General features: G+C 40.4%; 6 protein-coding genes across 9 annotated transcripts in view; 1 reads left to right on the forward strand and 5 right to left on the reverse strand.

The window, feature by feature from the left end:
* Positions 1-10,349: 10,349 nt before the first annotated feature.
* LOC115677866 (protein STRUBBELIG-RECEPTOR FAMILY 8) lies at positions 10,350-16,349 on the forward strand. Its single transcript, XM_030601105.2, has 16 exons — positions 10,350-10,752; positions 11,283-11,415; positions 11,506-11,577; positions 11,680-11,745; positions 11,851-11,922; positions 12,033-12,104; positions 12,460-12,531; positions 12,642-12,707; positions 12,781-12,846; positions 12,949-13,259; positions 13,527-13,783; positions 13,976-14,247; positions 14,406-14,541; positions 14,698-14,837; positions 14,929-15,085; positions 15,852-16,349. Exons 1-16 carry the CDS (start codon positions 10,635-10,637, stop codon positions 16,002-16,004), a joined length of 2,163 nt encoding a protein of 720 aa, XP_030456965.1. The 5' UTR covers positions 10,350-10,634; the 3' UTR covers positions 16,005-16,349.
* LOC115677867 (subtilisin-like protease SBT2.4) lies at positions 16,119-21,723 on the reverse strand. The gene is made up of 10 exons (XM_030601106.2): positions 21,500-21,723; positions 21,168-21,312; positions 20,343-20,737; positions 20,095-20,187; positions 19,615-19,684; positions 18,950-19,232; positions 17,883-18,223; positions 17,511-17,778; positions 17,149-17,421; positions 16,119-16,851 (listed from the first exon to the last, which is right to left on the reverse strand). The coding sequence occupies exons 1-10, from the start codon at positions 21,682-21,684 to the stop codon at positions 16,412-16,414; spliced, it is 2,493 nt and encodes an 830-aa protein (XP_030456966.2). The 5' UTR covers positions 21,685-21,723; the 3' UTR covers positions 16,119-16,411.
* Positions 21,724-22,829: 1,106 nt separating this feature from the next.
* LOC115677894 (chromatin remodeling protein EBS) lies at positions 22,830-28,970 on the reverse strand. 2 transcript variants are annotated; one of them, XR_008814695.1, is made up of 6 exons: positions 28,572-28,970; positions 28,084-28,426; positions 27,877-27,945; positions 27,189-27,324; positions 24,651-24,736; positions 22,830-23,181 (listed from the first exon to the last, which is right to left on the reverse strand). XR_008814695.1 is itself a non-coding variant. In XM_030601136.2 (5 exons), the coding sequence occupies exons 1-5, from the start codon at positions 28,666-28,668 to the stop codon at positions 23,155-23,157; spliced, it is 672 nt and encodes a 223-aa protein (XP_030456996.1). In that variant the 5' UTR covers positions 28,669-28,970; the 3' UTR covers positions 22,830-23,154. The 2 variants fall into 2 exon arrangements, 1 of the variants encoding a protein (XP_030456996.1); XM_030601136.2 differs by lacking the exon at positions 24,651-24,736.
* Positions 28,971-36,028: 7,058 nt separating this feature from the next.
* LOC115677877 (homeobox protein SBH1) lies at positions 36,029-43,055 on the reverse strand. 2 transcript variants are annotated; one of them, XM_056303722.1, is made up of 5 exons: positions 42,705-43,055; positions 42,235-42,595; positions 41,400-41,658; positions 37,085-37,326; positions 36,029-36,428 (listed from the first exon to the last, which is right to left on the reverse strand). In XM_056303722.1, exons 2-5 carry the CDS (start codon positions 42,559-42,561, stop codon positions 36,225-36,227), a joined length of 1,032 nt encoding a protein of 343 aa, XP_056159697.1. In that variant the 5' UTR covers positions 42,562-42,595; positions 42,705-43,055; the 3' UTR covers positions 36,029-36,224. The 2 variants fall into 2 exon arrangements, with proteins under 2 accessions (XP_056159697.1, XP_056159696.1); XM_056303721.1 differs by lacking the exon at positions 42,705-43,055 and having other exon boundaries at positions 42,235-42,687.
* Positions 43,056-59,843: 16,788 nt separating this feature from the next.
* On the reverse strand, positions 59,844-66,164 carry LOC115677963 (DEAD-box ATP-dependent RNA helicase 10-like). Of its 2 annotated transcripts, XM_030601217.2 has the most exons (13): positions 65,880-66,163; positions 65,231-65,354; positions 65,064-65,133; positions 64,350-64,412; positions 63,772-63,846; positions 63,124-63,243; positions 62,586-62,627; positions 62,401-62,475; positions 61,750-61,896; positions 61,481-61,618; positions 60,908-61,019; positions 60,737-60,825; positions 59,844-60,184 (listed from the first exon to the last, which is right to left on the reverse strand). In XM_030601217.2, the coding sequence occupies exons 1-13, from the start codon at positions 66,013-66,015 to the stop codon at positions 60,065-60,067; spliced, it is 1,311 nt and encodes a 436-aa protein (XP_030457077.1). In that variant the 5' UTR covers positions 66,016-66,163; the 3' UTR covers positions 59,844-60,064. The 2 variants fall into 2 exon arrangements, with proteins under 2 accessions (XP_030457077.1, XP_056159869.1); XM_056303894.1 differs by lacking the exon at positions 61,750-61,896 and having other exon boundaries at positions 65,880-66,164.
* A 3,229-nt stretch (positions 66,165-69,393) lies between these two features.
* Positions 69,394-70,467, reverse strand: part of LOC115677874 (uncharacterized) — a 1,425-nt gene continuing 351 nt past the window's right edge. The window contains exon 1 of the mRNA XM_030601115.2: positions 69,394-70,467. This exon is cut by the window's right edge and continues 351 nt beyond it. Within this exon, the coding sequence (XP_030456975.1) occupies positions 69,564-70,467 (904 nt within the window). The 3' untranslated portion in view covers positions 69,394-69,563.

The following is a 70,467-nucleotide window of genomic DNA, read 5'->3' on the forward strand; positions in this document are numbered from 1 at the left end:
TTAGACGGGGGAGGGAAGTAATCAGCCGCTTTTTTCTCTTTGCTTCTTTTTTTTTTTCTTTTGATTTAATACCTGGAAAAACCTGAAATTGATATACATATGTCAAATTTACATCCAATTATTTTTTTACCATAAAAGCTCCAAACTGATATACCTGTAACAATTTTATCCTGAATTATTTTTTTGACCACCAAAAATCCCACACTGATACACCTGTGGCAATTTTACCCGGAATTAATTTACCCCAAACTGGTACATCTGTGACAAATTTACCCTTCGTTAGTTTCCGTTAAATTTTACTGTCAATTTGTTCGGTTTGATGACACGTGGTAGTTGATGGGTGTACCAGTTTTGGAGTTTTACCCATCTGTTTGTTACAAGTTTACTAATTTATGATTTTTCGTGATATTAATATAATTTAACGGATACTAACGGAGGGTAAATTTATTACAGATGTACCAGTTTTGAGTTTTTGGTGGTCAAAAAATTAGTTCGGGGTAAAATTATCACAAATGTACTAGTTTTGGGTTCGTTGTGGTCAAAAAATTAGTTCGGGGTAAAATTATCACAGGTTTACCGGTTTATGATTTTTTGTGGTAAAAAAAAATAGTTCTAGGTAAATTTATCACAGGTGTACCACTTTGGAATTTTTCGTGGTATTAACCTTTTCTTTTTAGCTTTACACGAGAAAAAGGTGATCGAAGTGATCGTGATCCGTAAGCAAAATAACAGTGTCCTTAGTAGTTAAGATAATTGAAGCTCTCTTTTCGTGCCATCCCTCGTTCGAGCGTGGTGGCGCCATAACGATTTTTGTCGGACAGCGAAATTCCTTCATTTTACCTTCTTCATCTTCTTCTTTTTCGTGCCCCTCCGAAAGCATTAAGCTCGTGATCTGATCAAATTTAATTAGCGCCCAGATGCTTGTTAGCAAAAACCCGGAAATGATAATGCTCGGGGATAACCGAAAAAGGGGCGAATTCGACGGTCGAGGCCCACGCGGTCGAAATAATTGCTACCTCCATGTCGTGCTTTCCCTTTTTCCTGCGCTTTATATGTTTAAGTTATTGAATTCAAGGGTCGACGTCGTGACCAAAAAAAACGAACGACAAAAGCATGTGCATTAAATAATCGTAATTGCGGCTTAATGAACGTGTCTTAAGTACAGTGACTTTTTCAATTAATTACGAAGAAGGAAGACTGGTAAGTGAGAGAGAAGGTCGGCCATGTCGGCAAGCTGCCGCGTTTGGAACAGCAACGGCTACTTTTCGCTGCGGGGGGTTCTCCACTCCACGCGCCAGCTGGAGGGAGGGGGAGCGGCGGCGGGGACAGCTGGCGCGTACGGCCGATGCCGATTGGCGGGAGGTGCATTCCACGTCAGCTCGATGGTTACGGCCCGCGTCGTGTAAAAAATCGAGCGGGTCAAATCCCGTGGTGGGCCCCGGGAAAAGGATAAGTAGATTGAAATAAAAACGGAATTAAAAAAAAAGGAACCGATTTTTTGTGGCGGAGGGACGCGCGACGTGGCCGCCGCGTGGGGGGGCTGAGATCTGAACCGCCGTGGGAGTTTCAGTAGTCGGTCAATTTCATCGGATTCAGTGCATTTTGACTTTCCCCGATTCCGGAGTTGACTGAGCAGAGAAAGGTGGCAGTTGGAATTCATCCTTAGATCTAAGAAAAATATTCATACGGATAGTCCCTAAATTTTTAATTTATTTAATATGATCCTTGAATTAACTCAGCGTGTAATGTCGTCCCTGAACTTTTAATTTGTTCGATACAGTCATTGGACTTTCGATACTTTTTCAATGCAGTCTCTGAATTATATGAAAATATTCAATATTGTCATTTCATTAATTCAAGTTCATGGATGAATATTTTCATATAGTCCAGTGACTGCATTGAACATATACCAAAAATACATTGCAGTTTCTGAACTATATGAAAATATTCAATATTGTCATTTCATTAATTCAAGTTCATGGATGAATATTTTCATATAGTCCAGTGACTGCATTGAACATATATCAAAAATACATTGCAGTCCCTGAACTATATGAAAATATTCAATATTATCATTTCATTGATTCAAGTTCATGGATGAACATTTTCATGTAGTCCAGCGACCGCATTGAACATATACCAAAAATACATTGATCACACTGAACAAATTAAAAGTTAGAGGACCGCATTGAGCTAAAGTTCAAGGACCAGTTTGAATAAATTAAACGTTCATTGACCACATTACATATTTAGTCAAAGTTCATGAGACTGTTGGTGTCGTTATCCCTTAGATCAACAACTAACGGTGGAAAAATATTTGAAAAGATTAGATCCCGCATACTATTCTTGCCTCTGGATCTTACCCCAAGATTGGATTTTAGTGTTCAATTTGAGCGTGAAAGGCGGTCACTCTAGGTCCGTTATTCACCAACTTACCATAAATTAATCCTTGATTATCTCGAATCAGAAGTAACATGTGAAATATCCTCCAGCCATGGAGATGTTCTTCAAGACATTGCTTTTTCTTCCTTGGGCTTTGAATTGTTGTTGCTTGCAACTTCATTTGGGCCTGGGCCTTCCTTCATGGGAGAGACTCACATCACCCTCTATTGCTCCAACAATCACTTCGACTTCTTCCTTAGCGCTTGAGTTACAATATCTCAAGAATCTCTTTCGTTCTTTTTTCTGTGGGACGGGTAAGTTCATCTCTGCTAGATGATCCAAAGGCTCATGACACATCCGAGTGATTCATGGATTAGATGCTCTCAAAGCCAAAAGTCTAGTTGGTTCTCCCCGTACTTTGCAACATGGTATCGAAGCACGTGTCGAGATTTCAAATCATAGCATATAATCTTTGTTTTTCTACCGTTATCGTGCCGGTTTTCGTGTTTCTTGTTTGTCTCGTCGACATGATTCGGTTCGCATCCTCTCTTGCTAGTGTAAGGCACTAGCTTACACGCGAGGATGAGTATTCGATAATATGATATAAGCACATTGGCGACACGTTTTTTCAAACATCTTAAACTTTCGGGATAAACGGTCCGTCCAATGTAATGAATCCGTCACGAAATTGCTTTCGTCCAGAGCCATCCAAAGGCTTACAAAGGCGTAAATCTAAAATCAAACTGTACAAAGATGTGCTTCTAATGGGTATCATCCCGCGTAACGACTGCGATGGACCCGATTCATGCGGGGCCCATCCGATTAAACCAAGAGTTGTAGGCAAAAAAAAAATCCGTTGATGAAGGGTTTGGTGATGAGGCCAAGCTGTTTTGATGCTGGGATTCCCTGATCATCGACCAAAGTCCATTGCCAATTTGCCAGCTCTTCTTCACCTTAAAAAGCGATGCATAATGCCCAACTGGATCTATCTAGCTCTTGACCCCCCCGTATCTTACTTCGGATTCGGTCAACTTTGAAATGAACAGCAAAGCTGCAAATTGGTGCGGATTTACTCTTGGTTCGATGAATCTACCAGTCTCCCATCTCTTACACTCCAGTCCAGCGCCAGCTTCTGAAATTTGGCAGATGTGAAAACACATGGTCCTTTTCTTATTGATCAGATAGAGATGGTTTACAGCTTAGAAGGCACATAAAACTAAACTTATGAGTAGATCTGACAAACAAGTGGGTCAGAACGGATTTGAATCGGATTGGAATAGTCCGATCTAAATTGATCCATTTTCATATAGTAAAGATCTAGTGACCCATACCCATATTGCTAAAATAATTCCATATTCAACTAAATCTAAGAAAACTTATATCCAAACTGAGGCGAAAGCGTGAAGTGAGCGAACGCTAGATCGATGAGGGCGAGAGAAAGTGAAGAGAGAGTCACAGAGGTGGGTTTGGTCAAAATAAATTGTGAACCCATTTAACACCTATATATTAAATATAACTAGCACGTATAACAACTCGCCTATCAAATATAAGCTAAGAAAATGAGTTTATGACCTATCTGAAAACTTTTTTGGTGATTGTATCGTGTAACAAGTATGCCAACTACTTGTGCCACGTGTACGTCAATTGCTTCTGACGTACCAATCTTTGTTCCCCTCTTCAATACTAGTTATCCGCATCGTACATGTCAAATTTCGGTGCCCACATTGATCAATGCCAATCATCCACACGCGAATCCTCCGGTGGGTCAAACCTATGCCAATCACAACCTGATTGGCATAATTTGCATGACATCTCACAACTTGTTTAATATACTCGATATCTCACATAATCAATGTCTATTTCGAAATGCCCAGTACTTTTTTCCCATTCTTAGGTGCCAACAATAACTATCCTTGATCCTTTTCATGTGTTATATGTAAATCCATAACATATATATGTAGGTATGCGCGTATAATATTACTTTTTTTATTCCGATGCCCTTCATTTGAAGGAGATGACATCGTCAACCTCAGCTACCCCATTCTTCCTTGGCTTGTAAAAAACCCCCCCACAAAAAAAAAAGTTTCAACATCATAAATTCGTAATCAACGTAAGAAGACGTCAAAGCAAGAGGAAGAGAGAAATAACGGGTCAACGAGTTTCGATCCCATTCATGTATTTTCAGAGTTACCTTAAAAGCTCAGTTTTCATCCACGGGATGGAATCGACGTCGCATCTGCCATGTTATCGTTGGCGACTTGGCGGCTGTTTATACATGACAAGGACAGCTATCAATGTGTACACGACCTGGGACTGTGCAATGTACGACCAATTAAGACCTTAATGTACTCGAAGAAGCACAGGACGACACTGGGGCTTTGGTTTGAGAAGAAACTAATGCATTGCAAGCAAGCAAAGACACGTGGAACCCACCCAGCACCGAGTTGGTCACCAATAATTTAACAGAAGGCAACTAATGATGGAGACGCGTGACCTTGCAAACTGTTTCGAGAGGGCCCTTTTCTCTGTTCGAAGAGGAATTTGTTTTTTGCTTTGGCTGCAATGATTAGCCATGTTTTTAACACCATAATCGCGTGCTCTTTTTTGGCGGCAATGTGGTTGATTGAAAGCGAATTCGATGCCTCGAGAGACTTTACTAGGGTAATTTTACTCGATGGACTATAAATGCAAGTGGATTTTCTTAGGGGAAAGTGCGAAAAAAGTGTCGGACCTATTGCGTTAATGTCAATTCGGTTCCAAATCTTTCAATTGTGCCAATTTAGTCATAAACATTTTCGTATTTTGCCAATTGAGTCATTCCGGCCAATTTTGATAGGAAATCGCTGACGTTGACACTTTTTATAATTTAAAAAATTGAATTTTTATGGATGGCGTTCACACCAGCGATTTCCAGCCAATAAGGACTCAATTGGTAAAATATGAAAAAATCTAGCACTAATTTGGCACAATTGAAATGTTTAGAACTGAATTTGCACAATTAAGATAGGTTTAAGACTTTTTAAATACTTTTGCCATAGATTTTCTTACATTGACGGTGATTTTACCCGAACTGGTTAAATGTTCCAGAAAAGTACAGGAACGGCTATTTTACGATTTAATGTCATTGCTCGAATATAGGAATGATATAGATCATAGCCGGATGTGGTAAAAGAGGATTAGTATATGTGGAGAAGCAATTGGCATCAGTACCGCACCTATGACTAGAAATCGATACCGGCCACGTCCAATACATGGGGATCGATTCGCAACATGGTGAACGCGTCCAACACTTGGGGGAATGCGAGAAAACAAGCCTTAGAAGGCTCATCACTCTAAAAGGATGTCTTAAGACAAAAGAAGGACGATGCCGGTCTTAGTCGATTCCATGCTAGCCCGATAATCACGTAGAAGGCCGATGCCAATTCCGAAGATTAAGGAGCAGGGTAACAATCAAACTTGTCCAACAAGCAATAAGGAATGCGCTAATCACCCATTGCATGACGAGCAAGGATCGAAAAGGCATAAATGCAAGCTCCGGGCTAGGAGATCACATGCACACTCAACCAAATCGCAAGATCGCACCTATTGTATCCAAGTTTTCGTTCCTTTTCATTTGTCTTGCCAAAACCTTGCTCTCGATTTGAGCTCTCGTGTCGTTGGCTTTTCGCTCCGAGTCAACCCTAAACTTAGTTCCCGCACCTTTCTAAACAATAATCGCCCGACCAACGGTTTAAAGATCACGCGTTTTTCGTATTTGCCAATTTCAATCCTTCCTTACGAGGGCTAGCATCAATTTTGCTAATTTAGGGGGGGGGGGGGGAAACACTCGGTATATCTATTCTTCCAATTTTTATTGTATGGTTAGAAAATACCTAAACGGTACGTGGCTTCCCAAATGAAAAGTTAGGTCACGAGCCTATTTATTGTAACATTTATTATGTACGCGCGGGTATATTAGGTAAGATACTTTCCGTGAATGGGCATTGAATACGATGGTTCACCATCGCATTGACAGATAGTTAGGTCTCCAGGAATCTAAGACAGATCACAAGCATCGGCCTGTCTCTTTCTTACTATCAGATACAAAATAATAATAAAGTAAATAAATTAAAAATATTTTGACCAAAAATATTTAAATAAATAAAAATATAAGTAGGATTGTGTTTGGGTATGATCCATTTTTTCATTATGTCGGAAAATGTAATTTAAAACATACGAGAGAGAACCACGTTTGCAAGACGTTCGCGAGAGAAAAAGAACGTGAATTTTTCCTTTTCTAAATTACTTTTTTTGTATTGTCAATAGTATATGTCTAACTATTTTTATTATGAACGATAAAAAATTATTTATCAATTCATTTTTAGAAGTGATTCGAGATATTATTTTTCGGAAAATGTTTGTTTTACGAAAAATGAATGATTTTGAAAATATTTTCCTATAAAACAATCGTTTATATCGCTTACAAAAAATGAATGAACGAAAAATATTTTCATCGTTCACGAAAATATTTAAACATAAATTATTATCGATAATGAAAATATTTTCCATTAACTAATTATTTCAAACGATACAAGCGATTATTTTTGGGAAAATATTTTTCAAAATCATTCATTTTACGCAAAAGAAACGGAGTCTAAGATTAAAATTACACATCGCTTCAAAATTAGGTCAAGCATGGATTAAATTATATATTCATGCTTTTAATTTAAGGAATTTTGACGACCAACTACTCCATTGTAGACCGGCAAAGTTTTTTTTTAATTAAATAAATAAAAGATTAGTACGGACTTTCTTTTGACTTGGAACTTTAGTAGTCAATGATGAGCATCGCTTGGGTGGAACCTTCTAAGTCCGCATCGGGAGGCGATGCAGTTTTAAGAGGTATTAATACAAGTCTACATATGTTGGTATTAATTAATATTTCCATCCTTGATATGTCTATTAAAGAGCTTTCGAAAGTATAAGATATAGGTGGAAAAAGATTTTGTTTGTATTTATCATTCCATCATAGTATGAAATTTACGGGAACTGTTTTGTCCCGTCATATAAAAAACATTGAAAAACTGTAAAAATGCAGTCTTAAAACCTGTTGAGTAAGAAATGCAAATAGGTCCTCTCGGTCAAGTCTTGCATGAAATTATTGACAGGGAGGCCCGATCACTGTTTGTTGTCTTATATGTCACGACCATCGATTTGGCTGAGAGGGGCAATCAATGGCCCGTTACGAAATGTTCGGTTTAAGTCATAATTACTCGCACCACACGTGGCTCGAGGGTCCGAGATTGGTGAACTCGTGACAGCAACTCCTGTTAAGATGGTAGTAGCCAAGAAGTCTATTCACACGAGTTACATGCAGTTAAGCAACGCAGCACGTGCCGTTCAAAAGTTCACTCACAACATAATTTGAACTCGTGATCTTGCGGAAGACAGGCAAGCCTCTTTAACACTGGGCCGACCACTCGACCGTATAAGTTAGAATACAGCCTTAGGTATTCGATCCCGACTCCATACCCACCCCCGTCCCATCTTCCGACCTAAGCATAGATGACTATATTATACGATAAACGCTCGACATGTTCAATTTTAAATGAAACCCCCAAATCTGAACGTTAGGATCGAATGCCCAAAGATGAGGAAAATCTAACAACAAAATCGACCAAATCAAACATTTCAATCAAAGTAGTCAAAAGAGGGTTACCGTTGAAAAGCGCGCCTCCTCTTCCTTTATCTCAAAAGATCGTTTACCCACCAAGGCCCCCCCGAAGAAAAAAAAAACAGGAAAAGAAAAAAAAGGAAAAAAAGGGCACAATTCGAAGGCTCCCCCCGACCGAGCCTCCGAAATTCCACGTCACCGCCCACGAAGGGGGGGCGGTTTGCGCACACGTGGCGGGGAGGACGCGAAAGGGCGTGCCACGTCGGCGCAAAGGGACACCTTTAGTCATTTTCAGGCGGATCCACCGCCGAATCGAATCCCGGTTAGCTCCGGATTGTCTGCCCATTTTCGCCTGACTCGGTCAGAGCGCCCTTTTTGTGGCCATCATTCGCCGGTGGCGTCACGGCCTCCTACCTCAAAAAATATCAAATTTTAGCTTTTGTCACAATTTGACCTTTTATCTCGTAAAGGACCTCCAACTTCAAGTCATATCCTAATTTTATTCTAAATTTTTTTTATTCCGTAAAAAACTCCCGACTTTAGGTTATGTTCTAATTGTACCTTAAAATTTTTTCATATCATAAAAAAAGCCTCAACTTTAGGTCCGATACCAATTCTGTCAAATCCCAGCTTAAGGTTCAGTTTCAATTTTACTATAAATTTTTTTTGTCTCATAAAAAATTATCAACTTTTACTTGACTTCCAAATCTGCTGTCCATTAACCCTCCGTCAAAATTGCCCTCGGTGGCTTTGCGCTCGTCCATTTCTCGTGCTTAGGAACGTACCGTAGCTCGCACTCGGAACGCTTGAATAACTTGGGCTCGGGAGTTTTCCGTCTCTCGGCTGTCAAAAATAAATTTTGGACAGAGAGTTAATGAGGGCAGATTTATGACTCAACTAAAAGTTTGTGGTTTTCTATGATACTATAACAATTTTAGGATAAAATTGGGACAAGACTCAAAGTTGGGGCTTTTTCATGAGACAAAAAAAATTGTTTTCGGTAAAATAGGGACTGAATTAAATTTAAAGATTTTTTACGAGACAAATGATAAAATTGGGATAAAAAATTAAAGCTGGAGGATTTTTTGTTCAGGGTATTATAAGGGCGCGGGGTCGGAGGGCAAAAGCGTCATTTCGTCGGCCCGTTCCCTCCCTTTTAGCTTTTAGCCCTCGCGCGCTCCGCGTCGGCGGCAGGGGGGGGGGGGGTCCCGGATCCCCTGCGCGCGGTTCCCACGGCAATTTCCGTGCACCCGCGTTTCCCAACGATCGGTTTTCACCTTCACTATTATGCCGACAGAGTCAACGGGGCAGGTATGCGTGTACGGTCAAAGCCCTCACGAGAGCCATGAATTTTTATGTTTTAGGATGCTTCGGATTAATTTATTTATCTGGGCAATTATGTTTACTCATTTGTCAAATAGTATATTGGTATGTCGTTGCAGCTACGTATTGTTTGGTGGATTTTTCGTTGTACCGAGAGATCAACCATCGTAGTGAATTATTGTTCCGTTGATGACATTAAGGAGAAGTGCCTAAGAAAATGAGAAATCATATCCTAAGAGAACAAATTCGTTCGAGCTTGGATAATTGCTCGGCGTGCGCGCCGCGATGGGATTAGTCCGGTGGCTGAGGAGGTCGGCATGCTCGATTATCAACCGGAAAATTAAGCATTCCTAGAAGCATTGGAAAAAGATCGGATATGAATGTTCGATGTGCCGGGTAGATCTGACGATCGCTTTTTAATCACGAACTGTCGCTTGAAAGAGTTGTGATGATTTTGGGTCAACTCTTTTGTTGCTCAGTGAGCCCGCCGTGGTGGATTTTCGAGGCCGTGATTTTTCTTCGAGCTAGTTGAAAGAGATTTGTGGTCCTCATTGGGCGTTCTCATGCGCCAACTGAAACTTTCCAAACAACATGTGTATGCTCGGTTTAATTCATGTCGGCCGACATAAATGACTCCGGATCTGTAATGCCTACCACAGCAACACGCATCGAACCACACCAAACACAATCGGATCTGAACCCCTAGGCTTCACGAACAAATGGCCCAGCACACAACCAAAGTATTTACCAAGGCGAATGAAAAGATGCGCGTGCTTTTGTGCAAGAAACCAAAACTCTAGAAGCCAAAAAGGAAAGGAAAGGAAAGGAAGAGGGCAAGGAACCCACCTGAAAAGCTTCATGCTTTGCTTCCCAAACTACAATCCAAAAACCTTCCCTTTCTCTGTTTGCTTAACATTATTTTTCATCTTTTCCTTCCCCTTTGAAATTTTTGTTTCTATTTTCTTGGTTCCCTTTTCTCGCCGACACACACTCACATATGCACTCCTCCTCTCGAACACCTCTCTCTCTCTCTCTCTCTCTCTCTCTTCATTGCTGTAATAAGCTTCGAATCTCTCCATCTCATTCTCTCTCTCTCCCTCTGTCATTTTCCTTAATGGCGATGTGTCTGGCCGCTCCTTATGATCTCCACTTCAACCCCACCAGCTCCTCCTTCTCCTCCTCCTCCATCGTTTCGTTCCTCTGCTTCGTTAAAGTTTGAAGCTTTTTTTGTGCCTCGTGCATCTTTGTGATGAGACAATAGGCGAGAACCTCCGCAATGGCTGATCCAAGTGCAGGTTTTTCCTCGTTTGCTGTTCATTTCCGAACTGGGTTTTTGGTTCTTGCTGTGATCGCTGCTCTACGCGGGGCGCGGGGGGCTACTGATTCTAATGATGGTAAGATATGTTGGACTCTTTTTCTTTAATGTGTTTGTTCTCTCCTTGTATTGCTCTTTGATCTTTAGCTTCTGATCAAACTTTCTTGTCTCTCTTTCTCTGAGTTTTCTTTATGGGTTGGTTTTTGGGAGTTTGATCGGATTGATAACCTTTAAAGCTACCAACTTTTGGATTGGGGATCTTGGTTTGAGTGAGCTTCAGTCCAAGAATGAGCTTTTGACTCTGTGGGACTGGGGATTTACCTAGCTTAGCTCACCTTCATAATATAATTCCTTTGTTTGGAGAAACTTAGCCAAAATGTTTCATTCCCCCCTTCCCCCCATTTTACATAATTGAGCTAAACCTGTTGACAATAAAGTAAATGATTTGTGTGTTTATTGGGCCAAAAATATTGTAATGCACCTCTCATGGAGGGATTGGGGCATCATCTGCATGAAGCTCAGCTCCAAATGAGCGGAAAAAGGTGGAGTTTCGCCCGTTATGATGATGCTTTTGGGGTCTGAACTTTTTATGTTCTTGTTCCATGGCAGTTCAAGCTCTTCAGACCTTGTACACTTCATTGAATAGTTCTTCCCAGTTAACCAACTGGAAAAGCAGTGGCGGCGATCCCTGCGCAGAGTCATGGAAAGGGGTAACTTGTCAGGGCTCTGCTGTAGTCTCCATGTATGTATGTCTTGCAAAGTTAAGTCCTGGGATGTTTGATTGTTTAAGTATGAAATTCCGCTGATAGGTCTTTTATTTTGTGTTGAACAGTGAGTTGTCTGGCTTGGGACTCGGTGGGACAATGGGATACTTACTCGCAAACCTTATGTCATTGAAGAAATTGTGAGATGACTCTGATGATCTCTCTTTCCTTCATCCCTTGTTATAGTAATTTTAGCTTTCTTGAAACCGCGCTTACCTCTCTGTTAATCTTGTGTTCGTCAGCGATTTGAGTAACAACAACATTCATGATGGAATCCCTTATCAACTACCACCAAATCTCACAAGCTTGTAAGAATTGAGCATCGAGTTATTGGTTTCTCCTACGTCACAAAATCACAGTTGTCATGTATTCTACTGTTGTCTAATGTAATGATTGGATTAACCACATTGCAGAAATCTTGCTGGCAATAACTTTAGTGGGAATCTTCCTTATTCCATCAGCAGCATGATTAATCTTAATTATATGTGAGTAACTTGCTTGAGTCGCTTCCTCGCGTTCGGGTTGTTCTCGTAATGTAGAGTTCATTTGCAGCATCTGTGCCTTCTAATTCATAATGTAAAATTGATGCTTCTAGGAACTTTAGCCGCAATTCTCTATCCCTATCGATCGGGGACATTTTTGCCAATCTTGCCAACCTCACTACAGCGTAAGTAAATATTTTAAGAAGCATGGACTGCTATTATTTTCCTTTTTTCAATTTTTTTTTTTGCGTACAACATCGTTTTTGTTGATAATTTGAATTTTATGGAAATTTCTATATAGAAAGTCTTGCTACTATTTGACATCGCCTCATGATCCTTAGGCAGTTATCTAAACGGTGGTCCAACCATGTTGATCTGATCTTTGATGTTCCATCGTCATTTAAAGTCGATTGGTTTTAGTCCTCTTTAATGCCAAAAGTCTTAGATTAAGCTAACTGATATATTGCCGATGGATCGCTCCTCGTTTGTGGATTGTCTTTCATATTTACCGAAACAATGCATTGCCATATTTCCTTGTAGGGATCTCTCTTATAACAACTTCTCTGGGGATCTTCCTACTTCCTTCAGCTCATTGACAAATCTTTCTTCGCTGTGAGTGCTTAGATATTCCATATACGTCTCTTTGTTTTTTTTGTAAATTTTGAATGGTTGATATTCTTTATTCAATTGATTTACCTCCTCATACAAACTATGTGCTGCAGTTACATGCAAAATAATCAATTGACCGGCTCGCTTAATGTTCTTGTGGGATTACCATTGACTACCCTGTGAGTCCCATTTCTTATGCAGCAATGTTCTATCATCTGTTGCTGTGTACTAAGATTTCTCTATTTATGGCAGAAATGTCGCCAACAATCATTTTAGTGGATGGATACCTCAAGAGCTTAGTTCACTACAGACATTTATGTAAGCTACTTTACATGTTTGCATCGTCTCTGATATTCCAAAGCTGCATATTGTGATTCAGCTTCTGCGGAAAATTTGATTTTGCTCTTCAAAATGAAACAGATATGATGGAAACTCTTTTGCCAACGGTCCTGCACCTCCTCCACCCCCCTTTACTGCACCTCCCCCTGCAAGGTCACGAAACAATCGAACTCGTTCTGGATCAGGCACAAGCACACCAGATGCGTCTGTTGGCCAGACATCAGGTTCAAGTAAAGGACTATCAACTGCAGCTATTGTTGGCATTATTGCGGGATCTGTTCTGTTGCTCTTGGTTCTCCTACTTGCTATTTATTGCTGCTGTCGGAAATGCAACAAGAAAGGGAGTGGTGCAAGAGCATCCACCAGGGGAAGTCAATCTGTCAAGAGTAATGGTGTGCTTCATTTCTTGTTTTTTCTTAATTGCCTTTGTTTACTTTGGAGATGTTATCAAATGTCCCTTGCATTAAGTGTATCAAATCAAACGACGTAATTACTTCCCAGGGTAATTGATATAGACCTGTGCTTATTAACTAGCGGCCAGTAAATAACCATCAATCTTTTATTTCACATGGAACCATCTCCGCTTAAACTTTGGTGCTGAAATATGGTGAGATAGTGTTCAGACCACTTTTATAATTAATATTGCATTCTTGTTGCAGTAAATCCTGAGATGCAAGAGCAGAGGGTTATAACCACTGCTGCTGTTATAGACCTGAAACCTCCTCCTGCGGATGTATTGGTGGCTGAAAGGGTTCCCTCGAAGAATGGTTCCATAAGGAGAATTAAGTCACCTATAACTGCTACATCGTATACTGTTGCTACCCTCCAAACTGCAACAAATAGCTTTGGTCAAGAAAATCTCATAGGTGAAGGTTCCCTTGGTCGGGTTTACAGGGCAGACTTTCCCAATGGGAAGGTAAGCCTATGTTTATATTAACGTCTTCATGTCCAGTTATCTTTGGCAGTTGAAAGCTAGTTAACTCTTTAATGCTCTTTCTTTGTCAAAGGGTTGTTCTTCAGTGTTGATCGACACAAATTGATCTGGCTAAATATCTGATCTATTAAATGGGCAAACTCATCATACTCTTCTTTCCCCCTCTGACTGTAGATAATGGCTGTGAAGAAGATCGACAACGCAGCACTGTCATTACAGGAAGAAGATGACTTTCTTGAAGCTGTCTCCAATATGTCACGCTTAAGGCATCCGAACATTGTTACATTGGCTGGATACTGTGTTGAGCATGGGCAACGTCTTCTGGTTTATGAATATGTAGGGAATGGGAATTTGCATGATCTGCTGCATTTTGCTGAAGATAGGAGCAAAACACTGAACTGGAATGCACGTGTTCGAGTAGCATTGGGGACTGCTCGGGCCCTTGAGTATGTTATATGCTTACGATGTCTCAACTCTGTGCTTGTTCTGGCCACTGCTTGAATGTGATCCTATGCATCACTTCACATGTGACAAGTGTTTTCAGTCGGGCAAGTCTACACCCTTGGTATGCTAACGCTTAAACGGTTTTTCTTTGTTCTATCAGGTACTTGCATGAAGTGTGCTTGCCCTCAATTGTCCATAGAAACTTCAAATCAGCTAATATTTTGCTCGATGAAGAGCTTAATCCCCATTTGTCAGATTGTGGTTTAGCTGCTTTGACACCAAACACTGAGAGACAGGTAAACTAGTTTGAACTAAGTTTTGCTGGTTGATGAACAATGACTCATTTCTTTTATTGTTCGTCTCTCCAATTTAGTAGCATGTTGAATTAGCCAGTGGCCCAATAGTGGCTTATGTATTGGCTTGTAATTTCGTCCTTTGCATACATTTAGCAGGTCTCTGCTCAGATGGTTGGTCAATTTGGTTACAGCGCTCCTGAATTTGCTTTGTCTGGAGTATACACTGTTAAAAGTGATGTATACAGTTTTGGAGTTGTAATGTTGGAGCTCTTGACTGGTCGGAAGCCACTCGATAGGTATACCTACTAAATATGATCTCGTAATGTTTAGCCAACACGTGTTATCTATGTCTACTGATGAAATATCTGTTTGCTTTTGCACCTTCAGTTCAAGGGTCAGATCAGAACAATCACTTGTTAGATGGGCTACCCCTCAGTTGCATGATATAGATGCCTTGGCCAAAATGGTTGACCCTGCTTTAAATGGCATGTATCCTGCAAAGTCCCTTTCACGTTTTGCCGACATTATTGCACTCTGTGTTCAGGTAAATTTCATTCCACCGGTAACTCATGCTAATATGTGCTCACGGGTTTGCCATAAGTCTGCGAGTGGGAAACCAGCTTGACTTTGTTCCTTCTGTCGATTTGATTGGAAGTTATGTCTTGAGACCATCTAAAGAATCAAACTGGCGATCCGAGCCTTTTAAGCACATTCCCTGCTTAGAACAAACTTAGGCAACATAGTATCTTTATTTAGAAGTTCATTATACTGATGAAACAATTCTCATAATTAATGCCGAGAGAGAATAACGGTAGCACCAGCCCCATCAACCAGATCAATTGGAGTATACTAAGAAGGTTACCTAGCAAAAGCTACCCCGCATCTTTGCTAGATGACTATCTGTTAAATTTTTTCCATTTATCAAGGTGTTTGTGGAAGTATCCTGTTTTCATTCATATATGAGCTCTTGCTGCTCATTTACTTGACATTTGATGCTCATATAAGTATTAGTTAGACTGCCAACTATCTTGTGGGGCAGAAGTTTCTGTCAACATCATGCTACCAGTATGATCGGTTTTTCTCTGTCTCATCATCCCTCTGATCTAAAACATTTTGGGTGTTAAAATGATGTTTATGATGCGAAAGTGAACCATCCCTTTTGATCTCCCCGTGATCCAATTTAGCTTTAAGGTTGTTTTGGAAAGCTGGTGGTTTCTTCCCCTCTCACCAGAAGCTTGACTCAATAAATGATACTCGTCTTATTCAACCCTATCAATCTGTATAATCACAAGTATTTCCCCATCATGCAGCCTGAGCCTGAGTTTCGCCCTCCGATGTCTGAAGTCGTGCAACAATTGGTTCGGTTGGTGCAAAGGGCAGGCGTTTCCAAGAGGCGTTCCAGCGATGAAATGGGTTTTGCGTACAGGACACCAGATCACGAGGCAATCGACATGTCATTTTAAGCTGTCTCGGCCACCCCCGAAGTTTCATCCGATGCTTGCCGTTTTGTATAGAATTTGCAACAGTCAGTTGATGACTAAGATCCACAGATAAAACACGAGACCTTCCCGGAGAGATGGTGTAATTATGAAGCTTGTATTATCACTTCACATTTAGGACCGTACAAAGCTGAAAGTTCGACCTAGTATTCCCACTTTGCTTAGCCCGAGTATTGCTTCGATGTACATCTTCATGCCTGGTTTAGGCCTTAGTTGCTTAATCTCCAGGCAAAAAATAAGCTTTGTTCGATTCAAGTAAATCAAAGAGACAAGGATTTGCCACAGAAAATTCTCCATTATTTTTACTCACATGTAGGGTGCATTGATCTAACTCTTACATCTTTTGAATCATGCACTACTCAGACACGAAATCAGCCGTCCGGCTGAACTCTTACTGAAAAAGTAATGGGCACCTCCAACTGCATCTGCCCACTTGGATCCTCAGGTCCTGTCAGGACAACTTCGCCATGGCGAAACTCGCCAATCTCAATCGATGCTTGTGTAACTCTAATTTCCATATCAAGATCTTGAACTCCCCGAGGATCTAACGTGAACCAAGGTGGGTTCACGCTTATTGCCGTTCCATTCGGTGGTCGCATCGAGACCGTAAACGTTAGCTGCCTGGCACTCACGTTCTTCACCCTCCTACGCACTGTTCGAACTCTGGCAAGTGCGGATATTGTTACCGAGGGAAGGTTCAAATCAGATGGGTAGGCGAACGAGCCCGCGCAAGATTCTCCGGTGGCTGCTTTCACCGTCAACGGGTCCATTTTAGGTAAAGAGCACAGGAACTTGATGTAGTCTTCATAATCTGCTTCATCACCAAAATGGTTACGCATTGAACCACGGAAGCGAATGTAGAAACTAGCAAGTTAACCATTGGGTGCATATCTTAGATTCGAACAACAAAGATAAAATGCGAATGGAGACCCAAAGTAGAAACATTTTGGTTTGGTTTGGATCAGTTTTAACTTGAACCAAATTAAGTTCAGTCTGGAAAAGATGTCGGCTCAAATTTCTTGGGTCTGTCCCCAGTTGGAACGAAATCATGTACGACTTTCCTCAATGAGGCCACCCTAAGGATGCTACCTGTGGAATATAACATTACCTGAAGGGAAGACGAGGCCGGGATTAAGGGCAGAGGTAGGATTGAGAAGACCTGAGCCGATATCAAAAGGCGTGGCGGGACTGAGGCTGCTGATATCCGAACCTTCGGTCATTATAAGGTCTCCATAGTTGTCGTGCTTGGTGGCGGTCGTCAACATCGCTGATGCGATCATGGAAGGTGTCCATGATGGATTGACTTGCTTGATGAGTGCCGCTGCTCCGACAACATGGGGCGTCGCCATGCTTGTCCCGGACAGCAATGCAAAACTTTGTCCTGCAATTGAAAGAGAGGAAATCTCTTTAACTCGAACTCGATATGCGAGCACGAAACGACAGTGTCATGTGTTCTGTACTGTAACTCACCGACGAGAATAGGTTCGGAGGCGCTCATAGGGCTCCATGCAGCCCACACTTGGTGACCAGGGGCGAGAATATCTGGCTTCAACACGTCAATAGGAGTCTTCTTGACATCAATATAATCCGGTCCTCTAGAAGAGAATCTGCTCACAGTCGGTGCTCTCCCACCAAATGAAGCCACTCTTCCTTCCCCAATGGCAGCCGTCGCGCCAAATCTGGTCGATGCTCCTCCTTGACCTCTCCCCGTCTCTTGCTCATAGTACTGTGACAGGATCTGCACAAAAGCATTTGGCAGCTTAGAAAGAACCGAATGTAAAGCGACGACATAGACATCGCAGACTCGATACCATTGATGACCAAGTATAGACAATGATTGACCTGTGCATCGGCAACTCTCGGGATCATTATCCCAGGAACAGAAAAGGGAATCGGTTCGGCGATGAAGTTGCCGTACGCCGGGTTCGCGACGAGAGCGAAACCCGCGAATCCGAGAGATCTTGCCGTGTTGAGGATCGCAGTGAGGGAGGAGGTCTGGTTGAAGAAGCCAGCAGAGAAAGTGCAGATGACTATGCTGCCTAGCACTAAAGCAGGGTCCAAGGCTTGTGGGTATTGACACTCCTCGGTGTACGGTGGTGTTCTGGGGAAAACCCCATATGGGAAGATTGCATCCTTGGCTAATACAAGCTTGTACCGAATCGCGCCGTTTCCTAGAGTTGGTCCTAATTCATGAAACAACTCAATGTCAACGACTATGATATCTTCCAGGCAATGTTAGAGCAAGAACGTCAACAAAAGTCGTTGAAGAATGGTTGAAGGATGAACCTGAAAGAACAGAAAGATCGAGTGGGACTCCTCCAAGGACATTGAGTAGACAGATTGATGTACCATACTCTACTCACACCCTATTTTTAGGTCGCATGCATTTCCATTCGCGTCACAACTAATTCAGTAAATTGTGCATCCACGTTGAACCACCTTTGATTCCCTAATGGACTTACTGTAATTATACCGGGTTCGTATGAGCCCAGATCACCATGACTTTTTTCATCACACGGGCCCGATATGTGTCCAACCCAATCGAATGATCATGAGTGTGCTGGGCTCATATGAACTCAATGCACCAAATGATAACTCATCCTATCTTATTTTCATACGAGTAATGTTTTTTTTTGTATGCCAAGTGTATTCTTAGACTTTGGAACTCCTCTAAGAAGAGCTTGGCGGGCCCCTAGTGAGCCCCCATCCCCCCTATCCGTAGGAGGGGAGTTTTGAACTCCCCACCTCCCGTTCCCATGCCCTAGTGATTTCATATGCATAAATTTAATTCATAATAGTCAATTACAGTTAACTGTATCAGCTCCTTCATGTTTGGAGCCAAACCTTTTCCATTCGTCTCGCACACGAACCAGCTATTACGAAAACAGAGAGAGAGAGAGAGAGAGGACCTGACAAGCCAACCCCCGCGATTCTTTGGCCACTGCCGAGGAGGAGAGAGGCAGGGTAGGTCCGGTCGGTGGAGGCGGCGGCGACGCCCACGGTCCAGGGGCCGTAGGACAAGACTGTGGAGGGGGAGGGTCCGTTGTTGCCCACTGCCTGCGCCACAAACACGCCGGCTCTTCTCGCGAACAGCATCGCCATGTCAAACACGCTCAGCAACGTGGGTGTATCCTCTGGCGCTTCATCTGGCCCTACCGATAGTGACAGCATATCCACTCCATCATGCACTGCCTGTTCCATCCATTTTGATTGTGCCCAATCATGAGCCTAACTGTGTGACATAACGATATAATACATCTAATTTCTAGTGTGATGACTTGATTTAAAAGATCTCAGTTCAGATTATCGATCCAGGTTGTTTATGATTCATCTTACCTAGATTAATTCTTGCCGGTAACCTTATTACCGGTAAATTTGATTGCATTCGGTATACCAATGTATTCTCAAATCAATAATTCTTGACAAACGACATCTTTTCCATACAAACTGCTAATTATGTGAATACCCTTTTGTACGTATACCTCGTGCAAAAGAGAATCGCGTCACATTAAGAGCACAGCACCCATAAAACGATAATAAGTGTTAAATGAAATCAAGAGAGAAATGAGCTTACTTGGTCGATTGCTGCAACTACATCGGTCAACGTTCCCACGGTGGGGTATACAGCTTTATAGACGGCTATTCTGTAGTAACATATCATTGAAAAAGAAACTTATCTTGGAACAATGCTAAGTGTACTAAAACCGGTCTATCAAATTGATTTACAAAGTGACGGTGAACTGCAAATTTATATTTGAAATACAGGTGGGGCATGTCCAACAATTCATAAAAATCTATTACTTATATAATTTAATCCCGAGTTTTAACAAATCCGATCGCTCGCACCGGGTTTCATAAGGTCCGAAATGTGTTTCCATAAGTCCGTTGAAACGAGGGGCGGGCCAACCGGGCCCGCGATCTAAGTCTACCTTAAGAGTTGATTACTTAATTAAACAAACTACTACCTAGGTCGCATTAATCATAAGTTCACATGGAAAACCTAGCAATGGAAGTTGTGAACATTGGCCCCATCATCACATGGATATATACATACCTAGCTCCAGGCGCCACCCCACTGGCCCATCCGTACAACCCATTAGCGACGACCGCAACATCTGGATTTCCCGCCGCTATTGCCGCCACGTGGCTTCATGGTTAGAGAGAGAGAGAGAGAGAGAGAGAGAGAGAGAGAGAGTGAGAGAACGAAACCCTAACTGAGTTCCACACGTTAAAGTTCATGCATGGAATGATCGTTTCACGTCAATAGTAAATCACAGAACCACGAGTCGATCAACCGCGAACCTTCCATGCCCAGCAGCGTCAAAGGGCGACAAGATATCCACCGAAGGATTGAGGGGACCGGCGGCCTGAGCCCCGGCGGAGAAGAACCTCGCGGAGACTATCTTCCCATTGCATGAGATTGCGGGGAACAGCGGGCCCGTCTCGCACGCGCCGGAGAATCGGGAGGTACGGTTCGAGGGCGGGAGGCCGGCGTTCGCGAAGCTCGGGTGCAACGGGTTGATCCCAGTGTCGACGAAGCCGAGGACGATGCCCTCGCCGGCGTTTCTCGGCCCGCCTTGCTGCCTCCAAGCTCCTTGGTGCAACCCCAGGAATTGAGGGGTGTAGGTGGTCATCAGCTTGGCTCCTCGGTCTCTCTCCACGAGCCTCACTCCTGGAGTTTCTTTGAGCCTCTTCGCCTGATGGTGGATCATGAACAGAGTCAGAAATCGGTACCGTTTCGTTCTTTTCTCGTTTCTTCTTCTTCTTCGTTCTCTGAAAAGTAGCGGCATGCGGAGAGAAATGATCTCGGAATCGGAATTAATGCCCAGATATCATTTGTTCAATGGAGTCTTGTACGTGACGCGACGACTGGATTCAGTCACTCACAGTGCCAAAAAGTATAATGAGTTCATCGTTTTAGAGTGTTTATCAATGCTCATCAATGGTGTTTGATTAAACTGAGTTCATCAGTGCTTATCAATGGCTTTTATTAATGCTTCTTCGACCACAGGATGATAAAAAGCAACATAAGATTGGCTAAAATTTTCCAGAATAACTGACTTTCATCTGGGGTCACATGATAAAGGAGAATTATAAGATGGTAAAGATGAAGGAACCTATCATGACCTGAGATTCTGTAATGTGGACGGAGAAGCCATTGATGACATGGTTGAAGCTGTACAGCTTCTTGTAGCTTCCAGTCTCCAAAACACTTCGCAGAAGTTGGTCGTGAGAATCCACTAGGCGCTTTGCGTGGGCCCTCGACACTTCCCTGAGGATCATTCACAAAACGAACAACACGCTTCATAAAAAACAAAAAGAAAATCACTTCACTTATCTAGGGCCAAAGCCTAAAGAGATAGTAAAAGGCAAGCAAACGTATCTGATCTAATGAACCTGAACCCTTTGCTGTTCATTTTGGCCGAGCAAAACTCGAGAAAGTCGATTGTCCTGCTTACCTATTCAAATTGTGCCGGCTAAACCCATGCTCATGCGAGGAAGAAACACCGGCGAAGGCAACGGGGTCTCCTTCCATTAGAGCTAAGTAAATCTCTCGCTTTTCCGCGAAACAGATCCTGAAGATCGTAGAAGCGAGAAGCACGACACCTATCCAGGTAGCAGGATTGAACCCCAGACGAGTCATGCTTGATAGTTTGCGGAAGAGAACTGTGAGAGGTTTGTGATGACGGTGGTACTAATTATTGAAAAACGGACACGCACATACACACACATACACACATACAAATATGGAGATAACTTACAGGTAGGAATTAAATGCTTATTCACAAGCTAAATGTGAAGAAAGTTGTTGAATTGCATAATATAAGTTAGGACGGTTACGGTTCACGAATTTCAGTTTAACGTACGCAGATTGCTAAGTCGGAAGTAGGATTCAGGTCTTTTTCATGTGTTCTCATCTGCTGCGACTCTCTCTCTTTCTCTCTCCACAAGAGATGATGGCCATGGTTAAGCCAAAAATGGACTGAATTTCTATTAAATTTACTGTCAATGAAGATGTATTTCCTTAATAATGGCTGGTGTATCTCAGTATGGAGCTTAGGCCAGAGTTTCGTTTACATTTCATTATCTTTTCCTAGAGATACACGTATACAAGGCACATTACACATAAATTCACAAGTCAAAATGTGCAGCTCAATGAGTCCTTTGGAACAGTGATTCACTTTTGGCGCTGGTCCTAGACCGAGGAAAAAGGGGGCTCAGTAGAAAAGGGATAGTACACCGTACATTCACATCAATTCCAATCTTTTTGAATATTACTATAGTTTTTTTACCGATATATTTACGCATACATAATAGCTATGTTCAGATGAAACCACCGTATTCTAATAAATATGTGTGTTAGGGCCTAACAAAAATAAATACTGGAATTCAAAATCTGGAGGAATGATCATCGAGCCAACCATATTTACTGAAGATGGGAAAAGGAAAAAAGAACTGGTATTTCCTAATAATTTCTGATTTTCCGACCTACCTCACACCCAACTACTGCCAAAATCCAACAACTGGCTTAAACATCGAAACCTCTGATCTAGATACGGTGAAAAATACCAGATGCTAAAACCAGTTGCATGAAATATGTTAAGTGAGGAGTAATGCGAATCAAATATTACTGCAGAAACTGATCGAATGACAGTTGTTTTGGCGGTCTGAATCATTATAAATGGTGCTAAATTAGCAACAGAATTTCTCAATTGCTTTGCTTTGCTGGCCGAGTGAACCTTAGCACATAAGCATGTAATAAGTGACCAGATTGATGAAGACATGAGCTTCACATAAGCTTAATAAACATTTAGAAGGAAAACCGGGTATTCAGAGTTTTTACCACTCCACACGGTTCGACTCCAAACGAAGTAGAGCAACTCCAAAAACCAATTTTTCTCCCTGGACACACTACGGATTACATCACGACTCCTAAAACTAGCGCAGATACATCTATACTATGACACGCACGCAAATCACTAACATCATCCCGTCAGACCATGGTACGCAGCACTGTACACATCATACAACGGCTAGGTACTAATTCTGCAAATAATAACAGTGATGGCTTGTCATCCAGCAGCAACTGCCATGTCCAGGTGACATCTCACCTTCATCTCTTCCGCCGCTTGGAGTCAACCTGTATACAGTTAGCCCCATTGATAAATCAACCTATCTTTGAGATTAGCTAAAAACTATCGTTATGAAAGGATCACCTGGCAAGAGCATATAAATCCTTTTGCATACAAGAATACATGACATGCTAACTACAGTACTTGTATCAATATGATGCATCAAAGCAAATCCTCCAGCCTAATCTCAAGGAAATAGGGTCCACGACACCATTCATGCTGATAAAAGATATGTGGAATCAATGAGTAAATACACGGGGAAGCAAACAGAACTGGGGATGAAGGGATTCAATGAAATTATGCATACATAGTGGTACAATGGTTTATGATGGGTTAAACAAAGAGAAAACCAAGACAGATCATTCTTCCAAAGAGAAACCAAAACAGCAAGTAGCTTCCCCCATCTACAATATGTAGTAGAATGATTTAATGGGCTGTCCAGCAAAACCCAGTACTTGTACATTAACTTAATAAAGTAGCTACGGTATATCGATTATGAAACAGCAATATGCATAAGCATGAACACAATTCTACTATCTTCTATCTCACAACTTCATAGTCCCATAATTACATTTACCGCAACACCTATGCCAGCTCATCACAATATCATGCAAAAAATATTGGCGAGACATGTATGTAGGAAGTAAAATCATGAAAATGAAAATATGGGGCACATATATTCTGTTATTACAAAAGCTGGAACAAGGATCATATTGAACTGCACCGGGAAAAACTTTCTTTAAATTTTGCAGGAAGTACACTTGTTCAATTCGAATCCAGATAAAGTCATACTTGTTGATTTTTTACACAATCCACATTAAGGTGTTGAGAACAGTGTATTACAAGCTACACATCTAATAAATTAACCCACATCCAACATTGCATTTTTTACACAATCCACATTAAGGTGTTGAGAACAGTGTATTACAAGCTACACATCTAATAAATTAACCCACATCCAACATTGCATGAATCTTCACTCTTAAGCCGTCTACATAAACCTATATTGATTAGGTCTAGGACCTATAAGTGAACTTTGATCTCGAATTATTCTGCTATAGATCAAGGAAATCCTTTTAATGGTTTGTTGTCAAGTTAGAGAAAAGTCAAGGCACACAGTCTTCCAACCAAAAAAAAAAAAAGACACACAGTCTTAAATTCAAGTGAAGTGAATACGAATCAGGGTAATGCACAGCCTCGAAGATTGTTCGAGGACAAACTAGCACCCGAACACTCTTGAACGCTCAAGAATCTCAATTTACTTGTCATTTGACAAAGAATGAGACTATAGAAAGGACAGAACAGAATGAGCCCTACAAGGAAATAGCAAAAATATCTTCACCATATATTTAGAGGATCAACTCTGTTTTTCCCCCCTACTAATTAGAAAAGATCAAAATTAAAAGGGGACAGAAAGAGATTAAGGGATAAAATAAACTCAATATCAGTGCTATGTTAGCTATAGTATAACTCTTGCCATTTCCTGAATCTTTCCAAGATATCCATCCTTGTAGTCAGTTTACATTAAGTACACCTGCTTCTTTACCGAGGAGAATCCATGTTCTGCATTATGATATAAATGCAGCCAATAAACAAAAGTCGACAGTATTAAAAAACAGCTTATCAGTATCATGAATTTGATGGAAGGAATTATGCAACGTACATGATAAGCAACACGAATGTGTTATAGTTCAAAGGGCATAATCACACTCTGAATTTTAATAAGTAAATATGTTTTGCAATCACGGTTTCCCTCCCTTCACTCACTGTCCCAAAAACTATCCAAATCATGACTGGCCATTTTTGGTGGCACTACTTGATCAAAGAAACTGTTCCTCCTAAGACATGTATACAACTCAACCTCGAAAATCAAGCATTACAAGAAGCATTACTTGTAATAAATCATAGGCAAATGCTGCCACAAAAAGTCCCTCTTTAAGTTCTTAATTAAGATTGTGTGGACAAGATAGGTCCAATAAATAAGGTCTCTTAAAGTCTTCAATATCTCAGCAAAAACATTTTCAGAAGCATCAGGTGCATATTTGTAAGATGTTAAAGTTATGCTTGGGACCTTAAGAAGCAGAGGGGAAATGGGGTGAAAAGTGAGAACGGATCGATTACTTGCAAAGAATCATAAGCCAATGCTGCCATAAACATGCCAAGAGAGATGCTGTACATAAGGGCTCGTAATGTCTTCAATATCTCATTAAACACTAATTCAAAAGCATCAGGTGCAGATTTCTGTCAAGTTAAAGTTATGCCTGAAAATCTTGAGAAGGAAAGCAAAAAGGGTGTGGAAGCAAGAGAAATTGCTTTTGGAATTAATATTTGGTATAGAATATCTGGATTTACGCAATAATCCCCCATTTGAAGGAATCCTCATGAAGAGAGGGATTAAAGAATGATCACCCTCAAAGGCTGAGAGCATAATTGGTAGTTACACTAGCCCTCCTCATTCTTTTTCATAATCAAAAGTAGTTCTTGAGTTCAATCAACACACAAATGATGAACATTATATGCCAAAAAGTTACCTTCACAAAAAAAATATTTAAAATCAGGATGAATGATAAACAGTACCCACGTACCAACCATCAGTTTCCCAGGTTCTAGCCCCCACTAGAACATCTTACACAGTCCTAAACAGACAATGGTCAACCTGGTTACTTTCGCTTGAATGTCCTTGCAGGTGAGCCTGACCATTCAAAAACAGCAGAAAGAGAGAAGGGGAAAAAAAAGGACAAGATGCAAAAACTAATATCTAAGACTCATTGAAGAAAAAAGCTCACCGAAGCTTTTCTTGCTTTCTTTTTTTTTTTTTTGAATGTTAAATAAGATTTCATTAAGAAGATACCGCCCCTATACAAAAAGGCTTCAGGTGGAAGACACCAATAACTGTTTCTAACATTTCTTATATGAGATTGATCCTACAAAACCAAAAGTGAAGACTGTACAATCAATTATCCCTAAAAGAGTCCCAAGAGGATGTAGCTCCTCGAAAAATGCCCATTTTTTCCTCTCTGTCCAAATGAGCCAAAAAAACAAGGAAAGGAATCGTCTTAAAAAATGAGGAGCCGATTTTCTTATGTTAAGGTCATGATGAAGCATCTCCTGGTCTAACTAGACAAGATAATAGTCAGTTATTTAGAAATACCAATCTTTTGGTACGAAACAAATACAGCGAAAATACAACTGATGATATTCTAAGTAATACAAACACATTCCCGGATATCTTCACTAGAGAGAATCACGTAATACAGGAGTAGGTAACAAAATAGGGAGACTTCACTAATAAAATCATGTCTGATATTTTCTGATATTGTCCACCATGATCTAATTACTTGCAAAAGCAATATATTCTTCTGTTAGAATGACCAAATTCTTCAAAAAACGTAAAAACTAAACAAAAATAAGTATATACTATAGAGGTAAAGACACCAGAGTCGTCCGGACAATAGAAGGACAATCAATCTTCAAAAAAATAGGAAGCCAGACATCCTAAATGATACATTTAGTACCCATGCCATAGAGATCAACGGATTACCCTCACATTTGAAAATAAAAAACTTTGAACTAGAAAAAAATGGAAATTTTCCAGGTACACTAGTCTTGATTTCCTTTTTCCTAAATAATGTGATATATTGAATCTTATTGCCTAAATTAAAATTTCACTACTTCCATAGCATTCTATAATGCAATTAAAATCTGCTTTCTTGAACTAGTAAATAAACGATGACAATCCTTTTATTTTTTCTAAATGGAGCGACTTTAACTAATCTTCCATTCCAAAGGTACAAGCAGTAAACTAAATCAAACAATGTATGTCTTTGACTTCTCAATGAATTTTGTTTAGCTTTGATGTGTAAACTAAATAATCCGGTGAAAAACTTTTGATCCTCACCCCACATAGACCTTAAATCAAAGCTATCCAAGCAGATTTCAAGGTCACTACCAACCAATGAAATGGGAAAACAGAGGGAAAACATAATCATCGGATTTTAGTACCAAGCACTATTACCTTTACTTCAGCTGCTGGCGATGAAGAAAATCCATTTTCTGCTCGTTTGACCTCATCATCAGAACACTCGGAGCAGACAAAGTGCTCAAGCTTTTTGGCTTCTTCAATAGTCATACCCACGCACGCTGGATGGTACCTGAGAAAAATGATGAGGGAGCACAATGAACTCTGAATTACATGAGGATACCACCAACTCTTCCATAAACAATCAATATATTGCACAATCCATGGCAGACAAGTGCAAGGAAAATTCCTCAACAGTCATCACCGTGAAAGAGCATAAGTGTCACTATATAACATCCAAAATCCAAAATTCCGAGAAGAAAATTCCATTGACATAATTCCAGAGTTTTCTCATTTGCTTTGAAAGTACAGATGTGACTACAACTATCAAACCTGCCCTACATACTCAAGCCAAAATTAAAACTTTTTTATCTTCAAGTAATTCTATCAAAAATTAGTAGCTAAGTCGCTTGTAGACAAAGAGCCTTAGACTCATTTTCCAACTCTATAAGCTCCACAAGTTATCATGCCATTGAACATTCTTATTACCTCCCAAGAAATGATCTTTTTATAATCTCCAACAAAAAAATCCACGCAACATCAGATGCAAGTTTCTCAACATTGTCAAAATATAATCGAACAACCAATTAATCTCATTGATGAGAGGCAAAGACTAAATGTATACCAGTCCTTGCATCCTTCACACTGCACCATGAGGTCATCCGGGTTATACGGCATCTCACACTTGCAGTACCTGTCAAATAAAGACATATCCAGCAAAACACATCAGCTAACAGTAAAAATCTCCAACACTATACAAAAAAAACTCCACCTTTATACGCAAACCACAAAATGATACCCAAAGAAAAAAAAAGCAAATGAAAATACTCACACAGCAACACGGTCAGGTATAAACGCCCCAGTAGCTGCCTTATACTCAAATCTACAGTAGTAATCCTCGGCTCCAACATTCTCAAGCTTCGTATAGTTCTTGAACGAATGCACGATGCATTTGCCCTCGATAGTGTGCGCGCTTTGCACATCATAGTGATCAGACAAGAACAATTCTTTAGCCCCGTGAAACTGTCTCCTCCCACCAATCGACTCCTCCGGCCTGTAATACCACCGCACCCTCACCTTCACGTTGTTCCGGGCATCGGACTCGATCTTCTCGATTCGGGCCACGTACGGGGGCTTGCCGGTGTCGGACGGGCGCATCAGCACGCAATCCCCAGCTGCACAGACACCCAAAAAGAAACACCCCACCCACATTAGCCTCAAACCCGAACCCCCCACGCGCGCGCGAAAGGAAAAAAAACACGAGCACCCAACAGCCTCCGAAGCACGAAGCCAGCGCCGCAAAAAGAAGAAAAAACGCACCGCGGACCACTTTGTTGGTGCCTCTGATGGTGTAGGAGTCAAGGTCCTTCTTCGCCGGCTTCGGCTTGGCCATGAGGCCGGGTCGGGTCTTCGCCATGGGAGCTGGGGTAGGGCTCAAATGGGTCCTCGCCGGCGCGCTCCGCCGAGGGATTCGAAGGGCGGAGGCGGCGGGCGGCGGCGGGCGGCGGAGGAGGATTGGAGGAGGGGAATGCGAGGGAGGGGAGGTCGGCGGCGATCGAGGGAACCCTAGATTTCGGGAGGAGGAAGAAGGGGAGGAGAGCAGCGCTGGTGCACGGTGGTGGTGGTGGTGGTATTCATGGACATCGGAGAAGAGAGAGAAGAGAGAGAGAGACTCATCAACCGAGTCACTGCACAAAGTCAGTCTGGCGATTTTAGTTTTGTGATTTAAATGATTATTGTCATTTACCTAATATTGCTATTTAATTCTTCTGATTTTTTGCCAAACATTGCACCATGAAAAGGTGGACTAAATGAAGTACGAGTATAGATAATTTTTTTAATTGTTCGATATGGTCCGTGACCTTTTCCGTGGTCATATGTTATTTCACATTGTCGAATAGATGATGGTGCGATTGACAACGTGGCACAATTTGGGCGATATCGTTGACGCGGTGCCACGTCGGCAATTAAGAGGGAGAATCAGGGTCCGACCTCGTTTGGGAGGTTGCGTGAGGATTCAACGGGCCTCGTTGGCCACGGGTGGGAGGGTTTGGCAACATTCGACGGGCTTCGGTGAGGATTACCGAACCCATATCTACGTAGAGGCACGAAGGGAAGGTGCAGTCTTCGCCCGCTGGCTAGAGTGCCATGACCCTTGCCAGGAGAAAATATTCTGTGGTTTATTACTACCACATCAGCTGCCGCTGAGGTGGCTAATATTTTCTACTCAATTTCAATCCCAAATTGACATCCGTTGATGTGGAACAAAAGTATAAAAAAAAATTTAGGGGGCGTTTGATAACCATTCTGTTTCCGGAAGCTGATTCTGCTAAAAAATAGTTCTTTTTTATTCCGTGCCCGGGAACAATTTATAATTATTTGAAGGCATTTGGTAACTGCACAAAATTTTCTATTCTTGAAATAGAAAAAGAATAAAAATGCATCTGGCAACTGCAGAAATTTTTTTATATTTCTTTATCTTTTTTTTTCTTTCCCTTCCCCTTCCTTGGCCATGGCCAGTCGCCAACGCCGGCGAGGGCGGCTAGCGGCCCGGGCAAGGGCTGCCCTCGGCGGCTTGGGCAAGGGTCACCCTCGCTAGATCCGGCGAGGGCGGCCCTCGCCCAGGTCGCTAATCGCCCTCACTGGATCTGGCGAGAGCAACGACAAGAGTCGCCCACTCCAGATCCGGCGAGGGCCACGACACCCTCGCCGACCCTGGCCTGTGGCCAATCGCCGGCGGCCAGCGATCAATGGCAAGCCAGGAATGAAGAAGAAGAAAAAAAAAATTCTTTTCCATTTCTGATTCGTGTTCCCTCACCTTTTGATTCTGTTCCAAAACTGATTTTAGGAATAAATTTTTGCAAATTTGTGCCCAGGAACAAAAAATTTACTAAACGGATTTCTGTTCTAAAACTGATTTTGGGAATAAAAGAACAGAAATAGTTATTATTTAACAACTTGCCAAACGCGCCCCTACACAACCATGAAAGCTTCCCCTCTATTGTGCTCGTGGTCGGCTTCGATTTCGTCCCTTGTCGCTCACCTTCTGCCATACCTTGTGGTCGGCTCGTGGTCATCCATCTTTGTCCATGGCCAAGCCACTCCTCCATCGCCATGGCGACTCAGTCCTTGCCCGTTCAGATTTAGATCGGAATCGTGCCTCCAGAGCTGCAAGCCCAGCTCATCCAAGGCTTGCGAGGCTTGTTCCTAGCTGTGAGCCTCGACGGCTAGCTCGAGATCCCGATGGCCATGGACGAAGCTCAAAATCAAGAAGAAAAACAAAGGAAGTAGAGGTCATGCTGAGGAAGACAAAGCTGACCACAAAGACGACGGAGATGACACCTGAACGCATTTGACCATGGATAGACAAGTGCCGACGATTTTGGCCATGGACAACGAGACGGAGAAAACAAAGGAAGCCTGCCATGCTCGGTTTGAACGCAGCAGTGGTCAGCCTAGTCATGGTGCCGGCGGCTCCTCTAGTGGCGACGACTAAGGAGGAGCGGAGGTCGGCGGCTATGGATGAAGGAGGAAGAGAGAGCTCAAAGGCGAAGAGAGAAGATTTTTACTTACATTCCACGTCCGTTGCTAACGTGGATCTATGAACACGTGTTAAGATGTCATTGGATATGGGTGAAAAAATATATGACATATCAGATGTTGACATGATGGTATCAAACCATTGAATATTTTCTCGCTTACCATGCTTCAGCTAGGATCGGAAGACGCTCTCAACTATCAATGGGGAGGGTCATGATCCTTGCCCCTAAAAATGACAAGGTTCTCCCGACACTTGCCTACCATTAGTAAGGGTCACGAAAGCCTCATCGCTTATCGAAGGAGGCAACCACGCCTCATACCCCTGGTGCGCGCGCTCTCTCTCTCCAAATCTGGTTTCGACGGTCCTCTCTTGAGCACAACAGAGGTCGCTTAGGCTTGCCCCTCCTTCTCTACAAATTTTTGTTTTTCTTTAAATTGTTCATGATGCACACTGTTATATAAGTTAATATTTTGGCATGTAAAGTAATGTCACATAAGCAATTTGACAATGTTTACTAATTATGACAAAGGATTTGATTGCATAAGTTGTGAAAAATAAAGGATTAGGCACAAACAACTAAGATGGGATGAATTGTTTATCATAAAAAAAAATGAGTGTAAATAGTCGGGGTGTCAATGGGTCGGGTCGGGTCGGATTTTCATGATAACCGACCCGACCCGAAATAATGGACATGTGTGCTCGGCCCGACTCGAAACAAGACCTGAACATGATATAGCCAAGTGATCGGGACGGGTCGGTCCAGGTTGGGTCGGGCCGGGTTCCGTGTTTCAAACTCAACCAAACGATTTTGTTCTTGCTTTCTCATCACCTCAAAAACCTGCCAAATTCATTCCACGCCCAAAAATGAATTTCTGATTTCCGTGCTCTCGACCCGCGCGTATGCCGACACTCCCTTCTGCTTCCTGAGTTCCTATCCTTCCGCGCCGCCCCCGTCTCCTCCGTTGCAGCACGCCGAAGATACCCCTTCCGGCGCGGCCTCGCCGGTGAAGCCTGAGCCTCCCGAGGAGGCGCGAGGTGCGGGGTCAATTCTAAACAGAAAAGCTATCTAGTGATCAATTCTAAACAGAAACAGAAACAATCGAAACAAAGCTACAAATCAATTCTAAACGAAACGAGCACGCTAACTAGTGATCACGGTCCTATTAAACAATCGAAGCAAATAGCAAAATCATTTGAAGGCACAAAGAAACTAGCAAGCAAAACCGACATTTCGGTCAAGATGTCGCGGTCAGCAAACGAAGCACGGAACGAGCCCACGAGAACGCCCAACCTGGTGGAAGCAATCGGACTCGGCGAGGGCCGGGCCGCCGAAGAGCCCGACAGAGGCGACGGCGGGGAGGTCCAGGACGCCGTCCCTGATGGCGACCCCCGGCCGCGCCGGCAAGCCGCTGTCTGGCCAAAAGACCCCGAACGGCAGGTTCTGGATCTAGAAGTGGGAGCCGGGGCCGACATCGATGAAGGACTTGAGGTCCATTGAAGCGCTGTCTCCGGAGCTCCGACGGAAGAAGGTGCTGTGTTATGTGGCGGAGAGGCTTGGAGGGAGAGAGCAAAGGAAGGCGAAGTGATATAGCATAAGAGATAGCAGAAGAGGCGAGAGAGTGAGAGAGACGTGGAAGAGAGATCTAGGGTTTCCTTGTTTGGGTTTTTCTTGTTTGGGTTGGGCTTGGGTACCCGAACCCAATAAATTCAAAACAAGACCCAATTATTTTTCTTGTTACCCAAACAAATTAAGACCCAACCCGACCCAATACGAAAATTTCCTGTTTGGATCGGGTCGGGTCGGGTCGTGTTTGGGCGGGTTCTTTTGACACCCCTACGTAGGACACCTGTTAAAGAACTCATTAAGGAAACTTTATAGCTTCCGCCTCATCGATTGTCCTCGGGTTGTGCACAATTAATGTTTTTAAATTTTAAAAATTTTAAAGTATAACTTAACAAATGCGCATGGACACTCATCGGTGCCCTTTTATTTATTAACATGTTGCTACTGAGAAGAGGAGAAATTCTATTTTTGGTAGATATAAAATAGTTTGTGCGATTCTTGATTTATAACCGTGAAATTCTTAAGTTACATTACATGAAATACAGAAGAAGAAGAAGGAGGAGGAGGAGGAAATAACGGAGCAATGAATAAAGGTTGATATGCAAAGTCATTCATGGTGGTAGTGGGCTCAGGTCCAAAAGCACTGGTGGAAAGCCCATTAGAGATAGCTCCATAAAACAGAAGCCCAAGTAACACCAAGTGAAACTAACTATTAGCCTAACTTAAAGGCTCGTTCACGTCAATTCATGTTCTTTTCTATTTTTCTATTTTTTATTTATCTTTTATGGATATTTTTGCATAGGGATAAAGCCCAAATTAATCATAGAGACGTGACCCACGGTCGCAACACTAGGAGATGATTGCACCTCTTAGCTTCATCCAAGTTTCTTAGGGATGCTGTTCAAGAACTGGCGTGCTGGGCTCTATACATTCTATGACAACTCTTATTCGCCGAGCGGTCTCCTTGCAATAAGTTCAACTTTCGATTTATATCTTTCTCTCCCTCGATCATTACTTCTAGGAAGACATGGCACCGTGCCATTTTTGGAGAAATCGGAGAAAAAAATTCAGAGAAATTTTGAGAGTAAGGGAGGAGGGATGATTTAAAAAAGTGAGCTTCTTACTTACATTTTCCTCGACTTTATGATGCTTTTGGGGACATACACAGCACGAAATTGAGGAAAAGAAGTATATAAAGCCCATCACGCATAAATGAATTGAAATCGGCATACACGAGGTGCCGCTTGTTAGGCATCACGAATTCATATTTCCAAGTAAACCACCTGAGCATCCAAGATAGATCAGCATTAAGTCCTGACCATGTAAGATTACCATTTTGTACAATGCTAATGTCCTAGAATATGATGTATCATGTTGCATTGGCCATGAGATAATCTTTGAGACAACAGTAAGAAGCGCTGAGTTATCAATCTGTAACTGGAACAAAGAACAAAAGACGAGCTTCCACTTACAAAGCCTTGCAGGGTGTTCTAAACGAGACAATGGATCTTCTTGACGAATCCCAAAGAGCTTAGGGATGAAACCCACAAGTTCCCCCATTGAGAAACACTGAGAAACCTAGCTGTATTGACACATCGCATGAAACCTAGCTGTATCGACACGCTGCGTGATGAGATGAACGATTCTTCTCAGGGAAACTGGGAATGTCCTTAGGAAATCCCACTCGATCGATATCATTAACCTTCATAATGTCCGCCTTCATAGAACACCGCGCAGGCCCCATTGGACCCACAAACAAAAGCAGCACAGCAACTAATATCGTTGGCCACAGTATGAACAGAAAGATGAATCGATCGAGAAACAACCCGAAGCACAAAAACACTGGCCTCTTTCGGATTCCAAGACATTCAAACACATCCGTAATTCGTCCTTACCCCTACATCCTCAAAAATCTGTGTTTGAGTAAATTACTCGCACATCTCCACTCCCACCTATTTCGAAAAATAATTTGGTTTGCTTTACGCAGAGACCATTTATCAGGGAAAATTGTCAAAAAAGTCCTAAATCTATTGTACGGCGGCCAATTCAGTCCTAAACCTTTTAAGTTTGCCCATTTAGTCCTAAATCTTTTAAATTCTTGTCAATTCAGTCCTTCCGGCCAATTTTGGCCGGCCGGCGTTGACGTGGCCGCCGGCCGGCGCTGACGTGGCAATTTTTAATTATTTTTTTTCAATTTTTAAAATTTGTCTTTTCTTTTTTTTCTGCTTTCTTCCCTCTGGCCGGTCCGGCGACCGGTGGCCGGCCAAAGGGGAGGGCCGGCGAGGTCAACCTCGCCGGCCTCTGGCGACGCCTGGGTCGCGACGGCGTGGCGAGGCCGACCTCGCCACGCCCAGCAGAGGCGAGGTCGAGCCTCGCCGTCGCCCGGGTCGCGACGGCGAGGCACGGCCGGAGGAAAAGGGCGTCGCCGGGTCGCGACGGCGTGGCGAGGCCGACCTCGCCACGCCCAGCAGAGGCGAGGTCGAGCCTTGCCGTCGCCGGGTTGCGACGGTGAGGCTCGACCTCGCCTCTGCCGGGCGAGGCAAGGTCGGCCGCTCCTCGCCGTCGCCCTGGTTCGCGACGGCGAGGCGCGGCCGACCTCGCCTCGCCCAACGGATGCAAGGTCGAGCCTCGCCGTCGCGACCCGGGCGATGGCGAGGTGAGGCCCGCCTCGCCTCACCCAACGGGAGGCAACGGCGAGGCGAGGCCCGCCTCGCCTCACCCAGCGGAGGCAACGGCGAGGCGAGGCCCGCCTCGCCTCAGTCGCGACGCGAGGCGAGGTCGAGCCTCGCCGTCGCCCGGGTCGCGACGGCGAGGCGAGGTCGGCCTCGCCTCGCCGTCGCGAACCGGGAGACGGCGGCGCGGCCGACCTCGCCTCGCCACGCCGGGGCGGCGAGGCTCGCCCTCGCCGGTGGCAGGCGGGGCGAGCTACGCCGGAGGCCGGCGAGGTCGACCTCGCCGGCCCTCCCCTCTGGCCGGTCGCCGGACCGGCCAGAGGGAAGAAAGCAGAAAAAAAAAAGATTAAAAAATTAAAAAATTGAAAAAAAAATAATTAAAAATTGCCACGTCAGCGTTGACCGGACGGCCAGCGGCCACGTCAGCGCCGGCCGGCCAAAATTGGCCGGAAGGACTGAATTGGCAAGAATTTAAAAGGTTTAGGACTGAATTGGCAAACTTAAAAGGTTTAGGACTGAATTGGCCGCCGTACAATAGGTTTAGGACTTTTTTGACAATTTTCCCCCATTTATCATCCTTAAGATGTACGATGAGATATATTTTTGATGATTAAATGGCTATTTGGATCACATCAACATGCTTGAAGGTGTTAAAAATTAAAAACTCGTACCCATAATAGCTCATTGTGCACTTATTAGTTACATAAGGTTTTGACAGACGTTAGAACACCGCCATATGATGCTTTTGTTTGATGCACCTCTTATAAGTTAAGTTCACTAAGTGCAATACCATAAACAAAACCTACACTCGCATCACTAATGCAATCACCGCACAAGGATCTTATCTAATTTTCAGTTATGGCGTAAGCTAGCTAATGGGACTCGCGAAATTTGAAGCTTACGATATGCTTATCCTCACCAATGTTACCTTAAACATAATGTCTGAATTCATCCGTGCCAAAGCCACGAAACTAACCAGCCATACATGGAACACCAAATATAGCTAACAGGTCATAATCTTATCGAATGTTATCGAGTGTTTCCATGTGCCACAAACCGACACGCTACATAGTATACTTATAAGCTTCACAACTTGCCATCAAATGATTAGGTGGTCTGCAACACTCAGAAAGAGCACATTTAGAGCTCATAATGACATTAGGGTCGAATAATATTAGCAATATCAACCATCGACTTCAAAGCAAGGTCGGAGAGATGTCCATGGGAAAGGGATTGCCAAGTACGTTGTCCATGTAGTAATGAGGGTGAGTGGCATCCATCACCACGAATTGCATGTCTTCCGATGGCTTCCAGTGCCTCTTTCTTTGGTTGATGAACCAGTTGTTGATTTGCTTCTGATCTAGCCCGGTTGATTCCGCTAGAGCCAGTTTCTGTGATTCCTGTCATTTCGAATAAGACCCGAGAGAAATTTCAAATACCTAGTGATGCAAAATGAGGTGACTTAGGTGCACGGAGTCTAGAGCAATTGGCATTGACGAGCAAATTATGCATACAGACCCAATATCAGGGTGAGGCAGAACACTTGATTTATGCATGTCAAGAAGGGTTTCATTTGTTTGTCATATATCAGCAGGAAAAAAATTCTGCCGGTAAAATGAGGTCGTTTATAACCCATAACTAAATAAATCACACCAAGTGGCGGTGCTATCTCAACTATTCGAGGTGATGTTTTCATTGAATCCAACATCTCCAGTCTACATTATCAGGGTATCTGCACCAAATGAGTACAATCACACAAATTGAAACATTAGAACTTTCGTAAAGAATTTTTTTTAAAGAAATATTGTGAAGTACACAGCCAACGCAAAGAATTATTTTTCCAATTGTAAGGACGTCACATGGACAGGGAAAATAACATTTCTGAGAGCCATAGGCAACAGATTAATCAAAGAAGGACATTTCATCTCAGCCATACCATATTAGTCAATATGACAACCATTATGCTTGTTTTATCATATGAATATCCATTTGGAAGAACTTTCTTTCTTAAGGGTCATTAAGAAGAATGGTGGAGTTGAAGAGTGCAGATGAATACCGATGGGTAAGGCCATTTGTAGTGTCGACTCCACCAATCAAGCAATTGTTGCCGGGCCTCTTTTGGGAGCTTCCCCTTCTTCCTCTTTTTCATGAACTCCTGCTTGAGGCTACCGAGATATCCGCTGTACTTCCGCAAGAGCTGAGTCTTGAGCTCTCTGTCCTCTGCTTGGGGGTCAATGAAGTTGTTCACATCATCTTCTTCGGATGACCCATTCCTATCAAAAGTCTCACTCAATGCCACTGGCAACATGAACAAGCACAGTAAGCATTTTGTGAAGTCTATGTCGCAATATGATACAAATCACAGCATGCATTGGTAACAACAGATTTGTAACTGGGTAAGAAAAAATTTAATAGCACATTGCACAAGATCAAGAATATATCGCATCACATTCAGTGGTGTTTATTGGGTATTTCAACAAGTTACTAATTTATAGTATACACAAGTACCTTGACCTTTGATAGGGTTTCTCTGGAAGAAAATCTTCAATGGGCCAACAAAAATTAGTCCAAAGTGGTTACCATGGTTCAGATTTAAATCGACTTATCAAGTGAATCATCCAATAATCCATTCTATCATTAGTTACGCTTTTTCCTTCTATAAGAGACAATTCATGCGGGTATCATATGCAGGCACACATTAATAACATCAATTTAACTTTTTATTTCCACTATTAGGAACTAGGAACTTCCGAGCATAATGTGTACATTATGTACTTTAGTTTGATCTTACATGCATATTTTGATGATACCAAACTAAAGTACATAATGTACATATTATATAGATAGCGATGGTACGCCTCATGCCGCATAGTGGCAAGCCCGACCAAGTGATGCAAAAGTATTACATACATACTTATATAAAAAGGAAATAGGAAGGTCAAGAAATACATAATGCGCGACTTCTAGAATTTCCTCTCAAAGTAACTACAACACAAACTAATCGTTCGATGTGTCGTCATAAAAAATCAAACGCTTTATAGTCTAATACAAGGCTTCTAACCTATTCAGTCAGATATTTTCCTTTATATGTGATAACAAGAAATGCTAATTCAATTATTTTCGATCACATGTTCAGCGACTATGCCAAGAGTAATTAGTGCATTTCAAACATTTTAAGTTCCTCTTAGACCATGTTATAATGGACCGCCAAAGGTTTTAGTAAAGTTGAGAGAGAGAGAAAGAGAGAGTCCTTGACAGAAAGTAAGGCAATCATTATGCATGACAAAAATCCAACATCATATATACATCATCGCATGATTGGTACTCTACATGAAATGAGAGCTTGAGACACTAAAATTAACATCAAGCAATTTCCTAGTACAAGAGTTGGCCAACTGATTGTTTCACTTATACATTTTAATTGTCAAAAAAAGTTACACAATGCGTATATCTACAGCCTGGAAGGGGAAATTGAGGCTGTTCCCACAAATGTAAGATCATGTTGTGGTAATGTTCAGGAAGGAAAAGTAAATTACCTAGGTTATATTGTTGCCATCGAACTTGCCTTATTTTCCTTGGGATATCTAATCCGCAGGCTACTGTATTTTAGGATTTAAATCTAAAACACCAGTTTTGCAATAAATTTGTCCCACAACCAGACTATAAAGGAATAATTCTTCTATGAAGAGGATGAATGCAATTGATAAAACCAAAAGGTATGTGTCTCCATCTAAAAACTGCTTAAGGACATACATTTTTCCACCATTGGAAACAAAGTGAAAGTCCAAAATAGTTTTCGTGCAAATCCTTTCCCACTAATTGTGCTTAAACCCTAATTAAGGTCTGCTCGAGTGGCTCAGAGATCTACTAAAAAGTCCTTTGCACCACATACAAAAATTACAAAGCGTCTTGGTTTTGGAAATCAAACCTAAAGCTAAAGCATAAAGCTATGGCATGTTTGGTTTGGAGTTAAGCCAAACAAAAAGCTCCATCACAGTTTTCCATAATAATGAAAATAAATCATAAAGAATTATGAAAAAACATTTGGGTGAATTATACATATACATGTATACTTTTTTAATATTAGAGACGTTCAACATTAAATAAAAGTTAATACTCAAAAGCCAAAGCGATGCCGAAAACCCAGGAAGAGGGTGGTTAGCGGTGTCCCCTTTAGCTTTTGATTTTTAGGTCAAAGATCATGCTTCTATTTACTATTAATCGCCTCAAATATTTATAGTACTAGCTTATAAATCACCTAAAACCATTTAATAACAGATTACACACCCCCAAAAAGACAAAATGCACACCCCTTAGACAAAATATACAAAATCTTATGTGCTAAATAATGACTTTTTGTGGTTGTTAGTGTAGAAATAACAAATGATTGGGTGACTCGTTAGGATTATGTATACCAGTTTTGCTAACATTTTGCATGTCTAGCATTACTCTATTAGAAAATTAAGTGAACCATGCAGAAAGACCTTGTCATCGAGATCAAATTTGTTATTGTGTATGCTGAGCAATGTTTCATAATTTTATATTCAGATTTCAGACAGATCTTCCTTTCCAAGGCTCAACCTGCAACAATGAGACTTGTGAAATAAAACCGTAAGTAGCATAAAACAAGTCATCAATGAGGTTGCAATATTTGACAGAAACTAAGACGAAAAACTCATTGTACATGCAAACACTGAGAAGACCCTGCATTAAGAAAAAGTTAAAAATTCAAATAAATTTCACTTATCTGAAGAAATGAACTCGATGAGATTAGAGACTTGCATCAATCACATTGAAAAGAGTAAATGTGAAGGACACACCAAAGCGCAGGACAGTAACTGATGATCCTTCATAGAATCTTCTATGCCATTTGCACCAAATACAAACTAAACTTCGTAAATGGAGAACATCTTTGTGCCAAAAATTGCTATGTCATTTAACACCGCAATGAGTGTGTCAGCAAAAGTGCACAAATTGTCCTGGCACATGTAAATTCATCAACGGAACCGATCTTGAAACTGAGTGTAAAATTGGATATAAACAGATGGCTTAAAAGAAGCTGCTGACTTATAAATGGAACTCTAGGCTGTCTCAAGGTTCACACAGGCGCAACGAAGCATAAGTCAAAATTACAAAAGATTTTCCCGAGCACATAATAGTATACCATTGATGATGAACAAAAAATAGTGCATTTCGAAATTTATTAATTGTGCGTGCAATTGAGAGAACGTAGATCATCCAAAATTGAGATGTTGTACCCTATTATAATGTGTGTATTGGGAAGCCATTGGATGCGCGACGAACATGTAGAAGAAATATTTGAACAATTTTTTGTTCTAAGTATATATACATGTGTATCTACATATATCCAACTATGAATGAGATGCCAAAGGTATAATTGAACAGTTCCTAAGAGCGTGAAGAGAAAAGGTCCACAGGAGCTTAAAAGATCAGCAAAGCTACACATATGAGGGCATTCAAGAGTAGAATAACAAGAGGCAATTTAAACGGAATTTGTCAAAGAAATTCAGAGCAAGCATTCACTCTCAATTGATCCAAACCCTAAATATATGGAAACCCTAGATCAAATTAACTTTTGCTAACTCATATCTACTCACTGCGAAATCAATGAGCATATATAAGGAATCTTTGTTTTGTTCAGATATTTTATTCTAACGTGCTTACCCATCAGAGAACCAAATGTTATTTCTAGAAAATTGACATCGTTGACATGAAAAATCCCCCAAGTTTTAGCCATTTTGAATTAACCGATCATATATAGTTCATGTAAAACTGGAGAACAAGCAAAATATTTCCTATTCCCAAGATAACTAAAAAAGTGCAATACGAAAGGCCAACATAGAACAACTAAATAGTCATTAATAGTATATTGGAGAATGCACGAGAACAAAGAGAAAACCACATTATACACACAAATTCCAAGAAGAGAGAGATAGCAGTAACAGTTGTTGTGCCGTTCCTCTTCATTCCATGAAGAGAAACATCGTACATTAAATAGGAAAAAGGCCTAGTACACGCACAAAAGCAAAGTTATATAACCGAGAACAAAAGGCCAATTCTGAGAAGCATATTAACCAGAGAGCAAAAGCACACTGTAAGAAGAAGAACAAAGAAACCACCATTTTTGAAAACCGAGCTTTTCCTAGTTCCCATACGCATCTTCACAGTTCACATGCATGGGGGTTTAAACATGAAAACCAAATCAAAATGGGGAAAGAAAAAAAGACGACATCCCCAAATCTAGTTCGTGACTGTTTCCAAGTAAAAGCTTGAGTTAGGTTCATATCCCAACCTCTAAAGATACAAGTTAGAGCGACAATTTGCAAATAAGAAGATAGGTAGATTAGTACCAGAATCAGAAGGAACGCCAAGAGTGAGGGCTTTGAATTGGCACTCGATCCTCTGGAGGAAGAGCATGGCCTCTTTGAAGGGTTTGGAGAGTTCTTGCTCATACTTGGTCAGCATCTCACAGTAGGCCTCCATGAACTGGTCAAGAGCTGGGTCTTCACCAATGCAACCTGTGTTGCTCATGCCGGTGTTCCCGGCCATTATCGCAGCCGACGCACACGCTTCCTCTAGCTTTGCCACCACCCCAGGAGGAGCTCCCACCTATATGTTGGTTATAATTTAACGCCATAATAATACAACACTTCTTAAGGTAACTGTGGAGATTTTCTTGTCAAGATCACCCAAAAGGGTCTCTATGAAAAAAAAAATTCACTTCGAACTTCAAAGGGTTTTCTTTCATTTTGCTAAACAACCACGCAGGTATTGTTACTACAACTATATATTATACAAGAAAGAGAAGGCAAAAGAAATTGTCTATCAGGGAAAGTAATGAACTACGTTCTTCGAGATATGACTGCCAACTGCTTTCACAAATAAATTCTTCAAAGAGGGGAAAAAATGCAAAAAGAAACAACAACTACTAACCCTATCAAGTCATGGTCGTCCCAGTTTGACTAAATTAACACCCGTAAAAGAAATAAGAAAAGGAAAAGCCATGCTTGAGTGTGACAGAAAGAACTCCTTTTTTTTCCCCTCCTCGGGTCCTTATCTTTTCTCTTTTACTTGTTTTTGAGGAGACAATTAGCTTCTTTTCTCACTGGTATGAACATCTGAACAAAGAACGAGCATAGCCAGAGAGCGAGTGGGAGAAAGTAGGGTTTTACGCTTTTCTTTCACCTTCTGACAATTGACATAAGCTGAGAGAAGGCGGTGGTAGTGAGGATGAGCCATGATCTTGGCCTTGACATCGTTGTCCATGAAGAAACAACCTGAGCCTGAGCCTGAGCCTGAACCACCTGCGTTGTTGTTGCTATTGTTGTTGTTGCGGTCGTCAAGAATCGGAGAAGAACCGCTGCTGCTATTACGAGCTGTTTGGTCAAGAAAGTACTGGTGGGTGCTTGTGTTTAGGTTTTGATGATGGTGATGGTGATGATGATGTTGATGATGGGGATGGGGATGGGATGATGAGGTGATGGTGTTGATGGGCATCATCATCATCATCATTGGGCATAGCCCATCACCATTACCACTGTGGTGACTGTTCTCTCCAAAAGCCATCAAACAGGAAGACGAATTAGTGCTGTTTGGACCACCCTCCATTCTCTCTCTCTCTCTCTCTCTCTCTCTCTCTCTCTCTCGTTACTAACCTTGTTCAATAGCGTATGGCCTGATGCAAAACCCCTTTTCTTCTCTCTCTCTCTCTCTCTCTAAGCTCTCTCTCCCTCTAGAGAACGAAAGAGTGATGATGAGATCCTTTATGTGTGTGAGTTTTAGCTGCTTTAAAAAGACTGTAAGTGCGAGTGAAACAAACAACACCCAGTTTGGTCTCCCGAGTTTTGTGCTTACACAAAGTTCAGGCCTTTTCACAGAAGAAAGAGAGAAGGGGAAAAAACATAAAATCCATAAAATAATGGCCCTCCTTTCTAGTGGGTCGTCAGTTTTATACATGCACTTATATCAGCATAAACACCCCTCTCTCTCTCTCTCTCTCTCTCTCTCTGAGGGCATAGCCTGCTCAAAATATTTTTCCCTGCTCAAAATATTTTTCTTTCGATGGGGGAGCGTTCTTTATTTTTTCTTTCACTGCATCATCGTCTCTCTCTCTCTGTGTCTGCTTGTTCACAGCATTAATCTCTCTCTCATCTCTGTTGTACTCTCTCTCTCTATCTCTGTGTGGGCAGTTTTTGATTGAGAGAGAGAAAGAGAGATGAAAATGCACGCGTTTTGGGTAAGAGGAAGGAGGAGGGTTACTTATCTTGAGGGGCTTTTTATTACCTTCCCGATGAAAACTCTCCCTCTCTCTCTCTCTATGTTTGCCAGTTAAATTTGCCAGTGTATCAGTGGCAGTGCAAGAAAAGAGGGTGAGAGAGGGAGAGAATTTTTTCTTTATGGAAATAAATAAAAGCAAATTAAGCAAGAGAGAGAGAAAGGAACGATCAAATCGAGGGAAGAGCCAAAGAAGAAACAGGGATAACTATTCATGGATGATGGAGGGGAAAGGTTCTTTGGGCACGGAAGAATCACACACAAGCTCTATCTCTCTCTCTCTCTGTTTTTTCGTCACAGTGGTGTTTCTTACAACTGGGGTTTTGATTTTGCAATCTGCTGTCCACTCATTTAATATTCTTTCTCACTGATAAATGTTGTCTTCTTCCATCCCACAAGATTTGTATTCTCTTCTTTTCCTTCTAAGATGGCTCCTTTCTCTTTTCATGTGATTGATCTCCTGTGTCGTAGCGGCTGTGTACATGGGGCCTGGGGGGTTTCTTTCTACATCTAGCAACCTGGTTTTTGGTTAGGATGCAACCCATTGTTTTATGGTTTTGAGGGCTTTCTAAAAAATATTGATACGTTGTGATAGATAAAGTGAACCGATTCATAATATATTGTATTATACATCCATGTCAATTGATTGTCTTACCAACAGTCTCCTTCTATGAAATTTTAGAGGAGTCTTTTCAATGGCCTCATGGCCATATAGAAATCTATGGGTTCAGTAACAAATGTTGCTAGACACTGAAACATTCAAGAAATTGCTTGCATATACTATTATGAAATACTGACTATTACAAAATACTATCAGGTGAGAATAACTGTCACTTTATTCGACTATATTTATTTTTCGAGAAACAACTTATCTTGTTCATGTCTCTTTTACTGATCATGATCAAAACTATGGACGGTATCATGGTTCTCCTCCGTCTACACACTTTTCAATTTCTTGTCCAAACTCCAACACCTTAAAACTACCTTTGAGTTTGAGAAGAGATGTTAACAGATAATGTAGGATAATCTTGGAACAATGATATCTATGGGCTTCTTTTAACATTATTGGTAGTAGTATGTACATTCTTTCTGATTCGTTTGAGCCTATAAATAGGGGACAAGTTGTAATATTGAAAATATACAATTCCTTTCCTAGTGTCATATTTCTAACTTTAAGCAAGCTAAAGAAATATGTATTCTTCTTGAATACATAAATGTAAGCAAGCTTAAGCAAGTTAAGTAGGTCCATAATATTCAATAAGACATGTATACAATACGTAAATGTATTTTTGTCTAGCCTAATCATATCTGTTATCAAAAGTCAAGCCATCTATACACGAAGATCCAACGTGTCGTATGCAACTTGACCCTTTTAACTTATTTATGTGACATGGCTAAACCACTTGAGGCTTAAAGAGTGGATTAGTTGACGGGTGTGAAACCTATCTAGCTAGCACATTTGGATACATTTATACTTGCCTAAGCCTCAAGTGGACATGTTCAAATACATTTGGATACATTTATACTTGCTTTAGTATATTTTACATGTTTATATATGAGTAAAAATATCTCAAACGTGTCATGTTTGATGTTAGAACCTAAACATAATATGGCGGGATTATGGCATGAAAATAAAGATTGCCAACTTAATTCTAACTTAACCACAAGCAAATGAAATCTTAGAAATGACTTCTGGTCCATTATATGACATTTTTAATAGAGATACTCCTATTTTTATGGGTGTTTTTTTCCAAATGCCTTAAATAACCTCTTCTCGGGAAAGAACATTTATGGTGGACTAAATGCAATAACTAATGAGTTTTTCAATAAGAAGAATCGAATGTTAAACATTGCACTGACAAGTAAAATAACTTTTACTACTTTCAGTTTCTTTCCAAGCTCCTGAGATCAAAATATGTACTTTATATAATTATTAAAAACTAAATAACTCTACTCCGTACCCCGGATATTTCATTACAGGCGTTCAATACGAGACAAAATAAAATTTCACGTGCTATCAAAAATAAAAATTTAAAACTTAAAAATATATGTTATATAAGAATACTGACACCGTCTTCACCTGAGATTTGAAAAGAGATGGATCACACTCATTATTAGTCTTCTCGTCCCATAGCATCCAATCTTTGCAATTATTTACCATAGGAAAAGACAAGGGTGGGGTTTCAGCTAAAGGAAAAAGCTGGTAAAGAGAGTGGGACACTCCGAATGTCTCTTCAATCTACCTATCCTTCTACACTCCTCAGTCATGTAGCCTGTCCCTCTTCCTTTTCTCCATTTCTTTTTACATTATCAATCCATTTTCTATCTCGTATGATGAAATAGGTATTAGTAAGTTGGAAAGCTCTTCATGCAACTCCCCAGAAGAAGAAATGTCATCCAGCATGATAGAAATTTCTACTCAAAAAGATAACTGGAAGAGATAAGAGATTACATGATTATAAAATTCAGTCGAGTTTTGTAGACTGCATCTCGTGCAAATCAAACTAAGAATGACACTTAAAAAAGAAATAAAAGATCTTGTAAGATTACTACTAACAAGTTCAAAAAGTTTTGGAGATATGGTTTCATATTTAAATATCGTGATACTTTTTGTTAAGAGTAAGCTAGGATTTCATCCGAAGTTAGGATCACTAGGTTTGATGCCCTCTAGAAATTTATGGGAATGGTGCCAACTATGTGAAAAATTAAGGTATTGATAAAGAGAGATTACATGCGTAGAAAATTCAACCAAATCTCACGGAAAAGGGGAAATTACCAAAAGTATTCTAAACCTATTGCACCCTTAAAAATTCAGCTTTAAACATTTCAATTGTGCCAAATTAATCCTAAACTTTTTGGACAATTTGTTAATTGAAGCCTAAACCATTTGACAATTTGCCAATTTAATTATTTCGATTAATTTTGATCGAAAAAAGCTGACATAGCAGTCTAGTCAGTGCCGACTGTCCTATGTGGCACGGCCGACGTTACCACGATCAACGCTGACATAAATAAATTTTTTGCAATTTTTTAAGAAATTTGATTTTTATTATTTTTCTTTTCTCTTTTATTTTTTCTTTTCCAACTATTGGGCGGGGTGTATGGCCCTTGCCTAGATTTGGGCTAGGGCTCGACACCTCACCCTGTTTGGGCATCGCGGCCCTCACCTGTGGTAGGCACGGGCATGGAGGCCCTTGCTTAGACTAGGCAAGGGTCGCCGGCCCTCCCCTATGGTCGACAATTTCCGCGACCTCGTGGGGCAAAAGTTGGAAATGAAAAGGGAGAAAAAAGAAAAGAATAAAAAATTCATATACATATTTTTTAAATACAAAAAGTATCCGCATCAGCGCTAACTATGCCAAGTAAGACAATTGACACTAACTAGACCGCCATATCAGCGTTTTTTGGTCAAAATTAGCCAGAATGACTAAATTGACAAATTATCAAAAAGTTTACGCTAAATTGGCAAACTGTCAAAAGGTTTAGCACTGAATTAACCAAATTAAAAGGTTTGGGACTGAATTGATACAAGTATAATAGGTTTAGGACTTTCTTGATAATTCTCCCCATAGGTAGGTGATAGGGGATGTTTTTTTTTTTGGTAAGTACTGTGATGGGGGATGTTTTCATCTCGTCTAATGTCGTTTTTGGATTTGGATCCAATCTATAATGCGAGAAAAATAACCAAACCAGTTATAAACCCACTGCACAATTGTCAATTCAGTTTTAAAATTTATAATCTTGCTAACTTAATCTAAACATTTGTGCTAAATTCCAATGTAACCATTTTGGTCAATGTTTACCAGAAATCAGAGACGTGTCCGTGTGTCACATAGAACGATCAACAATGACTAACTGGTAAGTCATTGATTTTCTAAAATTTGGCCGAAATGATTACGGTAGAATTTCACGTAAAGATTTAGGACTAAATTAACAAAATTAGAAAATTTAGAACTGAATTGATATTCGTACAATAGATTTATGATTGATTGGATAATTTCTCCCTAGAATACACGTAGTAAAACTGACTTTCGCTCATTGAGTGTAATTAATATATCCTCTTTCTTTTTTGTAAGTAGAATGTTACTTTGCAAAATTTGATTGCAAATTTCTAAATTGATCATGATGGATAATCTGTAATTGATCAAAGTAAAAGAGAATAACCCAAAATATTATCGAATTGATCCTGCCTTCTATCATGTTATATGAAAAGTCTTTTCGCATTTGGATCTATGGAAAGCATATACATACATCATAATCTATAAAGGATATAATTAACTCTTATTATATCCGATATGATTGACTTTGCCTACGAAAAGGTACATAGTGGAACACAAAGCAATAATTACGCGGTAGAAATAAGTATTTTGATATATGTAAGTCTATTATCAATCATTATATCTATATACCTATGTATATGTATCTATTTTTAACGATCGCTTTTGCGCAACAAGGGCATTCAATGTCCACAAGTGTTTTCTTTTCTACTCTATATGAACTCCAAATTTCTCAAGCTCTTTATTTTCATCATTAATGCTCCATTTGCCTCGAAACAACACAGTCCAATACGAAAATCCCAATTCGTTTGACTTTTCGCTACAATCTAATACTGTTTGAAGTGATAAGTAGTATCTGACCAAAAAAAACCAGAAGAAGTGATAAGTAGTAAACTCAACTCCACAAGAATTTCAACCAAAAAACAAACTCCACAAGAATGATAAAATATTCATACTTACAGATTAAAGTAAATATCTACGATAATTGTGCGTTGTTTCGAGAAAAATAAATAATTTAAAATAAAAAAATAATCATTTTTATCACTTAAAATAATTAGTCAACAAAAAATATTATTATAACCGACATCAATAAATGTCTAAACAGTTTCTTAACAATGAAAATATTTTTCGTTCATTTATTTTTGCAAGCGATATAAGCAATTATTTTTTGGAAAATATTTTCCAAATCATTCATTTTTTGTGAAATAAACACACCCTACAAAGGAGAATAGACCGACCCCGTGTAAATCAATAATAGAAAATTCTATGGTCTCTTTTTAACGTTTAAATAAAAAAATGTGCCAACTAAGTAAATCCTCAAGTAAATTTCAGATTTAATGACACAAATAATCTTCGAACTTTAAATCACTGGGGTTTGCTCCGATGACCACCTTCCTACTTGGGAGGGGGAGGTAGGGATTTCAATTCCTCACCTTCTCAGGAAGGTAGGGGTGGGGATGTTTAGTTTCAGATGTAGATTTTGACTCCTACGCTCTGCAAATAGGTAAGACAAAAATTTGAGAGTAGTTGAGAGTTAGAATAAGACAGACAAAAAAAAATCCTCGAACTTTGACTTAATGTGCAATATTTTTTATGAATTTTTAATTCGTTCAATGTCGTATTTGAATTATTAATAAGTATTTGATGTAGTCAGTTTGTTTACTTGGATCATCCACGTGTAATTTTTTTTGTATTGTCCATATAAACTTAACATATTGAAAGTTACGTCAGCAGCAGAATGACGATATTAAATATGTTCATATAAATTAAATACTAGATTAAATATTTACTAATGATTTAGGAACCATATTAAATAAATAAAAAATTCAAAATGACATTGCACATCGAACGATAACGCAGAAACCATTTGTATAATTTTCCTTGGTAAGTGGTAGTTTTATCGTCTTGTCTCGGTTAGCACAGGATGGTCATCATGCTAGCTTCTGTTCACCAGCTCATCGGACAAGTAGGGTTCTTCTTTAACGAAAAGCATTGATTAAATTAATCTTCGATCGACACGCACGCAATTATGTCTCCCAAATTTGGCATTTGCATGGACTTTATGCGATGTCTTTCTTTTTCACTTTTGCTCCCCAGTCATTTTTCGTCGTTTTCTATTTTGCCCCCTTTGGTTTACTTTTCTCCCAATTGATTATATTATTAATAATATTATTATTTTGAGGTGACGGTAATATAGATAATCTAATGAAATTGTTCTCCAAGTTAAACGAAGGAGTAATAAAGAGTTCCACTTATTTCTTTATCTGCAAATGAGAAGCATCGAGCTTTTAAACCATTATTAAAATAGTCCTTTTTGTCATTATATAATAATGAATTCTTTTCTGTATTTAACTTCATCTCCAGTTTTGGGTTAATCTACTAATATTGGAGCGAATATTGATGAAGATGCTCCAAAAAAAGAACATGCACCTTCGAAAGAATAAGAGCATTAACTAAGGTAAGTCCGAAGATTATCTCTGATGCCAATTATCCCCTAACTTTTAAACTATTTTCGCGCAAAAGACGGGCCAAAAAGCTAGTTTCGGACAGGTTCACATAAATTATATTTCGCTTTTTACTCATCACTTTTCTTTCAAATTTCAACGCGAGTTCACGTCATTTTAAAATATCATGAAGATTTGTGTGCGCTATTTTACTTCGATGATCGAATATTTCGAAAGCTTCTAAAAACTCTTTCGAGTTAAACTATAAATTCCACAAAAATGCGTGATAAATCAGAAGTTAAAATGTACTAATTCTTAATCAAATTTGATAATATTGAGGATTGGTGAAATTGGGAGAGAGAGAGAGAGAGAGAGTGGGCAGATGCATGCTGCAAAGTCCACTATGGGAAGCAGCATCATAATAAAAACCATCCCCCTCACTGTCCCTATATCACGCCTACCACTAGCCACGTTCTTGTTTTTATGTCGGATTCTTTCCCCCTATGTATTTATTGTTGTTATTTATTGCTTCCACGAGCTCCATGTTTTTTGTTCACCAAACAAAAAAATTACAAAAAATATATATTCTTTGCAACCTCAAGGGTGGTTTATTTCGCGAAAAGCTTATAATCAAAAAATATTTTCTTTATTTTTCGACATTTGAACCAATGAAAACAAATCAACGAAAAAGTTTTGGTAGTCAATGGAAAACTTATGTTTAAACTTGGAAAAATAACTCTCTTTTGAAAATGAAACATTGATATTCAATAGGTGACATTTATCCACATGTTTGTACTCAACGATATGAAAATCTTGCATCACTGATACGGTAAGGGTTTGTCTGGAGCGGTTTTTGTGTTATTTTACCTTTGTCAAATCTTGAAGAGCACAGACCTACCGAAACTTTTATAATGTGTTTATATCAACACGTAGATTTGAATATAATTTTTCTTAATATTGTATAGTTTGATTTAAGTTTAGATGAAAAATTTGAAAAAGTTTGTTTAGAACTCTTTTAAGTCAAAACAAACGGAATCCTTTGCGTGTTTTGAACGACATCAATTCAAGTTGATGTTATTCGTATTTAGTTTGAATTTCAGTCAACTACAAGAACCTCAAATTCATTATAAAGTAGCGCAATTCTATAACTTGCTTGTTTGTTGATATTTAAAATTATTAAGATTTTCTATTAGTAAATTAAATCTTTTTTATTTGGGAATCTTGTTTGCACAATTATATTATTTATAAATTTGTAAAGCAAAAATACAATGTGTTGGAAGTTGTAATTCTTCCGGAAAACAAAAAGTTAAATAGATGTAGGATCAAATCGATTTATATTACTCCAGTTATTATACTGATGACTTTTAAATTACATTTTTCCCGTTTAATTCAATGACCATTAAAATTCTTTTAACTATAGGCACTACTCAAACATAAATATCTTTTTAAAGTAACAACATAGATCTATAATAGATAAGATTTCTTTGGCGGAACAAATTGAGGCCAAACACCTTCTCTAAAGTTTGTTTTATGTACAATGTAGATGAATAAATTCTTCTCCACAATGCATCTACGTAAGCTTGGACAGGAGTTTCAATTAACTTCAAAATTATTTAGGGTTTCGCGCTACTAATGCTGAGAATTATGACAATTTATATAGAATACGAGAAGATGATTCACCGAAACATGATGATAAGTAAAGAATATTAGACTTGTGTAAGGCAGTTATAAACATAAGATTGGCATTATGAGGTGATGGACTTATCTATAGTGTTGATATTTTTTCGAGAATTTGATCAATATTAAAAATTCACTAACGATTATGAATTTTCGACTGAAGAAAACTTTCGATAAACTTTATGGGGCTAGAGCCTAATCCTCAAATTTTAAATGGAAGCATATGGTTATTAGAAAGTTTCATTTGGGGAATTACTAATTGGGTATAGAATGTGATTTTTTTATTCCTTTTTAGGGTTTCCTCTGCCTTTTTCATTAGCCATTAGTCTGCATTCTTAAAAAGAGAGTAGATAGACAAAGAGAATATGCAGCTAGAACCTGCACTAATGACATGGAAGTATTTAATTTACTGAGAAAAAGTAGAGCTAGGGCTAGTGCGTGTGTATTGGCACATTTTAGATCAGTTGTCACCAAGAGTTTGACGGGGGTTTTATATCAATCTGACAGACTCCAGTTGCTGCGAGATAGCAATAAAATATGATTTTCTTTCTATGAAAATTTATGTGGTGGGGGCGTGTGCAATCAACTGTACAGCTCTACACGTACATATCGCGCCTCGTGGAGATTGCACGTACGCATACTGATCATCACTGCATGCAAACAATTATTGCAGTAGTGTATAAAACCCTGAAATTCCGCAAGTTAAAGGAAACTGCTGTCGTTGGTTCACTTTGGCAGATTTTCTTCTTCTTTGTTTTTTAAGTCGATTTTATTTTTTGGCACTTTTTCTCCAAAACAAGCATTCTCTCGGTCTAAAACAATCTGCTGCTTCGTCAGGGGACAGATTCAGAGAATGCTGCCAGCCTAATTTTTCAAGAATTGAAGTTGTATGAAATTTGAACAATGCCCGTGAGTATTTATCTCACTTTTTCTTAGTTATTATATATATTTAAAGAAAGAAAAGTACCCGAAAAGCATCAGTCAAGTTCTTGGCAACTGAGATGGTTTATTAGCCCTTAAACTCGGCTTCATATATCTTTGTCATCAGTGTTTTATGGATCGTCTTAGTGTTTGCTTCGTTTTATCTTAATCATAAAGTACTCATTTTCTCACATCTCTGTATAGATTGCCCTAGAAACATGCCTGTTTGGATTAATTTGCTTAAAAAAAGGTAAATCTTTATTTTTTAAAAGAATTTTGAAATGGGAATTATTTAAGTTTTTAGAGTTATGAATTACTTCCCTCTCAACATGTAATAAACTAATATCATATAACATGCTATTTCGAATATTACGTAGATTTCATTTGTCGGCACGATATTTACTTTTCTTAATTATCAGGATTTAATTTTAAGTTGATATTACCTACAATGAAGATATTATTGTTATGGAAACATTTATGATTATCAAAGCAAAAATGTAAGTATAAAGCGCTGGCTAATTACCTGGTCTACGTGAAAACTAAGAATGTCTTATCAAAGGAATACTTTTACCTTTTCCTTTTCCTTTTCTTTCCTTCGTCGCCCAACCTTTCCTTCCGGCTCACTGCTGAGATCCTGATGAAATGATCAACGTCACCGCACACGACAAAAGATCTAGACGTAATCAAACACCACATCCGCGACTGAAAATCGCACTGATCTATGCATGAAACGATCTGTGTTACTACGGAACCGCCAGTAAATGCAGGGTCAAGGTTAGGGTTTCTCTCTTTACACCACTTTTCTTCTCTAAGGTTAGCTAGGTTCGTCTTTGTGGAAGATAGTACGCGAATCCATCAAGGGTAAAAGCATAGAGAAAAGTGAGAGAGAGAGAGAGAGAGACGTCACTGATATGCTGTGAAACGGGTATAATTGTAGAGGGACAGGGAGCTATGGCTACTTCAACTCTTCTATCAATAAGCAAGAAGCTTTCTTTCTGATCTAACTTTACGTCATTTCCATCAACAGTTTTCATGAAATCCAATAAAGTTGAAGTCCCAAAAAGAAATTTACAATAATAATAACTACTATCCGGGTTCTGCGCCTTCTTCTTTATGACCCGGCCATCGTGTCAATCCCACTCTTTGGTGGTACTTGCATAGTTAAACTGGATTACTTTAATCTTTAGTTTTTTTTTGTCAGAACTTTAATCTTTAGTTCATCTGTTGTCAATTTGTAAAGTTAATCCACTTTTTCAATGGAATGTTAGTTCTTTATTTGAATATGTGATGTAAATGCAGTAGTGGGTGTGCCCTCTTTATCTCAAACAGAAAGAACTTAGGCGGATAAGGGCACATCAAAAAGGTGATCTTTAAGTAATAATTAGCGTAATCATGAGGATGCGTAGCATAATTAAATGGGTTTGCATTAGCAACTTTAGTGATTACAATGTTCCAAGTGTCCAACTGGACTGGGGACAGAGAAAAAGGATAACGCAAACATAGAAGATTTACAAATATCGATATATATATATATATATATATAGATGTGATGTTAGTTTAAATATTTTTTTTGTCAAGATGTTTATTTGAATATCGAGAGGCTTATTATTACTTATCAAACCTAATATGTCTGGCATTGTTCTATGTCCAAATGACAGGTGAAAAGAATGAGGCTGGTGGTGGCAATGGAAGAATCTGCTAGGGAGTGTTGATCATGGTCATGAGCATCTTTAACATATCAATAAACATTAGTCATTCTCGACGCTCAATTTATCTCGTCTCTCCTTGTTATTGTTAAAAAACCATAGTTGCTAAATTTAAACTTGCAATATGTGTGTGTATATATATGTATAACACTTGAGCTCACTCACTTGTGTGTAGGTTGAGCCTTATACGATAAACATTGGGACGTAATCACATCCAACTAATAATTGAATACCAAAAGCTGACAGGAGACTTAGGCATTCATTCATTGATAGAATACTTATAAACTAAGTAATTAAGAATACTTTGGAGAAGCAAAAGAGGATTGTAATCCCTTAAAAATTCAAGGCTCTCTTTGCTCTATATATAATACCTCTAAGCATATGTTACATGCGTGCGTGCAAGATTGAATAAATATGTAAAAATTAGATAAACAAAGCTATCGAGAGTCACTTAATAAAATAACTAGGGCGGTTATTTCATGAGTGGAGGAAGTGGTCGATGGATGAAAACTACATGGAATAACTTATGGGGATCCCTAAATTTATTTGTTAAATATTCATATTGTTTTATGCAAGACTTGTTTTGGAGACAGTCGAAGGTGAAACAAATTGGGCGTTTCACTTCATGTATAACAACTGTTGAGGTACGCATTGTGAACGTGTGCGACCATGGATGAGTTATGCACAAAGAGAAGGTAATTATTTTGTCGAAGTAATTGCGTGAATATTTAATGAATAATTGTAGCATACTTTGGCGGTGTAAAAAAAATACCCAATCGGCTTTATACAACATTGATTTGAGAGAGTTGATATGGCATATGAAGTCGCTTATTTAGAATTTTCTTTTCATGAGCGGTGTATGTTCTATGTTTCCTTCTTTAATTGAGTGAATGTAATAACTATTGGTAATTATTAAATACATGTGAATTGGGTGGTTACTTGATGAGGATAGAGAATAGTGACTAGATTTGATTTTTGTATATTTTGATGCGAAGGTGATAGCACGCATATGAAGAGTGAAACAAATGGCATTTTTCACTTATATATATCGTAGTCATTTTTTCCGTAATCAAAGGGTATTAATGATTTCGACCGAAAAAGGGGTATTAATGCTAGTCCGCAAAAGGTACAGATGAAATCGAAGGCCGAAAGGAAATCCTAAATAATCGGAGCTCTGATGGCTATTCGTAATGCATAGTCGGATTGGCCGTTTGATGCGCCCAAGTGAGCGACCACGACAGAGAACTTTGAGAACTGGCAGGAGAATGCCTGCCAACTGCAAAGGGGAAGTGCTATGAAAGAATCACTTTCGAAGTGCAACAGAACACCAGCCTCTATCTTTCGCCGATCGAGTAGCTAGCAAAAGCGCTTTGCCTTTAGCTTGAAGGGTTGAGCCTGCTTGGCTCTTGCGTTTGATGAAGTTGAGTGAATTTATTGAGAATGAGACCAACGCGGTTCTGGACTCGTTGAAGATTTGGGTGTGGCTGGATTGTGTGCCAAGCTATTGCGATACTCCCAAAGTCTGCAATCTACGGCATCCGTCGTCAAACGAAACTCGTCTCTCTTGATAGCCGATAGGAATCCATGAGCATTCAAGAATGGTAGCACGTCCACTTCCACATTAGATTCAATAAGAAAGCCCCCAACCCACTTTGTCGACACTGCTCGAGAAGGAAACACTGACTTGTTCGAGTCACCTTATCATATATGGTTGCATTCGGCGTGATGCCGGTAAAAATACAACGATATCGCCCGTGTGGAGAAGATGAGTCATCTCCGAGATTAGAGCATCAACTGATCAAAAAGACTCATTTGGAACAATCCCTCTTTGCTAGGCTGCATTGGTTAATTGCATTAGGTAGGGTATGGTCATCGATATAGAAAACCAACAGGAGTAAGTTTAGAAAAAAAATGGTGAATGATTGGAGGAAGGAATTGAAAGCGACAGTGAGATTAAAAGTCAGATAGACCATTAGCTTTTGTCAGACCAATATTCGGTTTGATTGTCATTACATTATGATGATGATGGTAAGATACCGGAAGCCATATGATGTCATTGACAGTTCGAAAGGCAATATGTCCACTGTTCAATTGTGCTTTCTTTTGGGTTCAAGGAGGCAATTACATCTTTTATTAGTGGGGTGGGAACATGATGGTGATCATTGCAACATGCAACTTCTTGTTTTTCGAAAGAGGGGCCACTCCTTTATTAGGGTAGTTCCATTTGACTAATCCGATATCCTTAATTATAATTAAGAGATTTCTCATATAGTAAAGAGTTAATCACCCAAGTGGGGTGGATTGTCATGTGGGAATTAAATAGTTACCAAAATCGGAATATGTACCTTTATCCAGAACTCTCTTAATTATTGCACGCGATTGTCTACATAATATAAAGTTCATTTTGTAAGTTAACGAGAGCTCCGGAAACTCTTTCTAAGTAGCCGATAATGAAAATTCTATAGGTTTTAATGCGCCGATTGTCCTCGTAGTATTCACGATCAATGCTTTCAAATTAGATTATTCCAAATTAGGTATATGTGTCGATAGCACTCTTTAACGGGTTCTATTAGCAATTTAGAGATACTGAAACACTAATCCAAACTTCTCTCTTCGTGTCTTTCTTGAACAACTGTTGTCATTTTGAGATTATTTATGATCATCAAACTCGAGTTAAAATGATTGAATGACCAACAGAAGAATGAAACGAGTGATCGCACTCATTTTATTCAATTGGACGATAAAATTCATATCTAAGACGATACTACTATTGAAAAAAACAAGGACCTTAATTTTGCGTCAAGTTTAATCTTTTTGAAGTTAGCATTAGACTTGCTAAACGAGTGGGCATGGATGGGCTTAAGCACAAATCTTTAGAGGCAGTACACAGACTCTCACCCAGGGGAACAACGACCCGCCCAACTAACCCAACAGGCCACCTTTTTATATTTTCTTTTTAAAAAATTTCTCCTTAAAAATGCATAAATATGGAAAGTAAATGGAAATAACTATTTTACTACTTTACCAATTAGTTTTACACTATTCTTTATCCTTTATTAGAAATTTGTACTTATGTTATCTTATTGGTGTTTATAAATTTTAAATATCAAGGTTGAATTATCAATAGTACATAATTACTTATTTTTCAAATAATCATATGAGCAGGCCTAAAAATCCAGCCGAACCCACTTGTTGATGAGTTATATCTAGCGTGTATTTTAATATAGTATATTGAACCTTATATTTTAATTGACTTCACCATGATATTTCGAATAAAAAAGATATGATTGATGACAAAAAGAATGGATTCAAGTTCTACCATGTAAAAATAGAGTATCCATAATCCATTTCTCTATTACATCTTCTCGTTTGCACTTCTCTTCCCTCTCGTCTTTCTCGTAGGTTACAATTTATCTCACATAACTTGTTTACTAACTTTACGTTGATCTTACCCTATTACCTCGGGCAAAACTTATGTACGAACATTCTTGCGATACACACAAAAAAAAGAAAACGCGAATGTAAATTTAGCCCAATCTTGGGATGACACTTGTCTACCTGGGTCATGTCCAGATGTCATAATCTATGTACCGATGTTAACCCTCATTCGACCTGTCACCATGTTTATCTCTTCCATCAATAATGATTCTCCAATAAACACACTTGACAATTTGTTGGACCATAGTAATCATCCTATTCCTAGGAGTGACCCCAAGTTGGCAAACTTTACACCCCTCCATTGTCCCCAGCAACGAATATTTCAAGATGGTGGGGCTTAGGGTTTATACTTTTTCTCCCCCTTGGGTTGTCTTTGCACCACATAAATGAAAGCAAGCAACATCTAACTATATATTCCATCAAATCAAAGCAAAGAAACTCTTATATATTCCTCTTTCAAATTATAGAATTTCTGCCCCCTCGAATTCTTTCACCAAAACGTGACACCACTATCACTTGGCCACGGACAAGAATTGATGTTTGTCGATACACTTTGATCACAATTCCCTTTTTTTTGACAAATAAAAGGAGGGCTTTGCTTTTCTGCATGGGATGAGAGAGCTTATCTTCTATGCCATTAGTGTCAAATTTTGCACTGTTCTCTCCACACGATTCCCTCATTGACATTGTCGATTGTTCACTGAGCAAAAAGGAACCAAACTAGTGGGACAACCGAAAAATCATTATTTAGAGCAAGATCATATGGAGACGGATCAATATGTGTGGAACGAAGATGAGAGCATAGAACATCGTTAGTAGAGGGAGGTGGTGCGATGAGGATAGATTTCTCTTAATCGGGTAGTCAGATAAACCCCATTATATGTTCACCATATGAAGACTTTATTATTCAAAAGTAACAAGATAACTTGTAGAACAACATACTGAACATTGAGTTGAAGCTTGCAAATTGTTGACTGATCACAGAGCCAAAACATGTAACCCTAATTTAGACACATCTTGATCAAACAAGAAGAAAAGATACTTCCATATATATATATATATATATACGTGCGTGTACATATATGCGTGTATATTTCTTGGGGGTAAAAACGTAAAGGGGGCTTGTGGCATGCACATGGATAGTCTTTTGGGGGGTTCCAATAGGTCGAATTTTGATGCCTTCTTTGGCCGACAATATCTTGCTTTCTATTGCCCAATCAATGCCACTGCAAATGGAGATCTGCTGTTGCAAGGCCTGACTTGTCGCCAGAATTTATCTCTCGACACGTTCGAGGGTGTCGCTCTCTCTCTCTCTCTACTCTCTAGGGTTTCTCTGTGTGTGTGTGATATTATCCTCGGTCATCTTGCATGACATGAACATGCTTTCTTTCGTAGAAGCTTTGTTTACCTATCGTGGTAAACTACTGACAGTGGTTGAAAAAAGGCAACGAAGAAAAGCAACATAGCAAGCTGCTTCGTCAACAATGCCGTGCACGACATAATCTCTTGCCATCTTGATCTGATTATAAGCTTACTACTCGTTGCACATGGTTGTTTGAACAATCTACTGTATGATTCTTAGTTTATCCTTTTTCTTTATCCTTAAGCTTGATGTCATTTTCTGGCATGTGGTTGAAAACTATAGAGCATCAGAGAATTTTCCCAAAAAAATAATGTTTCAAGGAGTAAACCCTGTTTGATTATCTTTTTGGGCTTCATGTCATTGATCTCTCACTTTCTTTTATTGCTTTAAAGAAGCTAATGATTGACAAATGATAATCATCATTAGTCCCCATTAAGTATGATTATCGTTTGACTCAAATGGGCTGTGTAAGTTCAAACTGAAGTTACTTGTTGATAAAAGTAGACGGTTATCTCAAAGACTAAAGTTGAACACAATTCATGGCTCGACCCTAATTTTGGCCCAATTGTCTTGAAAGGATCAAGATCAACTCCTTTCAGGAATTGGAGAGTAAAATCGCGAAACAGAGTATTGAGGGCCATATTGTTAAAATGATTCAAGCTTAAAAGCCTTCCATACTTGAGCCCGAGAAATTAAAATTCTGAATTTTTAAAGCTCAATCCATCATCAACGAGTTGCTAGGCCAGATTTTCAAATAGAAGAACCAAATTGAAGAAAGATAATAGTATGAGGAACAGATCAAAGAAAGTAGAAATATGAGAACTAAAATGCATTTCAGCTCAAGTGTGAGAGATTGAAAGTACTTTCTTGCCTAAATTATAAAACATAGAAAGCTAATTAAGTCGATCCCAAAGATGCAAGGGCCTCGATGTATTTAAGCCTTGTGACTAAGAAACATTTGCTTTGCATCTGTTTTTTCCTTGCCAAACGGCCGAACAAAGGGCTCGACTGGTATGCAAAAACTGGCCAATGTGAACCCATTCCATTTTAGCCATTTGATCATATGGACTCAAGTGAGGCCCCCACCATATGATGGTTGAGATGGAGTTGACTCTTATGCTCCGGGTGCGTATTCAAACATCCAGACTCAAGCAAATGAAAACCAAATCGTCAAACAAACCGAAGGAGACTTCAGTTCAGAGCATTATCACAATATCTTCTCATTTAGAATGGAAAAGTTCCTGAAATTTACAGTGGCATACAAACATTTATCGGAGAAAAACTGGGGATGATTTTTAATTTGAAAATAAAAACCATAAACCCAGTCGATTGTGTTGACGAATGATGCCTCATCCGATAAATTTACATTGCCACCGGATCGACATAGAAAACTCTTGCTTGAGCAGTCAGATCTCATTATCTCTTCAACTTCTTGGACTTCTTCCCATTCTTGTTACCCAAGTATCTCTCAATTTCTTCCTCACCATCATCTCCTCCTGCCTTTCTTCTCCTCTTGCCGCCGCCTTCTTTAATTTTCTGCACAGTCCAACAACTGTAAACTGAGCATCATCTCTATCTAAAAGGACACACCATGGAGGCTTCATTTGATATTTAACTCTGCTAAAGAAGGGATTGACCAAAAATTGCCCAAACCACTGGTGTATACTTAAAAATGCTAATCATCACAATGTAATTTCGGATACAGTTTTACCACAATACAGGAAAGCTGTCCACTCATTGCATATGAACAGAAATAACTTTCTTTTATATGACATTGAGGGTCTAGGCCTCTTGGAGCATCCGACTCACGCCATCAGATCACAACAATCTCCCCCTCCCCCCATTTTACAGCAACCGGACAATTACTGTGGCAAGAGGCTCCTGGGTGGCCCAAGAAAGTTTCCCTTGTCGGCAATCAAACCCATCAACATGTTTCCTAAGGTTTAGTTTGGTGTTGTGTCTTACTCAGCTTAACCCTGGGTTTAATTGGACATGAATACTTCACTAAAGCATCGATGAGCAGTTCTGTTGAATATATGTCCTAGGAACCGCACGCACGCACGCAGATATATAGAGACAGAGAGATACCATCTGCGATATTCTTTTGGCCTCAGTAACACGTTCCAACAATAGCAATACTTCCTCCTCTTGAGCAGGGAACTCAGGTAACTTTTTACCTGATGTAAATCTTTCAATTAGTCTAATGAAAAGCCAGAAAACTGTAAAGCTTTTCTAGACATAAAAGTATGTTTTCCTCACCAATCAGCTTTTCTATTTGTATATACCACTCCAACTCGTACTGGTTCACTAGCGAGATAGCAACACCAGATCGTCCTGCTCGAGCAGTTCTTCCCACTCGATGTATATAATCCTACCATAAAAAGTCAAATCAGAAAAGCACGGATAATTGAGAAAATGCAGAACCATGCATCCACTTTACCCCATCAGCCAATGCCAAAACAAAAAATCCCAGGTCCATAAAGCTCAACATAATGAGTTAAGTGAGTTTCATCTCCGAGATATCAATCATATTATTTACAGTGAAAGATGGTGTCTTGGAAAGGCAGTGGCTCTTGAAATAGCTAGCTAATCGAGCCTAGATAGGAAGTGTCAAGGTGCAAAGCTGCAGATTCTAATTGCTCTGGTTTATTCTACATTAGTCTACTCCATTATAACTTTGCTTATCTAACTGGGTTTAATCTTCGTGGATATGCACAGCATACCTAGTGAAGAAAATATGTCCATCTTGTCAAGGTGGCACAAAAAGAATGCGGCAAGTAGGTCTACAAAAACTAAAAGTCTAAAACCATCAAAAGTAGCACAAAGCCTTACCTTAGAAGATGATGGTATGTCATAATTGATAACCATGTCCACTGCCGGAATATCAAGTCCTCTACTTGCAACATCAGTGCAGATCAAAATATTGCATTCTCGTGCTTTAAACTTATTCAAAGCTCCAAGTCTCTTAGACTGCCATGAAAAATTGGATGACCAAAGATCAGCAAACACCTACAAATGCGGTTTACTATGAACTGATAAATATGTGTGTGTGTGTGTGTGTGTGTGAGAGAGAGAGAGAGAGAGAGAGAAAGAGATTATGCCTGGCTCATTTGACCACTGATTGGAATTGCCCTTAGTCCAAGATTTCGAAGAATTAAGGACAAAACTTGAGTTGAATCACATGTTCGAGTGAAAACCATTGTTGTACTTTCAGCCATCACAGTGAGAACATAAACAAGATAGCAATCCTGTATAATTGCGAACAAAATGATTGACTGAGAGGAATCAAATTAACAGAACAGAGAAAACCTACTTCAACAATTTCACTTTAAAGTACCAACAATATTTGAAGCAATAAATGCATTTAACCTAGAATGTTACTCTGCATAAAAAAATTAAAGCTAGATCTTTAATTTCTAAAGTTTCCTCGAATGCCCCCACATAATTGCAACTACAACCACGATAAAAGCCTTTTCCCAGTAAGTGGGTTGGCCACATAAATTCTTTTGTGCAAGCACATTCTTTCCTACGTCATATCCCTCATAATATACAAGTAGTGAATCTTTCTTTAAAGTATTCATCCACTTCTTTTTATGATGTTTGGCACATTCTCACAATATAACACATCCAGATATTGGATGCACCATCAAGACTAGCTTTATTGTATACACAAGCAACAGAAAGGGTGGCAGGCAGGCTCAGTACTATTGTTAGCATCTCATGCAAATAGCCCACAGTTGAAAGGACAAGACCTTGTACTTGGCAGGAACAAAGCGATACTGCTGCTTCAGTGTATCAACAGTGGAATATTTAGATGCAGCTTCAATCTGAAAGTAAAAAAGAGATTTGCACATTTTCAGGATTAGAATACTGCAATAACAGTATCTAGATGACAATAATATAGATTTTAATGATATTGGAATTGCTAAAACAATACCTTCACAGGGTTCCTCAAACAAGCCCTCTGTAGCTTCTTAACCTGAAAATTAAATGCATACATAAGATGATACTCCAAGCAGGCCCCATTAGGCTGTTATCTTCTAAAATAAAAGAACTGAAACTCTCTTTTGAATAGGCACCAAATGGATACCCAACCATTATATCAGCACATTTTAATCATACGAAGGAGAAGTTGTGATGGCTTGGTTGAGAAGCACAAGACGCCAACAGTATTAAAGAACTTTGAAAGTAACGGTCACTGTATTTCGCCTAACTCTATGACTGATAATAAAACAGACAAGAAAAAGAAAAGGTTAAATGCGTCTCAAAGCAAAGAAAAGGGTAAATTTCCTACTAATGGTGTTTTAATAAGAAACTCAATGCCCCAAATTCCTTCAACAAAAATCTAAGGAGCTTCGAAAACTTCACGCTGTGGCAATGTTACTTCAACTACTTTCAATGATAAAACAAATATCCCTATTAAATGGCACCACGAAATTGCCAAGCTGTATCTACTTCAAGACATCTTTAAATACCTTTTTTGTCATAGTGGCAGAAAATAGATATGTCCTCCTTTCACGTGGTATAGCATTCAGAATTTCATCGATGGACTTCTCAAAATCCTCATTTAGCAACCTGTCAGCCTCATCTAATACCTGTTTGAAGAGCAGATGTTGCATCACTGTTAGTATCGGCATTACAAGTAGTAGTCATGTTGCAACTAGAATGACTCCAAATCAAACTGTAAAATGCTTGTCAAGTTAGAATAAGTACTCAAAACTCATCTTCCTAAAGGATTTCTGGTTAGAAGTTTGGGTCAGGGTCTAAGTACATCCTAAATATTAAATGCACTTCGCTTATTAAGCAATCCATACGAACACGGTCACCACAGACCACTTGACTTATAATTTCTAGCAACATACTGCCTTCGATAAGTTCTCTCTAACGATCACGTCCAATCTCTCCGAAACAGTGCACTAGGCACAATGTTTTATGACTTCTTCGAAGCATGAAATATAACCTAGTCCAAATTTTGAACCAGAGAAAAGCTCAGGAAAAATTTGTTAATCTTTGATTTAGTATGAATAAATTGATGGAATATTTCGCCAAGCATCGAACATACAGAACGTTATAACCTACATCATAATCTTTTTTGCATGGCTCACACTGTATAAATTGCCTACCAAATATTTCAACATGCGAAGAGAAAAGCCTTTGGTGTTGGACAAATGATCAAGAAGACGTCCTGGCGTTCCCACCTGTCCAAGAAAAGACATAAAAAGATAATAAGTATCAGCAGAAGACCTAATAGACGTATCTTGATAAATTTACCGAACAGCAGGTTAGTTCAGTGACTACACAAACAAAAATCAAGAACAGAGATAAAAGGCAAATATTGACGGAATATAGCACTCACTAAGCAAGCAGTTATAGATGATGCATCTTAGAAGAGATTAACATACAAACACCTTAAGTACGATAGCCTCAACATTTAATAAAATGCCCAAAGGCATCAAGCAAGATTTTGAAACTATCTACTGAATGTTTAAATGAGCTTAGAATTTCAACTTTTAAAGTTACGCTCAACTAACAGGCAAAATAACAGCAAATGGTCGATATATTCTGGAAAGAAGGGAAGTGCCAATCTGAGACAACTCATGTCCACTAGTTCAGTTAAGTAACCCCAAATATGAAAGACAAATCAAGCAGTCTTCTGAAACGGATACTTGAGAGATGAAGTTCTAATCAGTGAGCAACTTACAACAATATGAGGGCGCTTTGCGAGGGCAATTGCCTGTTGCACCATGTCAACTCCACCAACAAGCTGTAAAAGGAAGCAGCATCAAGAAAGTATTCTTCTCAGTCATGTGCAATTGCAGAATTGCAGTCTGGAACTTTCATCAAACAACTGCAGAACATGTCCCTCCAAGACAAAAGGACAAAAAGAAAACTACTAGCAGAATTGCTTGAAGATAGGCTAAGCTCAATCACCAACTGAATCTACTTCAATCTACTTCTGACATTGGAGCTCACAGATGCCGAAACCAAGACATATTTCAAATGAGGGGATAAAAAACGCTAGGTGCAAATCAGTTCATTATTACGTTATGTTATTCACATTATACTCTTAAAAGGAGACTTTCATTTTCTAAAAGAATAAAATCTTTTCACAAATACCAAAAGATGCAGATTTGGGCAGCTGACATACACATTGATAAAACCAACTAATTGCAATGAGAGAAAGTTCACCGATATGAATCAAACAAAAAATGCAAAGCAAATACATTTGAAAGGGCCCATCTATTCCACTATCCAAAGGTTTGTACCAGCAGCGAGGCAACTTTTCAAAACTAAACAGGAAAGGGGATCTTGATTACAAACACCACAGTTTATTGCAAAATCAGAGTATTGTGCCCGTGATACAGAAATATATTCTTGAGATGCTTGAAATGTTATTACTCAGCAAAAAGCTTACCACAGCACATCTGACTCCGATGCCAGATCCTAAAGCTTCAAATTGTTCAGCAATCTGAATTGCCAGTTCCCTAGAAATAAAACGGCACATTATCCACTAATTACGGGAAGACACCTGGCGATGCCACAGCGTCAGCTTGTCGCCAAATAAAGTGAAGTAACTCCAACCTCGTAGGAGAGAGCACACAAGCAAAGAACGCTTGCGGAGAGTCCAATAGAGCTTGCAGTATAGGAAGGGCAAATGCCCCGGTTTTGCCGGATCCTGTCTGTGCAAGACCGATCATATCTTTTCCTATGGAACAAAAGGCAGACAAGCAAAGGGAAATCAATTAGTGTATAGCGTCTACATCTCATCAGAGTAACTTCAGTCTAGGTCAACACTGATAGCCAAAAAAACGCAATGTCAATAAGGAGCCATTAAACCAAGCTAAGACAAAGACTTCATATCGTATCCACCTTCATTTATTCCAAAGCACTATCGTCTCGCACAAAGCGACATGTTCGAAGTCTTCATGCTCTGAACTAGCTACAATCTACCAAAAGTATGCGAGCCAGACACCTATAAGTGCACACTCCGCTCAATATCATCATCAAGCTTCCAGGTAACATACAGAATCTAAACAAAGCTCGGTGCTTGAGTAAAACAGATTCTTCACATGTACCGGCTCATAGCTCGTGCGGAACATGGAGCGAAACAATTCGATGATCTTGCATCCTCGCATATATTGTAAGCCTCGAGGCGACCGACCCATCGACGCAACACGTTTCACCTATCGAAATCGATCCCAAGATTGAATTTTGATGACGAAAGAGGTACCTTCGAGAGCATGAGGAATGGCTTCGACTTGGATCTTCGTCGGATTCTTCCACCCCAGGGTGTCGCAAGCCTCCAGCAGCTGCTCGCATATGCCCAGCTCCTTGAACGTCTTCACCTCTTCCGTCTCTTCCGCCATGTTATCACTCCTTCGCTACCTGCTCAAACCAATTGGAGAGAGAGAGAATGCTTCTCAATTCACTTCCCTCTTGTGATCAATGGGGGGGGGGGGGGGGGGGCGAGAGAACCGCCGGAGACGGCGGCTCGTGGAGCTGAGCGGCGGGTGCTGAGGGCGCGGCCTCTCGAGGTTTTAGGGTTTTTGCTCTTTGCCGCTTGGCGGTTCTTCTCCTCGCAACGACGTGTTTGGAATAAGAGATGTGCTCGGCGGGCGGGCGGGCGGGTTCGCGCTGACCCGAATTAGAAGACCCAGGCCCAATTGACCGGGCCGGATCGGGTTCAATATTGGGCCTAATTGGGCTTGTCCAAGCCCGTCGAGAATGGTCTCCGCCATCTTTGACGGGCCGGGCTTGGAGGTCGGGCTAGAGATGCAGAACCATTATTGGTCTCCAAGCCCATAAAACAAGCATATGCCTAGTTCGTGAGAGAAAGTCTCTCGTGCATGGGAAGAATGATACTATGTGTCGTGCTGACGAGGCATCGCTGAGCCAATCGCATCTCTCCAACTTTTTTTTTTTGAAAATTCCGAGCTTAATAGTTTCCATTTATTGATAAAGTAGAGAGAATCGGGATTGGCGCGGTAATATGATTTCCCGACGCGGTAGTCGATAGGTAAATATGGATTTATCGATCAGCAAATGTGCACTCGGGCGCAATTTCTCACGGGCGCAACATTAGAGAGAAATCTCTTTTCTGTATCGTGTGTAATTAATTAATATGACCAAAAAGTCGTGTGATACGTAGTAGAGAAGATCGAATAAGTACCTTGCTATCCCTAGGTGACGCTCGAAAACCCAAAAATAACCTTATGTTGGAAAGAATTCGGAAAACAAAAATTGGAATAACGCGAAAAATTTGACGTAAAATAACAAAGTACCCTCGAGACACGCCTAAGCGATGGATTTTGAGGTTCAAAATGATTGTAAAACGAGTCTCTCGATTTGGCGACGGCATAGTACCCGAAACGAGCTTTATGGATTGGTCTTATGGGCTCCATTCATGAGCCCATTTTCTTGCGTGCTCCGCAAATTGTCCGTACACTTTAGAAAGTTATCAGCAGCAGCGTCCGCATCACGTCTGAAATGGATAAGATAATTCCTGCTAGTTTTGGATGGGGTAGCAAGACGAAAGGAAAGAAGATTGGAACAATCACAAAAGGGAAAAGAATTATTACGATAAATTCAAAATTCAAATGTCAAAGTTGGATATCAATTCACTAACAAAAATGAAGAGAAATGAAAGCCACGTCTGCTTTAAATACAAGATTTCAGATCCCTTTGGATCATTTTATAGGGTCGTCGCAAGTAACAGGGATCGGTTGATCTAGTCACCATAATCTGATTAATTGCATCATTCGTGAAACTATACAATTTGGATTACCAAAAAAATATCTAAAGAATTCTTAATTCCTCAAACAACATTATATTATATATCCCACACCAGGGAAACCCTCGACCCTTTCTTCCCAATTTACTAAGGGTGCGTTTGGGAGAGCTTTTCATCAATTAAGGCTCGAAATTGAATACGAGCGCATCACACGACAATTAGTGAGCTAGATCTGAAAAAAAAAAGAAAAAAAAACAGACTTTGGCTCAAAGGCTCTTAATACCGTGTAACCAAACACCCTAGCATTTTGCACAATGGCCTTTAGAGACCCAAACGACTTTCGGGAATGCATTTCCAAGCGTACTTTGAGACTACCTGACATTGCTGTGAATTATGTCCGATGCCAAGGATACAAGCACTATATCGAACCCAAAGGGTCAATGTACTTCCCGAGCAACAACTTTACGTAACTCGCGTACCTTTCTCTCGCAACCACAAGACCCGCCTTATCGAGTTAAATTCCGCGTTCACGAGGCACTTCATTAAATCTCATAGATCAGATAAGACCACCCGAACGGAACTTTCCAAAAGGAGTCAAGTCTGCACTCGTAGCATCTTAAAGGGTGCGTGCTGTTTCTTCTCCTCATCTTCCGAAAAAGTGAGAGAGTATTCCATAACTCAAAAGGCGCAGGGAAGTTGCGTCTACATCTATCAATGTCCCATGCTCGTATTGGCCGACGTGCACCTAACTCCCATTAATGATCCATCCCCCCGCCTCTCCTATGTGCATTCGAATTCAAGCCTTTTCTCTTCTTGCTGAATTCAATGTAGTTGACCTCCAAGAAGACTTTGTGATTCCCGCCCACCCCCAAAAATAACTCAACACCGCCCACCCGACCCGTCTGACATTCTTGGACCAAAGAAATTCAGACTATAGGTGGTCGCATTTATTATCGTTACCCACATTTCTCCTTTTCCTTTTTAAATAAAAAAGTGCAATAAAGATGTGCCCTTTTTGATGGGTCATGGAAAAAAAATAATCTTAAATCATGGCGTGCACAGGAGAAGATGAAAAAAAACCATTTTTTTTTAATTCTAAATTTGTTCAATCTCTTGAGGGATTTTGCTTTTACTATGTAGAGTTTTAAGTAAAGGGTCTCGATAAAAAAAAAAAGGGGATAGGGTCTTATGATTGTCGATCGAACGAAGTTGGACGATGCTTTGAATTTCACTTTCGAGTCCGGGATCGAGCACGCCGATTTGGTAGCCCGGATTAGAGTTTGGGCGAGGACCCGAGGAACGGGATGAAGTTGACAGGGTTCGGGACGGTAATCGCCGCCACCCGGCCCGGGGACCGGTGCCGTGGCTCCGTGCTTGGGAGAAGAAGAGCGATAATTTATCGGAAAAGAAAACGAAGAAAAAAGGACGGGAGGAGGGCAGCACACGAGTTCAGCGAACGAGCGGCAACCGAGACAAGCGTGCGCTGACTGAGAGCCACTGGAAATGGAACAGGAATTTCTCGTGGATGATAACACCAATAAAAGGAAATTAAAAGAATAAATAACGAATTCCTTTTTTAAAAAAGGTGACATTTATTTAAATAGTTTTCTGATAAATTGCACCTGAAGTAAAGCTACGGCTGAACGCTCGTGCGATGGAACGCCCTTTCTCTTTCGCATGCGTGTGAGAGAAGCACGTCTCATCCACGCCAATAGAATTTCACCTTTCTTCCAAAAATCTTTTTCCACAAGTTTAATTGAAACCAGAGAAAATCGACATAAATTTTCGAACGCTAAATATCGAGATTAATGGGTTTCGCGAGAAATTACTTTTGAAATCCACAGAAATGCCTCATGGGTGTGAAATTCCTAATTTTTTTCTTGCCAAATTCCACTAATTCCTCGAATTTAAGGTGAAATTTTTTTTTGTCATATAATAAAGACTAATAATAATAAAGAAATTGAGAAAAAGACAGCTGCAAACGGACAGAAAACAAAGGAACAATCGAAAAGCAGACACAAGCAAAAGGCAGCAAGCTTTCTTCATGGCTAAATTATACACCAAATTTAAACAATATGGAACTAGATTTCGCTCTTTATACAAAAATATTAAATAATAGACGCAAAAAATCACGAAAAAGGAGAAAAAAAAAATTAAAGCTCGGTCTAGAAAATATGCTGTTAATTAGTGCACCTTCTTGGTAAAAAGGCTCCGGAGGTTGAAAATATAATTACTACTCCCGCCGGTATTGCCGCCTCCTCCGCCGCCGCCGCCGCCGCCGCCATCGCCGCCGCTGCTGTTGGTGTCGCCGCAGTCGGCCACGGCCACCCGGATTGCGCTGTTGTCGTCGTTCCTGCAGCTCAGATGGTGCCTGTACCCGATACACATCGGCACGTTCAAATTCAACACCCTGGCCTTGTTCGCTCCGGCGCCGGCCCCGCCTCTCGCCGCCTTGCTCCGGCGGGCCTCGGCCGCGGCTTCGGATTCCGGGACGGCCTTGTCGACGCTCCGGGACGCAGGCTCGGCGGCGACAGCGGGGACGGGGACCTTGGCCGGCGGGGCCCCACGGCGCACCTGCCAGACCGGGCTGTTCCGGCCCAAATGCACCCCGACCCGGCCCGGGCTGCTCGGCCACTTCCTGGACTTGGAGTCCCCCGCCGAGTTGCTCCGCGAGCACGGCGCGCTGCTCACCTTCCGGGCGCTCGGGCCACCGAACGCGGCCAATCTGGGCCTGGCGCCGCCGTTCCCGGCGGATCTGCTCCGCGAGAAGGGCCACAAGTTGATGTTCAGCTCAGTGGGGCCCGAGCCGGAACCGGCCCGGCCGTGGCTCTTCTTCTCCTTCTTCCTGTCCTTGTCCTTATCCGCCGGCGACGGCGACGGCGACGGCGGCGGCTTCTCGTCTGGGTTGTTGACGGACTTCTTCTCGCTCTTCTTGAAGATGTCCCTCCACCGCTTCGAAGCGGTGGTGGCCGACGACGCCGGGGTCAGCCGGGGCCCGGGCTCCGGATCCGGGTCGGGGAGGTCCGCCTCGGGAGCGGGGGGAGGTTCCGGTCCCTCGGGGCCGGCTTCGGGCTCGGGCTCGGGGACG

The sequence above is a fragment of the Syzygium oleosum genome, unplaced genomic scaffold, assembly GCF_021117445.2.
Source record: "Syzygium oleosum isolate NSW1041296 unplaced genomic scaffold, Sole_v2.1 Sole_v2.29, whole genome shotgun sequence".
Classification (NCBI taxonomy): Eukaryota; Viridiplantae; Streptophyta; class Magnoliopsida; order Myrtales; family Myrtaceae; genus Syzygium; species Syzygium oleosum.

Coding starts and splice junctions, on each gene's coding strand:
- LOC115677963 (XM_030601217.2), bottom strand. CDS start 66,015: ATGGCGGAAGAGACGGAAGAGGTGAAGACGTTCAAGGAGCTGGGCATA. Junction 65,355..65,879: donor CATTCCTCATGCTCTCGAAG/GTACCTCTTTCG, acceptor TTTGTTCCATAG/GAAAAGATATGATCGGTCTT. Junction 65,134..65,230: donor TGTGTGCTCTCTCCTACGAG/GTTGGAGTTACT, acceptor TTTTATTTCTAG/GGAACTGGCAATTCAGATTG.
- LOC115677866 (XM_030601105.2), top strand. CDS start 10,635: ATGGCTGATCCAAGTGCAGGTTTTTCCTCGTTTGCTGTTCATTTCCGA. Junction 12,847..12,948: donor AGTTCACTACAGACATTTAT/GTAAGCTACTTT, acceptor AAAATGAAACAG/ATATGATGGAAACTCTTTTG. Junction 14,248..14,405: donor GGGACTGCTCGGGCCCTTGA/GTATGTTATATG, acceptor TTGTTCTATCAG/GTACTTGCATGAAGTGTGCT.
- LOC115677877 (XM_056303721.1), bottom strand. CDS start 42,657: ATGGAGGGTGGTCCAAACAGCACTAATTCGTCTTCCTGTTTGATGGCT. Junction 41,659..42,234: donor CTTATGTCAATTGTCAGAAG/GTGAAAGAAAAG, acceptor ACCAACATATAG/GTGGGAGCTCCTCCTGGGGT. Junction 37,327..41,399: donor TGGCGTTCCTTCTGATTCTG/GTACTAATCTAC, acceptor TCATGTTGCCAG/TGGCATTGAGTGAGACTTTT.
- LOC115677894 (XM_030601136.2), bottom strand. CDS start 28,668: ATGGCGAAGACCCGACCCGGCCTCATGGCCAAGCCGAAGCCGGCGAAG. Junction 27,325..27,876: donor TGTGAAGGATGCAAGGACTG/GTATACATTTAG, acceptor CATTTTTCTCAG/GTACCATCCAGCGTGCGTGG. Junction 23,182..27,188: donor CGCCAGCAGCTGAAGTAAAG/GTAATAGTGCTT, acceptor AACTGTATACAG/GTTGACTCCAAGCGGCGGAA.
- LOC115677867 (XM_030601106.2), bottom strand. CDS start 21,684: ATGACTCGTCTGGGGTTCAATCCTGCTACCTGGATAGGTGTCGTGCTT. Junction 19,685..20,094: donor GGGGTGGCGCCTGGAGCTAG/GTATGTATATAT, acceptor ATGTTACTACAG/AATAGCCGTCTATAAAGCTG. Junction 16,852..17,148: donor CGGCCTCGTCTTCCCTTCAG/GTAATGTTATAT, acceptor GTGATGAAGCAG/ATTATGAAGACTACATCAAG.